Source organism: Pristiophorus japonicus, chromosome 15 (assembly GCF_044704955.1).
Source record: "Pristiophorus japonicus isolate sPriJap1 chromosome 15, sPriJap1.hap1, whole genome shotgun sequence".
Lineage (NCBI taxonomy): Eukaryota > Metazoa > Chordata > Chondrichthyes > Pristiophoridae > Pristiophorus > Pristiophorus japonicus.
The window spans coordinates 10,025,235-10,097,058 of NC_091991.1; the positions used below are offsets into that span (position 1 = coordinate 10,025,235).

The 71,824-nt window shown below is 49.6% G+C and overlaps 1 protein-coding gene across 1 annotated transcript; it reads right to left on the minus strand.

The window, feature by feature from the left end:
• Positions 1 to 474: 474 nt before the first annotated feature.
• dram1 (DNA-damage regulated autophagy modulator 1) lies at positions 475 to 37,015 on the minus strand. The gene is made up of 7 exons (XM_070900124.1): positions 36,698 to 37,015; positions 25,585 to 25,652; positions 22,551 to 22,693; positions 20,300 to 20,477; positions 12,245 to 12,303; positions 8,022 to 8,114; positions 475 to 3,302 (listed from the first exon to the last, which is right to left on the minus strand). The coding sequence occupies exons 1-7, from the start codon at positions 36,826 to 36,828 to the stop codon at positions 3,234 to 3,236; spliced, it is 741 nt and encodes a 246-aa protein (XP_070756225.1). The 5' UTR covers positions 36,829 to 37,015; the 3' UTR covers positions 475 to 3,233.
• Positions 37,016 to 71,824: the final 34,809 nt, after the last annotated feature.

Below are 71,824 nucleotides of genomic sequence, written 5' to 3' on the forward strand. Positions count from 1 at the left end.
ACAGTCTGTGTCACAGGTGGGGCAGACGGTGGTTGGACGACAGGGTGCTCGATTTGTCGTACTCCAGAGATGATGGGGGGAGGGGGGGGGGAAGGTTAGAGACAGCAAATGATCAGAAGCAGTCTTTGGTCTTCGTCCAACAGCTCATCTGACTGATGGTACCACTGGACAATGGAGAACTCCTGCAGATGGTTCGCTCTAGCAACAGAACTGAGAGTGAAAGACTTCACATCTGAGCGTCTGTCATTGGAGGTTCTACTCTGGGGGGGGGGGGGCGCGGAGGCCAGCTGCAGGTTCAGACGTGATGCACCCCGTGCTCGAATAGCCTGCCAGTGCTCACTGCTTTAGACTCAGCGTGCATGAGAACCGCCCTCTCGTACGAAGCACTGAGACCAGTAACTCCTGGTGCAAAAGTCACTGCCTTTGAGAGAAGTGAAGGGGGGGGGGAGTTAAAAAACAAGTCGACAAACATGATTTGATAAAATATTGTTTATTAATAAAATAACATTCTGTATCAAACACGTGTGCACTGAAACTTTTTAAGTGATGCAGTAAAATAGATATCTGTATAATTTCCTTCAACCCCTGCGATCGTTCGGACAAGCAGTTTCCTGATACAGTATAGCAACCAGCAGTTTACAAACCCTGTCATTCACACATAAAATATGTCCATTAACGCGCAGGAGGAATTATTGTCCAAAGGACCCATCTATTCCCCGCCCCCAAGTTAATTCTCTGTTAGTTTGGTCCTGTCTAAATGAACCAGCATCAAGACCAACGCAATCAAAAGTTGATATTTCCAGAAGAAAATACGATTTCAAAGCTTTGCGGAGGCATTTTTTAACCGTGTTCTTGTAACAAGTGACAGACCCATTCGATCCTCTGTCGCACTGCAAGGGTGCATTTACACGCCAAGCTCAGTGTCCCAGCAAAGCGTATTTTTGCTTCACTGGAACTGTGAAGTGAGCCCTTCCACTGCTGAAACCCTCATCCGTGTCTTTGTCAAATGTGAAGCTGTTGGATTGCCGTAAAAACCCAACTGGTTCTCTAAATGTTCTTTAGAGAAGGAAACCAGCCACCCTTACCCAGTCTGGGCCTATATCAACATGACTAAAAATCAGATTATCTGGTCATTTATCTCATTGCTGTTTGTGGGAGCTTGCTGTGCACAAATTGGCTGCCCTGTTTCCTACATCACAACAGTGACTACACTTCAAAGGTACTTCATTGGCTGTAAAGCGCTTTGGGACATTCTTAGGTCGTGAAAGGTGCTATATAAATGCAAGTTCACATATCTGCAGTTTAACTAAGACCGTCGATTTCAAATTCCGTGACATCACCCGTCTCCGCCTTTGCCTCAGCTCATCCGCTGCTGAAACCCTCATCCGTGCCTTTGTTACCTCTATACTTGACATTTCCAACGCTCTCCTGGCCGGCCTCACATCTTCCACCCTGCATAAACTTCAGCTCATCCAAAACTCAGCTGCCCCCGTGTCATAAATCGCACCAAGTCTCGATCACCCATCACCCTCTGCACTCGTTGTCTTACATTGGTTCCCGGTCCGGCAACGCGCCAAATTAAAAATTCTCCTTTTATTCAAATCCCTCCATGGCCTCGCCCTTCCCTATCTCTAATCTCCTGCAGCCCCACAACCTCCAAGATCTCTGCGTTCCTCCACTACTGGCCTCCCGAGCATTCCCGATTATAATCGCTCAACCATTGGCGGCCGTGCCTTCAGCTGCCCAGGTCCCAAGCTCTGGAACTTCTTCCTTAAACCTCTCTGCCTCTCTCCTCTAAGATGTTCCTTGAAACCTACCTCTTTGACTAAGCTTTTGATCACCTGACCCAATAGTTCCATGTGGCTAGGCGTCAACGTTTTCTTTGATAGCGCTCCTGCGAAGCGCCTTGGGACATTTAACTAGGGTAACGGTGCTGTATAAATACAAGCTGTAAACACTGACTCAGATGGACGATTTGACTCCCTAACGCACTGGGAGTAGCAGCAGTGGTTTCACACATGAACTCTGGGTTTTTGACCAGAGTGTATATGCAGCCTTTAGCAGTTTGAGTCGCGAAGTCTTGCAAAGTTCCGCAGGCAGAGTTGTGAGGTCAGATGATCACAGGAAGGGGAGGTGACAGCAGGTTTGGAAAATCCATCTCAAGTTCGCCGTCTAAACGCAGGGTGAACCCGGGAACAATTTGACCTCCGTTGGCGGTGTTGCTAAATCGGGATTGTTTGCGTCCAGGTTTCCAGCGGGTAGTTGGATCGATAATTCAGGCTGGTCAAGCATCATTTAGAGCCCAGCTCGATCAGCTGCACAAGAATATAACGGTAATGCAAAGCAAGTTTAAAGCGGCAAAGCGTCTCAAGGAAGTTCACAGTTGGAATCAGACATGAGCACTGGGGGGGTTGAATGATGACCGGAATCCCCCAAGGATCTGTCCATGGTCCCCTCCTGCTGCTCATCTCCACATGCACCCCCTCGGCGACATCATCTGAAAACACAGCATCAGATTCCACGTGTACGCTGACGACACCCAGCTCCACCTCACCACCACCCCTCTCTCCCTCTCCCTCTCGAGCCCTCCGCTGCCTCGGTGTTGTCAGACAGCTTGTCCGACATCCAATAGTGGACGAGAAGCAATTCACTCCAATTAAACAATGGGAAGACGAAAGCCACTGTCTTCACTCCCCGTCACAAACTCCGAGACACCGAGTCCCACTCACCCATCACCCCTGCGCTCGCTGACCTACACTGGCTACTGGTCCCTCCACGGCCTCGCCCCTCCCTATCTCTCCAGCCTCCTCCAGCACTACAGCATTCCGAGATCTCGACGCTCCTCCAATTCCGGCCTCTTGCGCATCCTCGAGTTTATTTGCCCCACCATTGGTGTCTATGACACAAGCTCCGGCAATCTCTCCCGAAACCTCTCCTTAAAACCCACCCCTTTGATCAAGCTTTTGGTCACCTGTCCTAATATCTCCTTATGTGGCTCAGTGTCGATTTTTGTCTGATAACGCTCCTGTGAAGTGCCTTGGGACGTTTTGACCATGTTAAAGGCGCTATATAAATGCAGGTTGCTTGTTGGAAGTTGCATAGCATGGCTACAGTAAGGTGCAAACCATTTAAACAAATTACACAGACACGGACACTGATGGGTCACGTTCAGACATGGTCCCAGACCCCAGAGACAGTCACCGCACACACTGACTGGAGAGAGCGAGTGATTTTTATAATCGATCGTACGATTCACCCTGTGGATCCGGAAGTAGTTCAGTTCTCACAGTTACACTGAATCCCTGTGACAGAGAAAGAAAAGAAACAGCGAATCACAGCGGGTTCACAAAAGCATTTCTCAGTCCCAACAAGCTCACAGCTAACAATATAAGACATAGGAAGCAGTCAGACGGATGGTACGTCAGAACTTAGAAAATAAATAGTGGATGTCAGCCATGACTCAGTGGGTAGCCCTCTCGCCTCAGTCAGAAGGTTGTGGGTTCCCACTCCAGAGACTTGAGCACAAAAATCTAGGCTGACACTCCCAGTGCAGTGCTGAGGGAGCGCCGCTCTGTTGGGGCAGTGCTGAGGGTGTGCTGCACTGTCGGAGGGGCAGTACTGAGGGAGTGCTGCACTGTTGGGGCAGTGCTGAGGAAGCGCTGCACTGTCGGAGGGGCAGTGCTGAGGGAGCGCTGCACTGTCGGAGGGGCAGTGCTGAGGGAGCGCTGCACTGTCGGAGCGGCAGTACTGAGGGAGTGCTGCACTGTTGGGGCAGTGCTGAGGGAGCGCTGCACTGTCGGAGGGGCAGTACTGAGGGTGCGCTGCACTGTTGGAAGGGCAGTACTGAGGGAGCGCTGCACTGTCGGAGGGGCAGTACTGAAGGAGTGCTGCACTGTCGGAGATGCCGTCTTTCGGATGAGATGTTAAACCGAGGCCCCGTCTGTCCTCTCGGGTAGATGTAAAAGATCCTCTGGCACTATTTAGAAGAAGGGCAGGGAAGTTCTACCAATATTTATCCCTCAACCAACATCACTGTCCATAAATTGCCACTTTCCCTACCTTACAACAGCAATTACAGTTGATTGGTCGTAAAGTGCTTTGGGAACAAAGGTTATGAAAGGCGCTAAATACACACTCTTTGATTATACAAATATTAATATTGTGCGAGTTGTGCATGCTTGAGTTGTGCTCAAGTTGTGCTCGGGAGCCCTGCTGTTCTGGCCAGTCGGTCTGTTGCTTCTATATTTCTCACTTGCTGGCCTCTTGAGCATCCCCGATTTTAATCGCCCCACAATTTGTAGCCATCAGCCACCAAAGCTCTGGAATTTCCATCTTGAACCCTTCCGCCTGTCTATCTCTCTCTTCTCCTTTAAGACGCTCCTTAAAACCTACCTCTTTTGATCACCTGCGCTAATATCTCTTTATGTGGCTCGGTGTCAAATTTTGTCTGATAACGCTCCTGTGAAGCGCTTGGGGACGTTTAACTACAGTAAAGGTGCTGTATAAATACAAGTTGTTCTAGTTTGTCCGGTTTAAACTTCATGGGCCTGGAGGACTGGGAAAATGGCTGTCCTTAAACCCGTCACCTCATTGGTGGAGAAATCCCAATTTGGACACCACAAGACCATAGGCCTTGTTTCTGTGCTGCAACTATTTTTCGTAAAACTTTTAAATCAAGTGCCTCTTTTTTAAGGGCCCAATCAACAGGTCTACAACTATTGAAACCATCAATCTAATGCCCCCTTATTTAGATAAAACCAACAAATAAACAAATTAAATTGTGACCATCAACTTAATTCAAATTGGTTTCTGTGCTGCAAACTCTACTTATTTATTTACTTCATGGGTACTTTGCTTAAGAATTCATAGCAACACATTGCTATTCATCATCATAAGCAGTCCCTCGGAATCGAGGAAGACTTGCTTCCACTCTAAAAATGACTCCTTAGGGAATTACAGCCCCTGTCACAGGTGGGACAGACAGTCAATGAGGGACAGGGTGGGTGGGACAGGTTTGCCGCACGCTCCTTCCGTTGCCTGCGCTTGATTTCTGCATGCTCTCGGCGACGAGACTCGAGGAGATCAGCGCCCTCCCGAATGCACTTCCTCCACTTCGGGCGGGCGTTACATTACAACAGTGAGTACACTCCAAAAGTACATCATTGGCTATAAAGCGCTTTGGGACATCCTGAAATCGTGAAAGGCGCTATATAAAGGCAATCCACATATCCACAGCATGACTAAGACCGCCCATTTCCACCTCCGTAACATCGCCCGTCTCCGCCCCAGCCTCAGCTCATCTGCTGAAACCCTCATCCATGCCTTTGTTACCTCTAGACTCGACTATTCCAACGCACTCCTGGCTGGCCTCCCACATTCTACCTTATGTAAACTAGAGGTGATCCAAAACTTAGCAGCCCGTGTCCTAACTCGCACCAAGTCCCGCTCACCCATCACCCTTGTGCTCGCTGATCTACACTGGCTCCCGGTTAAGCAATTCTTCCTTTTCAAAATTCTCATCCTGGTTTTCAAATCTCTCCATGGCCTCGCCCCTCCCTATCTCTGTAATCTCCTCCAGCCGCCTCTCGGCTTGGTGTCAAATTTGTTGCCTCATAACACTCCTGTGAAGCGTGTTGGGACCTTTTGCTACGTTAAAGGCGCTATATAAATACAAGTTGTTGTTGTTGTTGTTGCTGCAGTCTCTCTCTTTTCTCTTTCTATATGTGACTCCAGTCCCCACACCAACCTTGTTGACACTTAACAAGTGGTGAATCTTTGGAATTCCCTGCCCCAGAGAGCTGTGGAGGCTCAGTCGTTGAGTATATTCAAGACGGAGAGCGATAGATGTTTGGATATTAAGGGAATCAAGGGATATGGGAACAGTGCAGGAAAGTGGAGTTGAGGTCGAAGATCAGTCATGATCTTATTGAATGGTGGAGCAGGCTCGAGGGGCTGAATGGCCGACTCCTGCTCCTAATTCTTATGTTCTCTGAAGCGTCCCAGCAAGCCACGAGCAGCGATTGATGAAGAACCAGCACCTCCTCGGGGCAACCAGGGATGGCCAATAAATGGCAGCCTTGCCACATCCTGAGCATTAATTTAACAGAAAGGGAATCAGCGCTGTCAGAAATGGAGACTTTATTCCTCTTTTGTGCCTCTCACCAAAGTAAGCATTTTTCCTCAGTTCCTGGATCAATCATTTACCAACGTGGCCACGCCTGGGTCCACAGGAGCACCTGGCACTCTCGGAGAGAGGAAATGATTCTCAGCCTCAGCGCAGAATCAGAAGGAAGCCATTCGGCCCGTCGAGCCCGTGCCGGCTCTCTGCAAGATCACTTCAGCCAGTCCCACTCCCCCGCCCTTTCCCCGTAGCCCTGTGAATTTTTTTTCCTTCAACTACTTATCCAATTCCCTTTTGAAAGCCATGATTGAGTCTGCCTCCACCACCCTCTCAGGCCGTGCATTCCAGATCCTAACCACTCGCTGCGTAAAAACGTTATTCCTCATGTCGCATTTGTTTCTTTTGCCAATCACCTTAAATCTGTGACCTCTGGTTCTCGACCCTTCCGCCAATGGGAACGGTTTCTCTCTACTCTGTCCGGACCCCTCATGATTGTGAACACCTCGATCAAATCTCCTCTCAACCTTCCCTGCTCCAAGGAGAACAACCCCAGCTTCTCCAGTCTATCCACGTAACTGAAGTCCCTCATCCCTGGAACTATTCCTGTAAAGCTTTCCTGCACTCTCTCCAAGGCCTTCACATCCTTCCTAAAGTGCCATGCCCAGAATTGGACAATACTCCAGTTGAGACCGAACCAGTGTTTTATACAGGTTCATCATAACTTCCTTGCTTTTGTACTCTGTCAAAATTATGAAGCATAGAATGTAAGGGGTGCAGCAGCAACAGATGCACATGGGTGGGGGAGGGAGAGAGGGGGAGGGGCAGAAATCCTGGCAATAATCAGGGCTCCCCATTTACCATCTCGGAGATGTGCTGATGTAAGAGGTTTGAAGGGGGAAGTATTTTGCGATGCAAATGTTGACACATTTGTTTGGAGGAACTGACTCTCTCAAAGTCATTTTTTCATTCATTCCTGGGATGTGGGCGTCGCTGGCAAGGCCGGCATTTATTGCCCATCCCTAATTGCCCCTTGAGAAGGTGGTGGTGAGCCGCCTTCTTGAACCGCTGCAGTCCGTGTGGTGAAGGTGCTCCCACAGTGCTGTTAGGGAGGGAGTTCCAGGATTGTGACCCAGCGACGATGAAGGAACGGCCGATATATTTCCAAGTCGGGATGGTGTGTGACTGGGAGGAGAACGTGGAGGTGGTGGTGTTCCCATGCGCCTGCTGCTCTTGTCCTTCTAGGTGGTAGAGGTCGCGGGTTTGGGAGGTGCTGCCGAAGAAGCCTTGGCGAGTTGCTGCAGTGCATCTTGTAGATGGTGCACACTGCAGCCAGGGGGCGCCGGTGGTGGAGGGAGTGAATGTTGAAGGTGGTGGATGGGGTGCCAATTAAGCGGCTGCTTTGTGTCGAGCTTCTGGAGTGTTGGAGCGCTGGATGTTTGCATTTACACTACAGGTGCAACGTTCCGAATCCGGAACTCAGAAAACCGGAATTGGTTGAAAACCGGACATTTCGGCGAGGAGTGGAGGATCGGCGGGCGGCGAGGTTCGAAATCCGGCAAAACCCGAAATCCAGCACGGATTCGGGCCGCGGTGAGCTACGAAAACTATTGGTTTTCTTGTCTGAGATCCGGAAATACGCAAAAGCCGGCAAGGACTCTGTCGCGAGGATTCCGGATTTCAGACGTTGCACCTGTAGGAGAACAAACATGTCTTCCACGGCCTCACTGACATTTCAAAGCGCTTCACAGCCAATTACGTACTTTTGAAGTGTCGCCACTGCTGTAACACGGGGAACTCCAACTACAGAGTGAAATGGCTTCACACCAACACTGTGAATCTTAAGAAGCAGCTGGAAGTTATTGAACTCTGCTAATCTTGAATATTCTGGACCAATTCTTACCTGAAACTCCCGGATAAAAGTTAGGAAGAAGAAGTTAAAGCTGAACGCAACCACCCACTCACAAACTGCACTGGCCACGTGGTCACCAAAGCCCTGCGAGAAGGGAGAGAGAGAGCAAGAGTTCAAACACATTTACTGAACCTACAACCCGGAAATAAAACGCCATCAAATAGTATCGAGGGGCACGCACAGGGACACTGTTCTTGGTTATCAAGTGCGAATAGACTGATTCCTGGGATGAGAGAGTCATCCTACGAGGAGAGATTGAGCAGATTGGGCCGATGCTCTCTGCAGTTTAGAAGAATGAGAGGTGATTTCATTGAAACATAAGATTCTGAGGGGGACTGACAGGGTAGATGCAGGGAGGATGTTTTCCCCGGCTAGAGAGTCTAGAACCAGGGGTCACAGATCCAGAATAAGGGGTCGGCCATGAGATGAGGAGGAATTTCTTCACTCAGAGGGCTGTGAATCTTTGGAATTCTCTATGCCAGAGGGTTGTGGAAACTCAGTCGTTGAGTATATTCAAGACAGAGATCAATAGATTTTTAGACTCTCGGGGAATCGAGGGAAATGGGGATAGTGCAGGAAGGTGGAGTTGAGGTCGAAGATCAGCCATGATCTCACTGAATGGCGGAGCAGGCTCGAGGGGCCGAATGGCCGACTCCTGCTCCTATTTCTTATGTCTCCAGGACCAGAATCTTAACTGCAGCAAGTAAAGTTTATTGAAGGGAAATTTCAGTGTTGCAGTGAGGCACTGGGTATGCCTTGGCTTTGAACAATAGTGTGAAATCTCTCCCCATTGACATCAAGCGATACGGGCTGTCCGACATCATCACCTCATTTAAATTATCGCACAAAGTCTACATCATCTCACCGTGTCACTTCACCAACACTATGTGCCGACGCTGGAGCGGTCCGGGGGGAGGGGGATTCTGCTTCACTACTCACACTCGGCTACCAATCTCAGCCGTGCGGCAATGCACCAAATATAGACCTGGGGTATTCCCATACAGTGATGACCACCAACCCCAGGCTGCTCCAGCATGTCTCCGGGTGTCTCGTCCTCCTCAGTATCCACCCCCATCCCCCGATCTCTTGTGCTACTCTCCCTGCCCAGCTCCAGTCCTGTGCTTCACCCCCACCCCCTCAGGTCTTATGCCTCGATACTCAGCCACCCACTCCCAGTGCCTCCATCCCCCATCCCCCGATCCCTTCCCCTGAGCCCCTCCCACAACCCCAAGCTCCTCCCCCGATCCCTGTGCCCCAGCCCCCATGCCCATTCCTCAACCCTATCCCCGTGCCCTTCCCCCAATCCCCATGCCCCTCCCCACTCACCTTCCCCGATCCCAGTGCCCCTCCCGCAACCCCGAGCCTCTCCCCCAACCCCAAGCCACTCCCCCGATCCCAGTGCCTCTCCCGCAACCCTATCCTCGTGCCCCTCCCCAACCCCGTTCCCCTCCCCCGATCCCTGTGCCCCTCCCCCGATCCCCGTGCCCCTCCACAACCCCGAGCCTCTCCACCGATCCCCGTACCCCAAGCCCCACCCCCCCCCGATCCCTGTGCACCAAACCCCTCCCCACTCCTAGTGCCCCTCCCCCAAGCCCTTCCCCCAACCCCGTGACCCTCCCCCGATCCCCAGGCCCCCCCCCCCCACGCCTCTCCCTCGATCCCTGTGCTCCGAACCCCATGCCCTTCCCCCGACCCCCAGGCCCTTTCCCACTCCCCGTGCCCCTCCCCACTCCCCGTGCTGCTATTGCAGTGTTGTTGAACAGCCCACACGCGGAAGGAACACATTGGCTGTAACGTTGCTCGCTCCGGGTTAGCAGGTGCAGGGGCCAGTTTTGTGGTTTCCTTTGAGCCGATTTCTACCCGTGGTTTGTGATGCTCTTTCTAGCTGAAGCTGTGGCCCCGCCTGTGCCTGGAAAGTGGTTAATGTTTGTGGCTTATAATGGCTCACATGCACGGAATTCTAAATGAGCAGCAACCCGAGTTAGACGGTTTGCACGTAACTTTACTAACCGAGCTCGCACGTTCCACCTCGCTCAGCTCCATGCCGCACGGCCTCAGGCCAAAGCCCTGCCCCTGCCTTTCACACTGGATGGAGAGTAGCCAAACCCCCACTGAGCCCCCAGAGACACTGTAATCGCAGACAGGACAGCATAACGGGGTAAAGGAGAAGCTAGCCTCAAAAGTGGGACTACTTATAGAAATTTACAGCACAGAAAGAGGCCTTTCGTCCCATCGTGCCTGCGGAGCTCCCCAGCCTAATCCCACCTTGCAGCTCTAGGTCTGCAGCCCTGGAGGTCACGGCACTTCAAAAACATACATAAGAACGTAAGAAATAGGAGCAGGAGTCGGCCATTTGGCCCCTCGAGCCTGCTCCACCACTCAATAAGATCATGGCTGATCACATGCATATCCAAGTACTTTTTAAAATGGTGAGGGTGTCTGCCTCTACCACCCTTTCAGGCAGTGAGTTCCAGACCCCCAACACCCTCTGGGTGAAAAGAGTTCTCCTCAACTCCCCTCCTAACCTTCTACCAATTACTTTACATCTCTGCCCCCTGGTTGTTGACCCCACTGCTAAGGGAAATAGGTCCTTCCTATCCACTCTATCCAGGCCCCTCATAATTTTATACACCTCAATCAGGTCTCCCCTCAGCCTCCTCTGTTCCAAAGAAAACAACCCCAGCCGATCCAATCTTTCCTCATAGCTAAAATTCTCCAAATGTTATTAAAATTGCTGAAGTCAAAAAGATCACTGATGTTTATCCTGTCAGGCTGCCTTTATACACCGGGAGCCCGGACTGCGTTTATACACCGGGAGCCCAGGCTGCGTTTATACAACGGGAGCCCGGGCTGCGTTTATGCACCGGGAGCCTGGGCTGCGTTTATGCACCGGGAGCCCGGGCTGCGTTTATGCACCGGGAGCCCGGGCTGCGTTTATGCACCGGGAGCCCGGGCTGTGTTTATGCACCGGGAGCCCGGGCTGCGTTTATGCACCGGGAGCCTGGGCTGCGTTTATGCACCGGGAGCCTGGGCTGCGTTTATGCACCGGGAGCCCGGGAGCGTCAGGTGTGAAATGGTTTTGCTTCGCACCAACGCTTTAACTAGAGCACAAATACATTCCAGCAGCCAGTGTCTGGACTGCAGCTAACATCACGGGAAGCAGAGAAAGGCTCTGTCTGGAGTAAATAGTCAGTCTGCTCGAGACCCTGACTCTGCATGATCTTGATTCAGAGTGTTTACATGTGACATGCGAGACCCCGATTCTATATTATGCGGCTGGGTGATTGAAGGCCCCTGATCCCAGAGCAAGGGAACGGCCACTTTAAGAACCTCTCCTTTGAAAGATAATTGCACCTGTAGCAGGCAGAGTGGCCCCCGGCCAGCTGAGCTGTGAAGGACAAGGTTCAAGAGAGGAATGTTGAAGGAGCACGGTTTGTAGGGGAAAGGGGTCCTGTCACAGTAACACACGTGAGCCTGATTCAGATACTTGTATGTTACATGTGTGGCCTGGAGTATTGTGTCCATTTCTGTGAAGGCCTTGGAGAGGGTGCAGCTTGTTCCAGGGATGAGGGACTTCAGTCACGTGGATAGACTGGAGAAGCTGGGGTTGTTCTCCTTGGAGCAGAGAAGGTTGAGAGGAGATTTGATCGAGGTGTTCAAAATCATATAGAGAGAAACTATTCCCATGGGCGGAAGGGTCGAGAACCAGAGGACACAGATTTAAGGCGATTGGCAAAAAACCAAAGGCGACATGAGGAAAAACCTTTTACGCAGCGAGGGGTTAGGATCTGGAATGCATGGCCTGAGAGGGTGGTGGAGGCAGACCCAATCATGGCTTTCAAAAGGGAATTGGCTAAGTATCTGAAAGAAACTTTTTTGCAGGGCTGCGGGGAAAGGGCGGGGGAGTGGGACTAGGTGAAGTGCTCTTGCAGAGAGCCGGCATGGGCTCGACGGGCCGAATGGCCTCCTTCTGTGCTGTAACCACGGCGTGTGTATTCAGTGTTAGAACGCTCTGGGGTAAATAGTCGCCCACACAGCCTGGGATTGTTCACTCGTTTATAGAACCTGCCCCCATTTTCAAAATCATCGGGGTGAAGATGGGCGGGGCTTATATAACGGGCGTGCCTTCCCCTCCGCCCAGTCACTGCCCAGGCAGTGAATACGGAGAATTACCGCTCCGCTTCTCTCCCATTGACAGACGGGCCATCCCTTACCGGGTCATCTGGCTTCCAGTGCAACTTTGGACTTCTGGTGAGAATATAGCACACGATCACTAGAGAGGGTAGAGGTCAAGGAAAGTCAACACACTGAGAAACATAGAAATTTACAGCGCAGAAGGAGGCCATTTCGGCCCATTGTGTCCGCGCCGGCCGACAAAGAACTACACGGCCCTCGGTCAGCAGCCCTGAAGGTTACATATAAACCCATCAACAATGAACAATGGCAGAAAGGTAAAAAGCACCCAGCCCAACCAGTCCGCCCAACACAACTGCGACACCCCTTGCACCGAAACATTCTACACTCCACCCCAACCGGAGCCAGGTGATCTCCTGGGAGAGGCAAAAACCAGATAAAAACCCAGGCCAATTGGGGGGGGGGGGAAATATGGGAAAATTCCTCTGCGTCCCATTCAGGCGATGGAAACTAGTCCAGGAGATCGCACCGGCCATATTCGATTCCCTGCAGTACTTACCATCGTATCTACGCCAGCCAACAAGAGGTCATCCAGTCTAATCCCACTTCCTGTCAGAAATTTAAATTGCTCAGCCCCCGAGCCGACACACAGTAAGCGATGTAATCGTGTAGATTAGAAGAATGATCGTTCCTGTAAGGGATTTCGAAACAGAGCCTTCTCCGATGTCCGAGGAACAATTGTAGGGGACTGGCTGGATGGAGCAGGGGGTCTTTTCCTGTCTGACATTTTTCGTTTGCTCACAAGTAACAAAGGTTGGGCAGGAGTGCTGCAAACTATGCCTGGCCCTGGATCTGCCCAGCTCTGGCCTTTCCCTGCCGTATCCTCTGGCCATTGAGTGGGGTGAACCCTCAGCCCACTCCAACCAAGGCCACTGAAGCAGAGGGGGGAAGGGAAGCTACTCCTAAGAACATAAGAATTAGAAGCAGGAGTTGGCCATTTGACCTCTCAATTAGATCATGGCTGACTTTCCACTTCAACTCCACTTTCCCGCCCGATCCACATAATCCCTTGATTCCCGTAGACTCCAAGAATCTATTGATATCAGCCTTGAATATACTCAACGACTCAGCATCCACAGCCCTCTGGGACAGAGAATTCCAAAGATTTACAACCCTCCGAGTGAAGAAATTCCTCCTCATCTCAGTCCTAAATGGCTGGCCCCGTATCCCGAGACTGAGACCCCTGGTTCTAGGCTCTCCAGCCTGGGGAAGACACTATATAAATTAAAGTTCTTCCCTTTAAATGAAGAAAAATATGACTAATATCCTTGTTTTCAAATCCCTCCATGGCCTCGCCCTTCCCTATCTCTCTATCCTCCTCCAGCCCCACAACCTCCGGGATATCTGCGCTCCTCCAACTCTGACCTCTTGTCGATCCCTGATTACCATCGCTCCACCATCGGCGGCCGTCCCTTCGGCTGCCTGGGCCCCAAGCTCTGGAACTCCCTGCCTAAACCTCTCTACCTCCCTTAAGGCACTCCTTAAAACTAAGCTTTTGGTCATCTGTCCTCGTATCTGCTTATGTGTGCTCGGTGTCAAATTTCAATTGGTTTAACGCTCCTGTGAAGTTTTACGACGTTAAAAGGCGCTAGACAAAAGGCAGTTTTTTTGTTGTTGCAGTAAAGAATAGCAGGAGAGCCACAGGAGTGTGTTGGGATTCAACGGTTCAGTTGTTCCTAGGCTCTTCACTCTGGTCTCGCTCGGCAGCGATGAGCTTTTTGCTGTTGGGCTCAATCTCTCGCCAAAATCTTTTTGTCTCTTCCTCCGCCCCGCCCTGAGGACATATTTTCTTTGATTGCTGGCTGTTGCCACACCAGCTGCTGTTGGCGAGATGCCAACAGGTTTCCTGAAGGACTTTGTGTTGCAGCTATCTTTCACTCATCAGTATTTGTTTTTCCTCCTGGGAGTGGGGGTGGTGGGTGGGATTGTTATACTGGTATATTTTAATGATGTGAGCACGAGTTGCCTTCACCTACTGCAGGACACCTTGTACCAGCAACACTGCACTTCAGTCGGATTTACCTGCTCGGTGTGACTGCTTCATGGCAAGTAATACAATATCACGTGTGTAGAAAAGCAACCCCACGTTAGCAAGAAAGAACAAATTTGTATTTCTATAGCGCCTTTCACGACCTCAGGATGTCCCAAAGCGCTTCACAACCAATTAAGTACTTTCTGAAGTGTTGTAATATGGGAAGCACAACAAGCTCCCACAAACAGCAATGCGATAATGACCAGATAATCTGTTTTTGTTATGTTGGTTGAGGGATAAATATTGGCCCCAAGACACTGGTAAGAACTCTCCTGCTTTTCTTTGAAATAATGGCCATGGGATTGTTTATGTCCAGCTGAGAGAGCACACGGGGCCTCGGTTTAACATCTCATCCAAAAGACAGCTCCGACAGTGTGGCCCTCCCTCAGTACTGCCTCTCCGACAGTGCGGAACTCCCTCAGTACTGCCCCTCCAACAGTGCGGCGCTCCCTCAATACTGCCCCTCCGACAGTGCGGCGCTCCCTAAATACTGCCCCTCCATCAGTGCGGCGCTCCCGCAGTGCTGCCACTCCGACAGTGCAGCGCTCCCTCAGTACTACCCCTCCGACAGTGCGGCGCTCCCTCAGTACTACCCCTCCGACAGAGCAGCGCTCCCTCAGTACTGCCCCTCCGACAATGCAGCACTCCCTCAGTACTGCCCCTCCAACAGTGCAGCACTCCCTCAGTACAGCCCCTCCAATAGTGCAGCACTCCCTCAGCACTGCCCCTCCAACAGTGCGGCACTCCCTCAGCACTGCCCCTCCAACGGGTGCAGCACTCCCTCAGTACTGCCTCTCCGACAGTGCGGCGCTCCCTCAGCACTGCACCGGGAGTGTTGGCTAGGGTTATGGGCTCAAGTCTCTGGAGTGGGACTTGAACCCACCGCCCTTCTGACTCAGGAGGCGAGAGAGTGCTGCCCACTGAGCCACAGCCGACACCAAAAAGAGCAGAGGAGTGTCCCGGCCAACGTTTCCTCCTCCATCAACGCCAACAAAACAGATTAATTGGTCATTGAACTCGTTGCTGTGTACAAATCAGCTTCCATGTTTGCCTACATCACAACAGTGGCTGCACTTCAAGAAGCGAATCCTGTGACGTACTTTGGGGCTTCCTGAGGACACGAGGAGGTAGAAATTCAGCGTGGCCCGAATCAGTTCGCAGCGACCGCTGCTGATGCGTTTTCACCTCCGCCGTGGATGAGGTGGCCTCCTGCGCGAAATTCAACTCTTTGCCATTTAACTTTGGAACGGGCCGGACGCCAGTCATCATGGGGGCGGTGAGCACTCTCGAGGGTCGGAGGTGGAGGCGGGACAGAGTCTCCGCCGCAGTCAGTCATCAGCCTGGCGCTGATGAGGTCACGACGCGTGTGCATCACCACGTCTCACCCGTCACTTAAAGGGGCAGGCCGCTGCGAGCTCTGCCATTGGGTCCACCGGGGAGGGTTTCAGCCGGGCCAGGAGGGGGTGGCCGGCTGCCTGTTGGCGGACCGGCCGAACCCGGGGCCATAATTGTCGGGCCAATCTGGCAGTCAGCCAGCGGCAGTGCGCCCTCCCCTTGAATAACCGCCGCACAGCCTTGGCCCACACACAGCGAACGGAGGGCACCGTCAGAAGAGTTTTCCAGGTGAATTTCGCCGGAGTTGCGGGAGATCGGCGGTGTGCACGCGATAAGGACGGGTCGGCAGCAGCGGGCGGAAGTGGGGAACGCCGGGAGAAGCACCGTGGTGAATTTCGCTGGCAGCCGCCGCTGGACTCCGCCGGCGTCGCTTTCCGGCCTTTTCCGGAGGCTGAATTTCGGCCCCGAGGACCTTGCCTTAAATTTTCACACGGGGCTTTTTATGGTTTTGCTGGTACAGTGGGGGTCTCATGAATGGCCTGTCCAAGGAATCACTCCAGCACCAAAACCAGTGTGTGACTGGGACTTGATACACCGGATGCCTGTGAGAGACCATCAGCGGCAGGTCGGGGCCGTAAAAAGGAGCGGTGAGCGGCAGCCTGGAGTAGCGTGGCAGCGAAGAGGTCGACTGGATTGGACGTCAACAAGGTCCAGGTCGGTGATTGGAGCGTGGGCAGGTACAGCAGGAGCGGCGAGGTCGGGGCGAAGGAGCGCCAAGCGATCGTGGACCGATGTGATCGGGGCCCAGGAGAGGCGAGAATTCAGGGCCCAGAAGAGGCGAGGGCCCAGGGGGCAACACGGGTCAGCCCACACTATGATATATGTGCGCACTCGGTCCGTGCAGCAGAACTGGTCTCCAGTCGTCCTGGTTAACCCTTGCCACTGGACAAAGACCTAGCTCTGTCAAGCCCGTGTGGTGGCTGGTGTGCAACGGCCACCACATGTTAAAAATAAAATCCACGCACAGGATGTTGTTTGGGACCTGGACTATTAGGGTCCTTCAATAAAACATCTGTGAACTCATCCTTTTTTGGTGTGGAAGTAAGTCATCCTCGATACGAGGGACCACCTATGATGATGATTATGACACTGGATTTTAATAATTTGCATTTTTGTGATTGACTCTCAACTATATCAATGCCAAGTTTCTTCTTTCTAACATCCTGGAGCTGAGAGGAGGAATGTTGAGCAGTGAGACAACGAGAGTCACTGTAGGTTCAGTCCCGCACAGAGCCCCACTGTACTGAAAAAATATTGGCTGTACGCTGGCATCAAACCGAACCATAGTTTCATAACCATGTGTTGCATGATCCAACTTATAATTGCAATGTTTACCTCCTACACGTTTGGAGTGGAGCAGAGATGGCGAGCGATGGCACACTGTCGCTTTCTCCAATTGGTTGTGTTTCTGCTCTCCTGGAGAGAGTTCCTCACGATGGAGCCAAGGGGGGGGGGGGGGGAGGGTGGGGTGGTGGGGATGATTAATTTTCTTGAGTTTGTGGTGCTGCCAGGATGCCTTGAACCCAGCCACACACCGAGGAGATCGTGTGCGCCCACAATTCCCCGATCGGCACGAGCTGATCCACGAGGCTTCCCCAACCACAGCAAAACTCGGGCAAATCGCCCCGACCAACTCTTCCCGCTGTTCCGCAGTGCGTTCACCAGACTGGAGCCCGGGTCCCTCAACGTCACAGATCTTCCGTCACACTGGACGTCTCAATCATTGTGGTCTTCGTTTGCCTTTCTCAAATGACGATAGCATCTCATCGGAACAGGAGGAGACCATTCAGCCCCTCGAGCCTCTTCTACCATTCAATTAGATCCTGGCTGATCTGTATCTTAACTTCATCCACCTGCCTCAGTTTCCTGTCCATTAATACCCTTACCGTCACTCAGTTTTGAATTTTTCAATTGACCCCCAGCCTCAACATCTTTTTGGGGGAGAGAGTTCCAGATCCCCACCACCCGTTGTGTGAAGAAGTGCTTCCTGACATCACCCCTGAACGGCCTGGCTCTAATTTTAAGGTTCTGCCCCCTTGTTCTGGACTCCCCCCCACCAGAGGGAATAGTTTCTCTCTCTATCTGCCCCATCAACTTCTTGCATTGTCTTAAACACCTTGATTAGATCACCCCTTAATCTTCTACACTCGAGGGAATACAAGCCCAGTCTGTGCAACCTGTCCCCATAATTTAACCCTTTTAGCCCCGGGTATCATCCTCGTGAATCTGCACTGCTCGCCCTCCGAGGCCGATATATCCTTCCTGAGGGGCGGGGCCCAGAGCTGGACGCAGTTACTCTAACTGGGGTCTGAACGAGGCTCTGTACAACTGAAGTATAACTTCCTCCCCTTTGTATTCCAGCCTCCCCGCAAAGGCCAACATTCCAAGAGTCTTTGCCATTATTTTTTTGTACCTGCCCATTAGCTTTTAGTGATTTCTGTACTTGTACCCCTCAATCACTCTGCTCCTCCACAGCTCCCAGCTTCTCACACATTAGAAAATATTCTGACCCAACTTTCTTAGGTTTGAAATGGATGTCCCCACCTCAATGGAAAATTTCAGTTGCACTCCCCCTCTCAAGTCGAAGATGGTGAAGATTCCTTGAGCAACATTGGACTGTCTGACTTTGCCCGCAGCAAGTGATTATGAATCATCAACTTTGACTGCTGTATTGCAAAGACCTTTGAACGATATTACTGGCAACACAATGTGGGGAAATTCCACCCAATTTAAAAGCACATTAGTAACAGTTTCCATCACTTACCAGAGCACGAACGTTTCAGAAGGCTTCCTGACCCCAGATCTGTGGGAGAGGGGAGGGCAGTGATACTTACCCATCAATGATCCAGCCTCCCGTAGATGATTAAATCTTTTCCTGCAGTTCTCTGCATTCCATCAAACTGGGAAAGGCTTTGTTGATCTTCTACACAATAATTGGCCGGTGTTCATTTTTTCTGCTTCACCAGTTTTCATTAATAGGTGTCCCGCAGTGTCACTCGTAGGCAGTTTGCTTCCTCGGAAAGCGGTGCCTGAATGTTTACCATGTCTCCATTTCATGTCCTCTGGGTGGAAACTAGCTTTGTGCCGTTTTACCGGACTGAATTCCAGATCCAATGCTACTCCAGCATCGAGTGGGCACGGCGGTTTGTAGCCGCAGCTACTCACAAAGTATTAGAGTATTTACGGCACAGAAACCGGCCATTCGGCCCAACAGGTTCATGTCGGTGTTTATGCTTCACACGAGCCTCCTCCCACCCCATCAACATATCCTTCTATTCCTTTCTCCCTCCTGTGTTTATCCAGCTTCCCCTTAAATGCATCGATACTATTCACCTCAACCACTCCCTGTGGCAGCGAGTTCCACATTCTCACCGCTCTCTGGGTAAGGAGATATCTCCTGAATTCCCGGTTGGATTTATTAGTAACTGTCGTGACGATCGTAAAAGATCCCACGGCGCTATTTTAAAGGAGAGCAGGGGAGTTCTCCCCGGTGTCCTGGGGCCAATATTTATCTCTCAACCAACATCACTAAAACAGATTATCTGGTCATTATCACATTGCTGTTTGTGGGAGCTTGCTGTGCATATGTTGGCTGCCACGTTTCCCACACTACAACAGTGACTACACTCCAAAAAGTATTTCATTGGCTGTAAAGCGCTTTGGGACTTCCGGAGGTCATGAAAGGCGCTATATAAATGCAAGTCTTCCTTTTTTTTAGCGGTACACCTGTAATAAGTCGCACCACCAATCGTGACCACAGTCTTTTAAAAAAAAGTGAATCTGACAGCCTTTCCCAGTAACCATCCGTTACCGGACACAACAAGCAGACTCCACAAAGTCCACAATGTGCGGGTCACCTTGACTCTGTGCGATGGTGTGAAACGGGTGATTGTGCGTCAGCAGGCTGTTGTACACCTCTCCTGATTTATGAGACGGGAGAAGCTGGGCTGGTGGCTCTTAAAGCAGAGGTGCTTAAGGAAAGATTTAATAGAGGCCTTTAAAATGATGAGGGGTTTTGATAAGAGTCGTTAAGAACATAAATACTTGCAGGAAAAATTGCCGGGATACGGGGAAAGAGCAGGGGGAGTGGGACTGACGGGATTGTTCTTCCAAAGAGCCGGCACAGACTCGATGGGCCAAATGGCCTCCTTCTGTGCTGTACTATTCGATGATTCTGTAAGAATATAAGAATTAGGAGCAGGAGTAGTACATAATAAGAAAACACCGGTTCCAGTGGCAGGAGGAGACAGATTTAAAGTAATTGGTAGAAGAACCAGAGGGAGAGATTGATGTAAATGTTTTTTTTTAATGGTGATTTTTTTTTTAATGATCTGGAACGCGCTGCCTGAAAGGGCGGTGGAATCAGATTCAACAGTAACTTTCAAAAGGGGATTGAACATATACTTGAAGGGCTACGGGGAAAAGAGCAAGAGGGAGTGGGACTAGTGGATAGCTCTTTGAGAGGGAAGGCGAGTCGAATGGCCTCCTTCCGCACGGAATGCTCGGTGTAAAACCGACCGCAGATTTGCCGTCACCCCTTTTACACCGTCGTACAAAGTCAAAATGAGCCCCATTGTGTTTCAATGGTAATTATAAGATAGGTTTGTTAACACCACACCCCCCCCACCCCCCTGCACCAAAAGGATACTGGGCACGATGGCGATGACAGACACTGTAGCCAGCGCGGTGCGGAAGCCACATACCAGGCGGGTGTGGTAGAAAGGCAGCATCTTGATGGAAATGCAGGACTGAAGCACAAGGTAGGCAGTTCCCATGATGAAAGAGAGGAGTGCCCCAACATCATGGACTGCTCTCAAAGTAGTTTCCTAAACAAGGGACAAAAAATAAAGTGTGAGGTGAGAGAAAATTGAAAATCCCCAGCATCAATAAAAATCGAGTCCTTTGACAGAGTAACCGGTTTCCACCGGCAGGAGGATCGGTAACCGAAGGACGTAGGCAATTGGCAAAAAACCAGAGGGGAGAGCAGGAGAATGTTTTTACGCAGCGAGTTGTTGTGATCTGGAATGCGCTATCTGAAAGGACGGTGGGAGCAGATTCAATAGTGACTTTCAAACGGCAATTGGATAAATACTTGGTAAGGAAAAATTTGCTTACCAAGTATTTGGGGGGGGGGGGGGGGAACAACAAGCAAGGGGAGTGGGACTGATTGGCTCGCCTGTTCACAAAGCCGGCACAGGCATGATGGGCCAAATGGCCTCCTCCTGTGTTACGAGATTCTATGGTCCCAACATTGGGATGGCTGCTTCCTTCCTCGGGATTACAAATAACCAACGTTTGCTCACAGGATGTGGGCGATTCTGGCCAGGCAACATTCCATTCCCTCGGTGCCTGGTCATTAGTAGATTGGGACAGGAGCCACAGGAAAGCTGGCCTGGGTTGCGGACAAGAGTGAAGGACATTTGCCAACCACTTGGCTTTTTCAGCAGGCTCCCAATCTCCAAATGCCATGCAGTGATCCCAGATTTTGATCAAATGGGGGAAGAGCAGAGATTATAGAACGCATTCTTAATTAATCCACCAGTGGCGGGGAGGTTAAATGGCATGGTTGGGTCTGGCACATTCTGTAAACTTAACAGCGTAGGATATATTTCATACAGGAATTGTACCATTGACTACTTTAAAAGGGTTCACTGACAACAGAGCTGGACCCAGTGCAGGATGAAACGATAGGTTCTGATGGAGCAGGGACATGTTGTAGCTTCACCAACTCCCTTCGAGTAACACCACATGCATCCAGAAACACTGTAATCCGTAACGAGGATCAACCATTCTGTGGTTTACATGGTGTGTGGACCCCATGACCCTGAGACGCTGGGTTCCTGATGCACATCACTGGAGAAACAGTCTAGCGTTTCAGAAAGTAGAATAGGAATTGGACTGCAGAGGGGAGAGGGGCTTCACATTGGGAGAACCCCTTCACTGAATTCACTTTGAAATCCCACCGCACCTTCAGGATATTTATTTCAATGACTACAACTTATTTCCAATTGGATAATTTTTTTTTTTTTAAAACACATATCCTCATCAATAAGGACGATAGCTCACTTGTAATCTTCACTTGTGCAGCTGGTCTAGGATATGTTCTTGTCGGGGGAAAATTGTACCATTCGGCCTTCATGTGTCAGCTGCGGCTCAGTGCGCAGCACTCTCTCTCGCCCGAGTCAGAAGGTTGTGGGTTCAAGTTCCCACTCCAGAGATTTGAGCCCATAATCCAAACTGAGAATCCAGTGCAGTGCTGAGGGAGTGCTGCACTGTCGGAGGCACCATCTTTAATATGAAACATTAAACCGAGGCCCCGTCTGCCCTCTCAGGTGGAAGTAAAAGATCCCACGGCCACTACTTCAAAGGAGAACAGGGGAGTTATCCCTGGTGTCCTGGGCCAAGGTTTATCCTTCAACTATCGTAACTAAAAACAGATGACCTGCTCATTATCACATTGCTGTTTGTGGGAGCTTGCTGTGCACAAATTGGCTGCAGCGTTTCATACATTAAAACAATGACTACACGTCAGAAGTACTTCATTGGCTGTATAGTGCTTTGGGACATCCTGTGGTTGTGAAAGGCGCTATAGGAATGCAAGGTTTTTCTTTCCTGGTGTAGCAGGAGCTCATGCTGCGAAAGGGGACAAAGGCTAGTGTAATACAGAGCTCCCGCTAATGGACTACTGCACCACCTAATGGACTACTGCGGTAATGCAGCTACTGATGTATAATAATAAAGGGTCATGTGACAAAGTCACATGATGACAGTTTACTGTATGGAGCCACCTTGCGCAGCGATGCCATAAGGAAATAAATCGCAGATATGACCATTAATGCACTGAGGGCGTGAACACAATAGTTTACCCTGATACTCTGCCGTTATGGTCCATATTGTACCTGAAAATTAGCTACAATGCACATTCCGAAGCAGCCCAATGCACCGCATGCTAACGCAGCACAATTCAGACAAGGTTTGATGGTAGGCTTCCTGTGGTTCAACGTTTCCAACAGCTTGTATCGAACATACATAACAATCAAACCTGGAAAAGGCAAAAGAGTAAGATGGTTAAAGAAGCATGGCTTACTTGGGTTTATAAACAGAGGAACAGAATATAAAAGCAAAGAGATCATGCTGGGGCTTTATAGATCACGGGTTAAACCTCAGTTGGAGTATTGTGGACAACTCTGGGCACCACACTCCAGGAAAGATGTAAACGACTTAGAGAGGGTACAGAGAAGGTTTACCAGGAATGAGGGACTTCAGTTACAAGAAGATAAGAATTAGGAGCAGGAGTCGGCCACTCGGCCCCTCAAGCCTGCTCCGCCATTCAATAAGATCATGGCTGATCTTCTACCTCAACTCCACTTTCCCCATATCCCTTGATTCCCTTAATATCCAAAAAATCTATCGATCTCTGTCTTGAACATACTCAAAGACTGAGCCTCTACAGCCCTCTGGGTTGGAGAATTCCAAAGATTCACCCCCCTCTGAGTGAAGAAGTTGCTCCTCATCTCAGTCGGCCGACCCCTTATTCTGAGACTGTGACCCCTGGTTCTAGACTCCCCAGCCTGGGGAAACATCCTCCCTGCATCTATCCTGTTAAGCCCTGTAAGAATTTTGGATGTTTCAATGAGATCATCTCTCATTCTTCTAAACTCGAGAGAAAATAGGCCTAGTCTACTCAATCTCTCCTCATAGGACAATCCCCCCCTCCCAGGAATCAGTCTGGTGAACCTTCATTGCACTCCCTCTATGGCAAGTATATCCTTCCTTAAGTAAGGAGACCAAAAACTGTACACAATACTCCAGGTGCAGTCTCACCAGGGCCCTATATAATTGCAGTAAGACATCTTCACTCTTATACTCAAATCCTCGTAATATGAAGAGAGGTTGAAAGAGTTCAGACTATTCTCCTTGGGACAGAGAAGGTTACGAGGTGACCTAATAGCGGTTTTCAAGATGATGAGGGGTAAATACGGAAAATCTATTCTCTCAGGCGGATGGGTCAATAACCAGAGGTTACAGATTTACAATCATTGGCAAAAGATCTCGAGGGGAGATTGTTGTTTATCTGTAAAGCATGCACTCCCATGTTCCGTCACGAGGAAGCGCATCCCCTGAAGTCCCAAGGGATCCCAGCATCCCTTGGGAGCACTGTATATAAGCCGGCCCCTAAGGCCTGTTCCTCACTCTGGAGTGTCTTAATAAAAATTTAAGTCACTGGTACTTTAACCTCCCTGTGTGCAGCCTCATCTGTGTTAGGAACACAATAGAGATGAGGAGAAATGTTTCACTCAGAGAGTTGTCGGGATCTCGATCTCTCGACCTGAAAAGGTGGTGGAAGCGGATGTCATCAATAATTTTTAAAAGGTAGTTGAATGGATTCTTGAGGATGAGGACCTTATGGGGTTACGAGGAAAAAGCGAGGATGTGGGACTGAGTACGACAGCTCTTTCCAAGAGCCGGCACACGCACGATGGGCCGAATGGCCTCCTTCTGTGCCGTACGTTTCTATAATTTCTATGGAACTGGAGGCAATAGCAGCCATGTTGGCAGACCTCCTGTGGCACTGCTCGTGGGAAGTTGGATGGACTGCGGTTTGAGGGACAGGCGTTTCAGATCATGTGATGCTCGACAGCAATGCTTTAAATTGCGCTCAGAGCTCTCGGTGCACGATGGCAGACACAAGATTTTTTAGTGTATTATTGGTTGATGGCCTGTGGTATTGCACATGGGGAAATCATGACCCAGTTAAATGTTGAAGTCAAGCAAGGTTAAAGGGTGGGAATAATTGAACTAAGGCAGAGGAGTTGGTCAGAGGGTGGGGGTTTGGGAAAGAGAGAGAGAGAAAAAGAGAGAATTATAAAAAAAAAATGAAAAAAAACTACAAAAATGTGATCCCGCGCAAAAGAAAAAAGCAAACGCGTGAGAGGGAGAGAATGCAAGCACACATGAGAAAGGGCGCAAGTGTGCAGGAGAGTGAGCGTGCGAGAGATTGAGCACAAGAAAGTGAGTGAGTGTGAGAGTGAGTAAGTGTGAGAGAGAGCGAGTGAATGCGCGAGAGACTGAGCGAAAGCGCGAGTGCGAGAGCGCGAGAGAGTGAGCGAAAGCGCGAGAGAGAGCGCAAGAGAGTGAGCGAGCGTGCAAAAGAGAGCGCACGAGCGAGCGTGCGAGAGAGAGCGCGTTGCGCGTGCGAGAGAGCACGCGTGCGTGCGTGCGCGCTTGAGCGTGTAAGAGAGAGAGAGAGCGCGTGCGAGAGAGAGAGAGAGAGAGCGCGTGCACACGCGAGCGTGCGGGAGAGCGCGCGAGCGAGTGGGAGAGAGAGCACGTGCGAGAGAGCGCGAGAGAGGGGGCGCGAGAGAGAGGGAGAGCGAGAGAGAGAGAGCAAGAGTGCGAGGGAGCGAGGGAGAATGCGCGAGAGAGAGCGCGCGAGAGAGTGAGACGGTGAGGCCGAGAAAGCGCGAGCGAGAGTGAAAGAGAGAGGGGGAAAGAGAGAAGTTGAGGTGAATAGCATAGATGCATTTAATGGGAGGCTAAATAAACCCATGAGAGAGAAAGGAATGGAAGGATTTGCAGCGAGGGTGAGATGAAGAAGAGGGATTAGGATCGTGTAGACCAGTATAGAGCAGTTGGGCCGAACGGCCTGTTTCTGTGCTGTAGGATCACCGGTCCGGTGCTCCCGAGTTCCGCATTGAATTTGTGCGGACCCTGTAGCCTTGGCGCTGATGGCCCGAGGTCCCCGTGGATTTGCTGGCTGTTGACAAACAGTTTAATTGCTTCCATGTTTCCCGCACTGAGTTCCTAGTTCTATGTTTACAGGAAAACCGAGTGAATCCGAGCAAGAAAACGAACAACAGCAACAGAATGTGCAGGAAAACACCGTCTGAAATCAAACCCTCCTGTTCAAAAAGGTGATGTTTTTGTACTTACCCAGAAAAGCAGACAGGTTTATCATTAGTCCAAAAATGCATCTTTCTGGAGGGTATGTTCCAGTGTCACTATAAGAAAATATGTATATATTTTTTTAAAGAGACTAATGATGAAAAGCAACTTATATATTTTCTTAAATAGCGATGCAAATATTGGATTAGACACTCTGTCTACTGACTCAGTCTATTTGCATTAATTTTACATATTACATGGAATAAGGGAGTGAAGGGTGATGGGGAGCGGGCGGGGAAGTGGAGCTGAAGCCAAGATCACATCAGCCATGATCTTATTGAATGGTGGAGCGGGCTTGAGGTGCTGAATGACCGACTCCTGCTCCTATTTCTTATGTTTTTATTTACACTATACAGACCAACCGGTCCGTGTCAGTGTTTATGCTCCACACCAGCCTCCTCCCACCCCTCTTCATCTCACCCCATCAACATATCCTTCTATTCCTTGCTCACCCTCCTGTTTATCGAGCTTCCCCTTAAACGCTTTCTGATTTAGAGCGTTACAACCAGCACATCCAATTTGTGCACATCAAGAGATCACTGGCCAGTTAGCATGGTGCTTTTCTTATTTACAGAAGTTCAGCCCGGTGCACCGGGGAGAACTCTTCCTCCTTCCTCCTTCCTCCTTCCTCCTTCCTCCTTCCTCCTTCCTCCCTCTCCCCCTCCCCTTCGACTCATACCGTGGGATCTTTTTTACACCCTCCGGCCTCAATTTAACACCTCCTTCTGAAAGACAGCAGCTCAGACAGCGCAACGCTCCCTCAGTACTGCCCCTCCGAGAGTGCAGCACTCCCTCAGTACTGCCCCTCCGAGAGTGCAGCACTCCCTCAGTACTGCCCCTCCGACAGTGCAGAGCTCCCTCAGTACTGCCCCTCCGACAGTGCAGAGCTCCCTCAGTACTGCCCCTCCGACAGTGCAGAGCTCCCTCAGTACTGCCCCTCCGACAGTGCAGCGTTCCCTCAGTACTGCTCCTCTAACAGTGCGGCACTCCCTCAGTACTGCCCCTCCGACAGTGCAGAGCTCCCTCAGTACTGCCCCTGACAGTGCAGAGCTCCCTTAGTACTGCCCCTGACAGTGCAGAGCTCCCTCAGTACTGCCCCTTCGACAGTGCGGCGCTCCCTCAGTACTGCCCCTCCGACAGTGCAGCGCTCCCTCAGTACTGCCCCTTCGACAGTGCGGCACTCCCTCAGTACTGCCCCTCTGACAGTGCGGCGCTCCCTCAGTACTGCCCCTCCGACAGTGCGGCACTCCCTCAGTACTGCCCCTCCGACAGTGCGGCGCTCCCTCAGTACTGCCCCTCCGACACTGCAGCACTCCCTCAGTACTGCCCCTCCGACAGTGCAGAGCTCCCTCAGTACTGAACCGAAAGTGTCGGCTGAGATTAAGTGCTCAGATTCTGGCGGGGGGCGGGGGGCCACAAATTGAACCAAGCCAAAGCTTGAAGAAACAAACAGTTTTAAATTTGTCGATGAATCACAGAACGGTTGCAGAACAGAAGGAGGCCATTCGGCCCGTCGAGCCCGTGCCAGGTCTCTGCAAGAGCACCTCAGCCAGTCCCACTCCCCCGCCTTTCCCCGTCGCCCTGCATATGTTTCTCCTTCGGGTACTTATCCAATTCCCTTTTGAAAGCCACGATTGAATCTGCCTCTGCCGCCCTCTCAGGCCGTGCATTCCAGATCCTAACCCCTCGCTGCGTAAAAAAGGTCTTTCCTTGTGTCACCTTTGGTTCAAAAATTCCTCTGGGACACAGGGAGCAAGACAGTGGGATTTACATGTTCACTGTTCCAAGGAATGCCAAAATTCCTTTATTAACCGGGGCATTATCGTTTAATATCTGCTATACTTCAACAAGGGCTTCTCCTCACAAGGTTAAAGCCATTTCTCCTATCGTTGCTCACATCTCAATTCATTCCTACACTGACTACATGACCCGATGCCCACAACTGAAAACAATACTCAAGGTGTGATGGGACAGATGGCTACAAGTTTAGCACATCCTCCAATTTATATAGAAGCTGGGATTGTTCTCCTCAGAGCTGTGAAGGTTAAGGGGAGATTTAATAGAGGTGTTCTAAATGATGAGGGGTTTTGACAGAGCAAGTATTCACTGGAGTTTCGAAGAATGAGAAGGGATCTCATAGAAACATATAAAATTCTGACGGGATTGGACAGGTTAGATGCAGGAAGAATGTTCCCGATGTTGGGGAAGTCCAGAACCAGGGGTCACAGTCTAAGGATAAGGGGTAAGCCATTTAGGACCGAGATGAGGAGAAACTTCTTCACTCAGAGAGTTGTGAACCTGTGGAATTCTCTACCACAGAAAGTTGTTGAGGCCAGTTCGTTAGATATATTCAAACGGGAGTTAGATGTGGTCCTTACGGCTAAAGGGATATGGAGAGAAAGCAGGAATGGGGTGCTGAAGTTGAATGATCAGCCATGGTCATATTGAATGGTGGTACAGGCTCGAAGGGCCGAATGACCTACTTCTGCACCTATTTTCTATGTTACTATGTTTGTGCTGTTTCCTCAGACAAGTGGGTCAGTGACCAGAGGGTCAGAGATTTAAAATAATTGGCAAAGAGAATTAGACGGGAAATAAGCAGATATGTTTTTCCACATCGAGGGTTGTGATGATCGGGAACGCACTGCCTGAAAGGGTAGTGAAGCAAATTCCATAGGAACTTTCAAAAGGCCATTGGACATGTACTAGAAGAGGACTAATGTGCCGGGTTATGGGGGAAGGGGGAGTGGGACGGATCTGATCGCTCTTTCAACGAACCGGCACAAACACGACGGGCCGAATGGCATTCTGTGCTGTAAGATTTTACTGATCTAACAGTTGTAATTTGACATGTTAAATCCAGATGTTACCATGGTTCCTGATCTTTTTCAACTTCACCTTTATCTATTTTGCAAATTTATGTTTTATCAGGGGTCACAAATTTAAGTTGTGTATAGAGCTAGATCAAGGGTAGGTTTCAAGAGGTGGTTCTTTCCCCAGAGAATAATAAACCTCTGGAACAAGCTGCCATTTCGTGTGGTGGATGCAGACTCGCTGAATTCCTCTACTCATTGCAATTCATTTGAGAGATGATCTTATTGAAACGTATAAGATTATGAGGGGGTTTGATAAGGTGGATGCAGAGAGGATGTTTCCACTGGTGGGAGAGACTAGAACTAGGGGGCATGATCTTAGAATAAGGGGCCGCTCATTTAAAACAGATATGAGAGAAATTTCTTCTCAGAGGGTTGTAAATTTGTGGAATTCGCTGCTCAGAGATGTGGAGGCTGGGTCATTGAATATATTTAGGACAGAGATAGACAGTTTCTTAACCGATAAGGGAATACAGGGTTAAGGGGAGCGGGCGGGGAAGTGGAACTGAGTCCATGATCGGATCAGCCATGATCTCATTGAATGGCGGAGCAGGCTCTAGGGGCTGTATGGCCTCCTCCTGCTCCTATTTCTTATGTTCTTATGTTCCCCTTCCAAAGTGCCGTACTTTGTACTTGTCTGGATTAAATGGCGTCTACTACCATTTGGTCCATTTGTAGCTTCCCAATTCCTCCCTCCAACCCACCTTTCCCCTCCCCTCCCTCCAACCCACCTTTCCCCTCCCCTCCCTCCAACCCACCTTTCCCCTCCCCCCCCCTCCAACCCACCTTCCCCCTACCCTCCCTCCAACCCACCTTCCCCCTCCCCTCCCTCCAACCCACCTCCCCCCCATCCAACCCACCTTCCCCCTCCCCTCCCTCCAACCCACCTTCCCCTCCCCTCCCTCCAACCCACCTCCCCCCCCTCCAACCCACCTTCCCCCTACCCTCCCTCCAACCCACCTTCCCCTCCACTCCCTCCAACCCACCCCCCCCCTCCAACCCACCTTCCCCCTACCCTCCCTCCAACCCACCTGCCCCTTCCCTCCCCTCCAACCCACCTGCACCTTCCCTCCAACCCACCATCCCCTCCCCTCCCTCCAACCCACCTCCCCCCCTCCAACCCACCTCCCCCCCTCCAACCCACCTTCCCCCTCCCCTCCCTCCAACCCACCTTCCCCTCCCCTCCCTCCAACCCACCTTCCCCTCCCCTCCCTCCAACCCACCTTCCCCTCCCCTCCCTCCAACCCACCCCCCCTCCAACCCACCTTCCCCTCCCCTCCCTCCAACCCACCTCCCCCCCCTCCAACCCACCTTCCCCCTACCCTCCCTCCAACCCACCTTCCCCTCCACTCCCTCCAACCCACCCCCCCCCTCCAACCCACCTTCCCCCTACCCTCCCTCCAACCCACCTGCCCCTTCCCTCCCCTCCAACCCACCTGCCCCTTCCCTCCCCTCCAACCCACCTTTCCCCTTCCCTCCCCTCCCTCCAACCCACCTTCCCCTCCCCTCCCTCCAACCCACCTCCCCCCCCTCCAACCCACCTTCCCCTCCCCTCCCTCCAACCCACCTTCCCCTCCCCTCCCTCCAACCCACCTCCCCCCCCTCCAACCCACCTTCCCCCTACCCTCCCTCCAACCCACCTTCCCCTCCACTCCCTCCAACCCACCCCCCCCCTCCAACCCACCTTCCCCCTACCCTCCCTCCAACCCACCTGCCCCTTCCCTCCCCTCCAACCCACCTGCCCCTTCCCTCCCCTCCAACCCACCTTTCCCCTTCCCTCCCCTCCCTCCAACCCATCTTTCCCCTCCCCTCCCTCCAACCCACCTTCCCCTCCCCTCCCTCCAACCCACCTCCCCCCCCTCCAACCCACCTTCCCCCTCCCCTCCCTCCAACCCACCTTCCCCTCCCCTCCCTCCAACCCACCTTCCCCCTACTCTCCCTCCAACCCACCTGCCCCTTCCCTCCCCTCCAACCCACCTGCCCCTTCCCTCCCCTCCAACCCACCTTTCCCCTCCCCTCCCTCTCTCCAACCCACCTTCCCCCTCCCCTCCCTCCCTCCAACCCACCTTCCCCCTCCCCTCCCTCCAACCCACCTTCCCCCTCCCCTCCCTCCAACCCACCTTCCCCCTCCCTCCCTCCAACCCACCTTCCGCCTCCCCTCCCTCCAACCCACCTTCCGCCTCCCCTCCCTCCAACCCACCTTTCCCCTCCCTCCAACCCACCTTCCGCCTCCCCTCCCTCCAATCCACCTTCCCCCTCCCCTCCCTCCAACCCACCTGCCCCTCCCCTCCCTCCAACCCACCTTTCCCCTCCCTCCAACCCACCTTCCGCCTCCCCTCCCTCCAACCCACCTTCCGCCTCCCCTCCCTCCAACCCACCTTCCCCCTCCCCTCCCTCCAACCCACCTTTCCCCTCCCCTCTCCTCCAACCCACCTTCCCCCTCCCCTCCCTCCAACCCACCTTCCCCCTCCCCTCCCTCCAACCCACCTTCCGCCTCCCCTCCCTCCAACCCACCTTCCGCCTCCCCTCCTTCCAACCCACCTTTCCCCTCCCTCCAACCCACCTTCCCCCTCCCCTCCCTCCAACCCACCTTCCCCCTCCCCTCCCTCCAACCCACCTTCCCCCTCCCCTCCCTCCAACCCACCTTTCCCCTCCCTCCAACCCACCTTCCGCCTCCCCTCCCTCCAACCCACCTTTCCCCTCCCCTCCCTCCACCCACCTTCCCCTCCCCTCCGCTTCCTCCAATCCCCTCCCCTTTAGTGTTATCTGTGAATCTTCTCACGGCTGTATTTGGAGTCCTTTGACCCAATTCTTCTGCACACCAGGTTTGGCCTTGAAAGCCCCTGGTTTTAGTTTCTGTTGCAGCAATTCATGAGGAATTGTAGCAGAAATTTTCTGGAAATCAAGAACAGCAGGACATCATTTGTAGTGTCACTTCCTCAAAATAAAAAGCTTAGTCAGGCTAAACCTTCTCTTTCAGAAAACAGAGTTAGCTGTTATTTACTAGATTATTAATATACAGGTTATCCTAAAATTTGCTCTTGATAATGGATTCTATTAATTTACCAGGTTTTTTTTTTTAAATGGAAGATGTCTGATTAACTTAATCTCCTTAAATTATGAGGACAGGTTGCATAAACTTGGCTTGTATTCCCTCGAGTTTAGAAGGTTGACGGGCAAACTGATCGAAGTATTTAAAAGGATTTGATAGGGTAGAGAGAGAGAAACTATTTCCTGCTGTGAGAACAAGGGGGCATAACCTTAAAATTAGAGCCAGGCCGTTCCGGAGTGAAGTAAAAAAAAAAACAGAAAATGCTGGAAATCTCAGCGGGTCAGGCAGCAACGGTGGAGAGAAACAGAGTTAACGTCTCGGGTTGATGACCCTTCATCAGAACCAGACCGTTCAGGGGTGATGTCAGGAAGTACTTCTTCACACAAAGTAGTGGTGGGAATCTGAAACTCACTCCCCCAAAAGGCTGTGGATGCTGGAGGACAATTGGAGCTTTCGAGACGGAGATGGGTAGATTTTTGTTGGGTAAGGGTATCGAGGGATAGGGAGCAAGGGTGGGTAAATGGAGCTGAGGTGCAGATCAGCCACGATCTGATTGAACAGACTCGAGGGGCTGAATAACCTCCTCCTGTTCCTGTGTTCCTCTTTGGAATAAGAACACTATCTTTGCTCATTTCCAATCTATGACTGACCCTGCACGATGAACCATAGAATCTTACAGCACAACAGGAGGCCATTCGGTCCATCATGCCTGTGCCGGCTCTTTGAACGAGTTACCCAATTAGTCCCACTCCCCCGCTCGTTCCCCGTGGCCCCGATTGTCAGAGCTTCACAAGTTTCCTCCCGGGTCTCGTCATATCCCAACCCTGCAGGACTGTCCTGGAGTCTCCAGGAATGAACAATTAATCTCCTGTGAGCAACACCAGGGAGAGAAATCACAGGGGCAATAAAAAGAAAGTGTTTTTGCTCCCCCCTGTCTTTTAACACATTTGTTTATTAGTTATATTGTAAGTTATATTTGCAGAATATTGGCTGCTAAACCCCCGGCCTGCGAGCACCAGCGGAGCAGGCCGGGGAGCGGAAGGAGCAGCGTGGTGGGATACCACTCCAGGGAGCAGCAAGTGCTGGAGCAGGAGAGCAAGGGCAGTGAAGAGGGATGTCACCAAGATCCAGGTCACTGATTGGAGCATGGGCAGGTACAGCAGGAGCGGCGAGGTCGGGGCGAAGTAGTGACGAGAGATTGTAGAGGGACGGGATCGGGGCCCAGGAGAGGCGTGAGTTCGGGGCCCAGAAGAGGCGAGGGCCCAGGGGCAGCACGGGCCCAGCCCCCACACTGCGATATGTCTGCGCACTAGGTCCGTGCAGCAGAGCTGGTCTCCAGTTGTCCTGGTTAATCCTTGCCACTGGACCAAGACCTAGCTCTGTCAAGCCCGTGTGGTGGCTGGTGTGCAACGGTCACCACACGTTAAAAAAATCCACGCACAGGCATCTTCCACCCTTCAAGATTTAGTTTGGGATCTGGAATATTAGGTCCTTCATTGAAACACCTGTGAACTTTAATGTGGAAACAAGTCATCCTCAACTCGAGGAATTGCCTATGATGATGATGATTAGTTATAAAAATGTTGGCGATGGGGGGGGGGGGGGTGTAAGTTGTTTGACTGACAGTCAAGAATTATCCAATTGGGGAAGAGTCTGCTCATGTTCCAATGGGCAATGGGGAAGCGGGGCTCCTCAGGGATGGACGTGTCGGGGCGACCAATGGCGGGAGCTTGGGGGCGGGGCAGTCAGAGGCAGAAGGTCATGTGATGAAACCTTCAGGAATATATTCAACCAGACTTGACAACCCTGCCTGGGGCAGGTACCACAGACGCAAGAATTTGTTTGTTTTAAGCCCGTCTAGAACCTCTGTCCTCAGCCATCAGTTATAGAAAGAAAGAATTTGCATGTGTTTGACTCATTTCACAAGCTCAGGGCGTCCCAAACTGCTTCACAGCCAATAACGTACATTTCAGATGAATAGCCCAGCCCCTGTTGTCCATCTCGGATCTCCTCTGACCCACCATTGGCGGCTGTGCCTTAGAATCAGAACAGTACAGCACAGAAGGGGGCCGTTCGGCCCATCGAGTCTGCGCCAACATTTTCTAAGAGCAAACCAGTTAGTCCCACTCCCCCGCTCTTTCCCCATATCACTGCAATTTTTTTCTCCTTCAAATATTTATCCAATTCCCTCTTGAAGGCTGCTATTGAGGCAGCCTCCACCACCCTCTCAGGCAGCACATTCCAGAGCCTAACCTCTCGCTGCGTAAAAATGTTTTCCCTCACATCGCCTTTGGTTCTTTTCCAATCACCTTAAATCTGTGCCCTCTGGTTATTGACCCCAAGCTCTGCAATTCTCTTCCTAAACCTCTCCACCTCTATCTCTTGCTTTTAAGACGCGCCATAGAAATTTACAGCACAGAAGGAGGCCATTCGGCCCATCAAGAGCTACCCAGCCTATTCCCACTTTCCAGCTCTTGGTCCGTAACCCTGCAGGTTGCGGCACTTCAAGTGCACATCCAAGTACTTTTTAAATGTGGTGAGGGTTTGTGCCTCTACCACTCTTTCAGGCAGTGAGTTCCAGACCCCCACCACCCTCTGGGTGAAGACATTTCCTCTCATAGTCCCTCTAAACCTCCCCCCAATTACTTTAAATCTATCTCCCCTGGTTGTTGACCTCTCTGCCAAGTGAAACAGGTCCTTCCTATCCACTCTATCCAGGCCCCTCATAATTTTATACACCTCAATCAGGTCTCCCCGCAGCCTCCTCTGTTCCAATGAAAACAGACCCAGCATCTCCAATCTTTCCTCATAGTCAAAATTCTCCAGTCCAGGCAACATTCTTGTAAATCTCCTCTGCACCCTTTCCAGTGCAATCACATCTTTCCTGTAATGTGGTGACCAGAACTGCACGCAGTACTCCAGCTGCGGCCTAACCAGTGTTTTATACAGTTCAAGCATAACCTCCTTGCTCTTGTATTCCATGCCTTGACTAATAAAGGCAAGTATTCCATATGCCTTCTTAACCGTCTTATCTACCTGGTCTGCTACCTTCAGGGATCTGTGGACCTGCACTCCAAGGTTCCTTTGTTCCTCTACACTTTTCAGTGTCCTACCATTTAATGTGTATTCCCTACCTCTTTGACCAAACCTTTGGTCGCCTGTCCTACTATCTCCTTATATGGTTCGGTGTAAAAAAAAAAATTCTGATTACACTCCTCTGAAGCTCCTTGGGACATTTTATTCTGCTAAAGGCAAGTTGTAATGTGGGGCAACAGCAGAGTTAAATGAGCAGATAATCTGGGTGCAGAAAAGATTTACCAGAATGATTCCAGGGATGAGGGACTTCAGTTACGTGGATAGACTGGAGAAGCTGGGGTTGTTCTCCCTTGGAGCAGAGAAGGTTGAGAGGAGATTTGATCGAGGCGTTAAAAATCATGAGGGGTCTGGACAGAGTATATAGAGAGAAACTGTTCCCATTGGCAGAAGGGTCGGGAACCAGAGGACACAGATTTAAGGTGATTGGCAGAAGAATCAAAGGCGACACGAGGAAAAACTTTTTTACGCAGCGAGTGGTTAGGATCTGGAATGCGCTGCCTGAGAGGGTGGTGGAGGCAGACTCAATCGCGGCTTTTAAAAGGGAGTTGGAGAAGTACCTGAGGGAAAAAAAAATGTGCAGGGCAACGGGGAAAGGACGGGGGAGTGGGACTGGCTGAGGTGCTCTTGTAGAGAGCCGATAACCTACCACCAACCCGTCTCAAATCTAGAAGGCCATTTTGGACCGTCGCCTGAAGCCCTTCAGCGATCTCCCCTCAGCCTTGATGACCAGTGACGAAATGTTTGGAAGGACTGCGACACACGGAATGGATTCCTTATCGAGGAGCCCACAGTACAACCTGAAGGATCAAACCTTCCTCACAAACAGTGGGCAACCATCAAACGCCTCAGAACCGGTCACGGTCGATGCTGCCACCTTCCCCATAGGTGGAAGATTAAAGCCTCCCCATCATGTGACTGTGGAGCTCCTAATCAGACCCTGGAGCACATCAACGAGCACTGCCCTCAGAGAGAATTCACAGGCAGCCGACAAGATAGCCACGCTGTTACACCGGAAACTTTGGTCTAGGTATTTGAGTTGGATATTGACATTTGCTTTGTTACTACCGTATGACAGAGAGCCGGCACGGGCTCGATGGGCTGAATGGCCTCCTTCTGTGCTGTAACCATTCTATGATTCCCCCCCAAGTTGGCGGAGGGATAAAAATTGGCCAGGGCACTGGAGAGAACGCCCCCCTGCTCTTCTTGGAATAGTGCCATGGGATCTTGTAGGTTCACCTGAGATGGCAGACGGGTCTCGCCCTTATTTTTGCTCCAACCACACCTCGCTATAACCACACATCCTGTCTGCTACAATGACCCAAATTGCATTTATCGCTCATTGCCTGAAATCAGTTAGATTCTTGGTTGAACTAAGATTAGAAACTGATCATATTTTCCAAAAAGGAAATAATAAGCAGGAGGGGGGGGGAAACAGGTTGTGACTAATCCTCCTGGACCAACCAGGAGAGAATCAGAGGATAATTTCTGTTCAACAGCGGAAACTCAGCGAGTTGATTTCCTGGGAGGAGAGCCTGAATGAACGAGGCGAGGGACCGCACACAGACTGTCTGATTGCATGAACCCGGGGGCACTCTCTGGTATCTTTCCACAGAGGCAGAGCAGGCAGCTTCCCCTCTGAGGGAACCACAGCCCCGATCGACTCCCCCACAGCCCCGCTCAGACTGATTGGGTGCTCTGCCAGCGTCACGGGGCGATCGAGACGTATGGAAAGTGAAACTTGGGCGCCTCTTCCAAAATCAGGACAGGCAGATCGGCTATCACAGCAGCCAGGAAAGTTTAGCTTCCAGCTATATTTTAGTGTGTGCAAGTTATTCAAACCCGGGAAAGTTTAACTTAAAACTAGGTTACATTTGTGGCTGTGATTCAAACTCCCCCGGCAGCAAACTTTTCTCCTCCTCTCGCACGTGTGTCCATCCCTCGGCACCCGAGGGGTTAAGAGCCAGGCAGTGGTGGTGCGGTCGGTAGGATTTGGGGAAAGTGCAGATCACAGAGACAGGGCGGACGTTCCTCGGACAGCGCAGATAGCGGATTCCCCAAAGGGCGAGCCCAGGTTACTCACCTAATGTAGGGGACCAAGGGGTCGACGTGTCGGGTGAGCACGGCGATGATGAAGGAGATGACAAAGGCAGCACAGGACCAGATGACCAACAGCACGGGCAGGTAGCACGTCCCCACCAGGAACCACCACATCGCCGCCGATTCCGTCCCGGTCCCTGCGCGATTCTAGCGCTCCTCGCTGCGCTGCGCTGCTCCTTCCGGATCTCATCAACTCGTAAAAGGCGATGACTCACCGAGCCATGATGTTTAAATCAAAGGGGAGGAGGGGGGAAGCGAGCTAAAAACCCTCCCCCGGGTGACCATAATCCGACTTTACTCAGCTTTTCAGTACTTTTGAGAAACTGGCTTGTTGTCAGAAACAGCAGCTCTCACGTGATGATGATTAAAATCCTTTTTCGGGTGAAAGTTTCAGTTGTTGAGAGCAGGCGTGAGCTCTGTCTGGGAATCAGGTACACGACCCCAACGCTCACTGCTTCTTACTTTCAAACAAAAGGTGCACAGCCTGTTTTAAGGAAGATCTGTAATTCTTCAGAAATTTGCCTCTGTAAGCCACGTGGCTAAAGGCACAGGTAGAGGGCACTTTGCACAGTTTGGTTAAGATTTCATAAAGAAACATGCAATGGGCAAGGAATCAGACCCACAAGTGCCCTTTTTGAAGGGCATCACCAATACAAATAACTGTGGTCTGATCAAACTGAAAACTGATTAGAATAAAGCAACAAAGTCCCATTTCAACAAGCTCAAAGGGACTTTGCACAAAATCCAGGCTGACACTCCACACGCAGTGCCGAGGGAGTGCCACACTGTCAGAGGGACAGTACCGAGGGAGCGCCGCACTGTCAGAGGGGCAGTACCGAGGGAGTGCCGCACTGTCAGAGGGGCAATACCGAGGGAGTGCCGCACTGTCGGAAGGGCAGTACTGAGGGAGTGCCGCACTGTCGGAGGGGCAGTACTGAGGGAGTGCCGCACTGCCGGAAGGGCAGTACCGAGGGAGTGCCGCACTGTCGGAGGGGCAGTGCTGAGGAAGCACTGCGCTGTCGGAGGGGGCAGTGCTGAGGGAGCGCCGCACTGTCGGAGGGGCAGTACTGAGGGAGCACGGCACTGTCGGAGGGGCAGTACTGAGGGAACACTGCACTGTCGGAGTGGCAGTGCAGCACTCTCAATACTGTCGGAGGATCAGTACTGAGGGAGCTCTGCACTATTAAGGGTCAGCACTGAGGTAGCGCCGCACTGTCGGAGGGGCAGGACTGAGGGAGTGCTGCGCTGTCAGAAGGGCAGTACTGAGCGAGTGGTGCAATGTCGGAGGGGGCAGTACTGATGGAGTGCCGCACTGTCAGAGGTGCCATTTTTCAGAGGAGACGTTAAACCGAAGCCCTGTCTGCCCTCTTGGGTGGATGTGAAATATCCCAGGGCACTATTTGAAAAAAAGCAGGGGCGTGCACCCCTGTGGACTGTCCAATATTTATCCCTGAACCAACATCCCTAAAAAAAGATTATCTGATCGTTATCACATTGCTGTTTCTGGGATCTTGCTGTGCGCAACTTGGCTTCCGGGTCTTCTACTTTACAACAGTGACAACACTCCAAAAAGTATTTCATTGGCTGTGAAGTGCTTTGGGTTGTCCTGACATAGTGAATGGCGCTATATAACTGCAAATCTTTGGGGTTTTTTACTTACATACACAAATGGTTGAAAGTGGAAGGACAAGTTGATCAATCTGCAAACAAAGCATATGGAAGGGATCCTGGGCTTTATAAATAGAGGCAGAAGTACGAAAGCAAGGAAGTTGTGCTAAACCTTAATAAATCACTGGAAGCTGTTCCAGTACAGCTACAACTCTGGCATCTACCCAACAGTGTGGAAAACTGCCCAGGTATGTCCTGTCCGGCTAATTAACCATCAGTCTACTCTCAATCATCAGCAAAGTGATGGAAGGTGTCGTCAACAGTGCTATCAAGCGGCACTTACCAATAACCAGCTCACCAATGCTCAGTTTGGGTTATGCCAGGACCACTCGGCTCCAGACCTCATTACAGCCTTGGTCCGAACATGGACAACAGAGCTGAATTCCAAAGTGACTGACCTCGACAGCATCATCATCATCGGCGGTCCCTCAAACGAGGATGACTTGCTTCCACATGAGTTCACAGATGTTTCAATGAAGGACCTGATGTTCCAGTCCTGAACTCCAGGGGTGGAAGATGCCTGTGCGTGGATTTTTTTAATGTGTGGTGACCGTTGCATACCAGCCACCACACGGGCTTGACAGAGCTAGGCCTTTGTCCAGTGGCAAGGGCTAACCAGGACGATTGGAGACCTGCTCTGCTGCACGGACCTAGTGCGCACACATATCGCAGTGTGGGCTGGCCCGTGCTGCCCCTGGGGCCCTCGCCTCTTCTGGGCCCCGTACCCTCATTTGCCGCACCTCCGCCATGATCTCTCGCTGCTCCTCCCACGCACGGAGCGGGTGAACAGTTATGGTTTGTTTCTGGTGATGTTACCAACATGTATAACTTGGCGGAGGAGTGACGAGCGATTGTGGCCTTGAAATCAAGGCAACATTTGACCGAGTGTAGCATCAAGGAGCCCCAATAAAATTGAAGTCAATTGGAATCGGGGAAAACTCTCCACTGGCTGGAGTCATACCTAACACAAAGGACGATGGTTGTGGTTGTTGAAGGTCAATCATCTCAGCCCCAGGACATCGCTGCAGGAGTTCGTCAGGGTAGTGTCCTAGGCCCAACCATCTTCAGCTACTTCATCAATGACCTTCCCTCCATCATAAGGTCAGAAGTGGGAATATTCGCTGATGACTGCACAGTGTTCAGTTCCATTTGAAACTCCTCAGAAAATGAAGCTGTGGATGCCCGCATGCAACAAGACGTGGATGACATTCAGGCTTGGGCTGATAAGTGGCAAGTTATATTCACACCACACAAGTGCCAGGCAACGACCATCTCCAACAAGCGAGAGTCTAACCACTGCACCGTGATATTCAACAGCATTACCATCGACGAATCCCCCACCATCAACATCCTGGGGGTCACCATTGACCAGAAACTTAATTGGACCAGCCACATAAATACTGTGGCTACAAGAGCAGGTCAGAGGCTGGGTATTCTGCAGCAAGTGTCTCACCTCCTGACTCCCCAAAGCCTTTCCATCATCTACAAGGCACAAGTCAGGAGTGTGATGGAATACTTTCCACTTGCCTGGATGAGTGCAGCTCCTGCAACACTCAAGAAGCTCGACACCATCAGGACAAAGCAGCTCACTTGATCAGCACCCCATTCACCACCTTCAACATTCACTCCCTCCACCACCGGCGCACCGTGGCTGCAGTGTGCACCATCTACAAGATGCACTGCAGCAACTCGCCAAGGCTTCTTCGGCAGCACCTCCCAAACCTGTGATCTCCTCCGTCTAAAAGGACAAGGGCAGCAGGCGCATGGGAACACCATCACCTCCACGTTCCCCTCCAAGTTACACACTATCCTGACTTGGAAATATGTCGCCGTTCATTCATCATCGCTGGGTCAAAATCCTGGAACTCCCTCCATAACAGCACTGTGGGGACACCTTCACCACACGGACTGCAGCGGTTCAAGAAGGTGGCTCACCACCCCTTCTCCAGGGCAATTAGGGATGGGCAATAAATGCCGGCCTTGCCAGTGCTGCCCACATCCGAGAACAATTTTTTTTAATTATCACTGGTTCGACCTCAGCTTATTGTGTCCAATTCTGTGCACCGCACTCTAGGAACGCTGCCAAGGCTTTGGAGAGGATGCAGGGAAAACTTACTAGAATGGTGCAAGGGATGAACGACTTCAGTTACGTGGAGAGATTGGAGAAGCTGGGATTGTTCTCCTTAGAGCAGGGAAGGTTAAAAGGAGATTTAATAGAAGTGTTCAAAATTCTGAAGGTTTTTGATAGAGTAAATAAGGAGAAACTGTTTCCAGCAGCAGGAGGGTCGGTAACCAGAGGACACAGATTGAAGATAAATGGCAAAAGAACCAGAGGGGGAGATGAGGAAAAATGTTTTACGCAGTGGTTTGCACCACTCTGGAACGCGCTGCCTGAAAGGGCGGTGGGAGCAGATTCAATAGTAACTTTCAAAAGGGAATTTGATACATGATTGAAAAGATAAAATTAGCAGGGTTATGAGGAAAGAGAAAGGAGCGTGGGACTAATTCCATCGCTCTTTCACAGAGCCGGCACAGGCACGATGGGCCGAATGGCCTCCTCCTGTTTTGGTTAAAAAAAAATTCCAAACAGATCTTACCAGGAATATCTATTATTAAGGGTTTGGCTGGTTGTGAAATGTTGTGATCACTTGATTATTGCACCATCTTTGCTAAATACAGCAAGGTAAATGGTTGTGCAGTTGCATGGTAGAATGATTCCCTTCACTGCCATGGATCTCTGGGGTGGTCCCTGGCTCAAGACACCCTGAGTGAGATGAGGGTCAGACTGAACGCTGATGTGTCCCTTCTGTTGCAGCTCAGAAACATAGGAACAGGGGTGGACCATTCGGCCCTCGAGCCTGCTCCGCCATTCTGTCAGAACATGGCTGATCCATCCCTCAACCCCATTTACCCGCCTTCAATCCATATCCCCTGAGACTTTTACCCAACAAAAATCTGCTGCTCTCAGTTTTGTAAAATGTCAATGGACCCCCAGCACTCCACAGCCTTGTTTCTTAGATATCTTCTACATAAGAAATTGGAGCAGGAGTAGCCATTTGGCCCCTCGAGCCTGCTCCGCCATTCAATAAGGTCATTGCGGATCTGATCCTGGCCTCAATTCCACTTCCCTGCCCGCTCCCCATGACCCTTGACTCACTTATCGTTCAACAATCTGTCTATCTCCACCTTGAATATATTCAATGACCCAGCCTCCACAGCTCTCTGGGATAGAGAATTCCAAAGGTTCATGACCTTCGAGAGAAGAAATTCCTCCTCATCTCTGTTTTAAATGGGCGACCCCTTATTCTGAAACTATGCCCCAATCTCTAGATTCCCGCACGAGGGGAAACATCCTCTCTGCATCTACTCGATCAATCCCCCTCCTGTTTCTGAGGTGTTCCTGCCCCCAGTGTGTCATTGAAACCATGTATTGGTGCTCTCAGACTTCTCTTCGCCTCTCTCCCATCCTTTTGCCCAAAGCTATGAGACTCCTTACTCTTTCCCACGTGATGGTTTCATCTCCCAAAAGATACATCCATAGTTCAAGAGTCCTCTGGAAAGAAACTTATGAATCTTTCACTTTTCACAGGTCATCAATTCTTTTAAAGATTGATGGATTCAACTTTGAACTCTAATGCCAATTCCAAGTTATGCAGTGTCCATTTTAACTGGACTGATAGAGGGGGCACTGGGTGAGACGTTAAACTGAGGCCCCGTCTGCTCTCTCAGGTAGATGTAAAAGATCCCACGGCACTATTCGAAGAAGAGCAAGGGAGTTATCCCAGTCGCTTGGGTCAATATTTATCCCTCAACCAACATCACTAAAACAGATTATCTGGTCATTATCATATTGCTGTTTGTGGGAGCTTGCTGTGCGCAAATTGGCGGCCTCGTTTTCTACGTTACAACAGCGACTACACTTCAAAAGTACTTCATTAGCTGTAAAATGCTTTGGAGCATCCTGAGGTTTTCAAAGACGCTATAGAAATGCAAGTCGTCTTTTTTGCACCACTCTACTTATGATGCAGTACTGGTTCACTGTCGTGTCTGCCTGGAGTGGGGCTTGGATTCAAAGACCTCTGCCTCAGAGGCAAGAGTGCTACCACTGGGGCAAGCTCACACTTACAAAGTTGTGCAACGAAGACCCAAGAGAGGTATGAAAGAAAGGCTTACATTTCTATAGCGCCTTTCAAGACCACCGGATGTCCCAAAGCGCTTTACAGCCAATAAAGTACTTTTGAAGTGTGGTCACTTGTAGCCTCTGAGTCAGAACGTTGTGGGTTCGTCCCACTCCAGGGACTTGAGCACAAAAATCTAGGCTGACACTCCAGTGCAGTACTGAGGGAGTGCTGCACTGTCAGAGGGGCAGTAGTGAGGGAGTGCTGTACTGTTGGGAGTGCCGTCTTTCGGATGAGACGTTAAACTGAGGCCCCGTCTGCTCACATTACAACAGTGATTGCACTTCAAAAGTACTTAATTGGCTGTAAAGCGCTTTGAAACACTCAGTGGTCGTGAAAGGCGCTATATAAATCCAAGTCTTTCTTTCACACTTGTAATGTAGGAAACGCGGCAGCCAATTTGCGCACAGCAAGCTCCCAGAAACAGCAATGTGATAATGACCAGACAATCTGTTTTTGTTATGTTGCTTGAGGGGTGAATATTGGCCAAGACACCGGCGATAACTCCCCTGCTCTTCTTCGAAATAATGCTGTGGGATATTTTACGTCCACCTGAGAGAGCAGAAGGGGCCTCAATTTAACATCTCATCTGAATGATGATTAGAACTGTAACAAAAACGGTATTTAATATATCAAGGTAACCTATCTTTATTATGCATATCAGGTTAGCCTACAATACACATTTCAATCCATCATGCATGACATTACAGGTGTGTGGTCAATAAACGGACTGAAATATGAGACTAGGGAACTTCTTCCTGTTACAATGCAGAAAGTGATAAGCTATCATCCATGTCAGTTCCTATTTAAGGTGGCACAGCCTTACACCATCACTTTTTCACCTCAACGTGTAGTGTACCACCATAAGACAAGTCACCTGACTAAAGTCGTTGAACCTCTGCCCAGATCAGTGACAACTAACAGCTATGTTTTGTTTGGATGATTTTATCGCAGGCAGAATGAAGCTAGGCTGATGTCAGAATGGCGGTAGACTTCAACCCACCAGGAAGCCGAGCTTCACTGAGAGAGAACTGAACGCTTTTGGTATAGGAGACTGTAATGTATGCATCTGAGTATGCTCACAGGTTTGCAGAGCTGTAGAACTGTGTTCACAAGACTCAATAAAACCCCAGCCAGTTGGGTTCGGGGGATCCACGATGAGGTATGCAGTTGTGAGCCTGGTGGATGAACTGGTAATGTGTAGTGTGATTGTTAAACCTTTGCTAATAAACCAACTAGTTCTTAATAGCAATGTATTGCTATGAATTCTTCAGCAAAAACCCATGAAGCAAATACATCACACAGATTATCAAAACAAAGAAAGGTCCCAAACAAAGGGTTTCGGTATGCAGCGAGTTATGCGCTGCCTGAAAGGGCGGTGGAAGCAGATTCAATAGTAACTTTCAAAAGAGAATTGGATAAATACTTCAAAAGGAAAAATGTGCTGGGTGTGGGGAAAGAGTGGGGGGAGTGGGACTAATTGGATCACTCTTTCACAGAGCCGGCACAGGCACGATGGGCTGAATGGCCTCCTTCTGTGCTGTGTGGTTCGAGGAGATTATTTAGATCTCCCTCACTGGAGCTCAGCCTCCAAGTGCGTTTAATGCTATTTTTGAGGACTGAAAGGTAAGCCGGATTTGCTTGCGAATGCCAAGCTGTTCATTTGCAGGTGTTTCCTGCGTCTAAACACGTTGTCCCCTCACAGTTCAGTTATTCTGGGCGTGCGAAAGAAGGATTTCTACAGCACATATGTGCCAGATCCAGGAACAACCACTACGAGGTGAATTTGTGGCAAAGAAGAGGAAGTGGCTTGCAGGGAGAGAAAACTTTTTCCAGAGCAACCCGGTGGGCGGGAGGTTGGGCGGTGGGCAGGGAAGCAGCCTTATGTCGGGCATGCCTCTTTGCCAAAGCCCCTCACATGAGAACCTCCATAAGCACTTGATAATGAGTATGTCTGGCACGCAGCACTGGACTTGGACGTCAGGGTGGAAAGCGTGATACAAGATCTTCTGTGGCAGCTCTTCCACCACTGCTGAAGGAAGGTGGCTGTCGACTAGCCTACGAGGAAATAGGGGCATGGGACAACAGCTGTTGGAAGGTGTAATGTACTTGCTTCATGGGTTCTTTGCTTAAGAATTCATTGCAACACATTGCTATTAAGAATTAGTCGGTTTATTAATAAAATGTCCCAAGAGGCTTCAGAGGAGTGTAATCAGACAAAAAAAATTGACACCGAACCATATAAAGAGATGTTAGGACAAGAGACCAAAAGCTTGGCCAAAGAGGTAGGGAATACACATTAAATGGTAGGACATTGAAACGTGTAGAGGAACAAAGGGACCTTGGAGTGCAGGTCCACAGATCCCTGAAGGTAGCAGGCCAGGTAGATAGAAACATAGAAAATAGGTGCAGGAGCAGGACATACGGCCCTTCGAGCCTACACCACCATTCAATAAGATCATGGCTGATCATTCCCTCAGTACCCCATAGAAACATAGAAAATAAGGTGGTTAAGAAGGCATACAGAATACTTGCCTTTATTAGCCAAGACATAGAATACAAGAGCAAGGAGGTTATGCTTGAACTGTATAAAACACCGGTTAGGCCACAGCTGGAGTACTGTGTGCAGTTCTGGTCACCGCATTACAGGAAAGATGTGATTGCACTGGAGAGGGTGCAGAGGAGATTTACAAGAATGTTGCCTGGACTGGAGAATTTTGACTATGAGGAAAGATTGGAGATGCTGTGTCTGTTTTCATTGGAACAGAGGAGGCTGCAGGGAGACTTGATTGAGGTGTATAAAATTATGAGGGGCCTGGATAGAGTGGATAGGAAGGACCTGTTTCCCTTGGCAGAGGGGTCAACAACCAGGGGACATAGATTTAAAGTAATTGGGGGGAGATTTAGAGGAGATATGAGAGGAAATGTGGTGGGGGTCTGGAACTCACTGCCTGACAGGGTGGTAGAGGCAGAAGCCCTCACCACATTTTTAAAAAGTGCTTGGATGTGCACTTGAAGTGCCATAACCTACAGGGCTATGGACCTAGAGCTGGAAAGTGGGATTAGGCTGGGTGGCTCTTGGTCGGCCGGCGCGGACACCATGGGCCGAAATGGCCTCCTTCCGTGTTGTAAACTTCGATGTTTCTATGTTTTAAGGAGCGTCTTAAAAGCAGGAGAGTGAGGTGGAGAGGTTTAGGATGGGAATTGCAGAGCTTGGGGTCAATAACCAGAGGGCACAGATTTAAGGTGATTGGAAAAGAACCAAAGGCGACGTGAGGGAAAACTTTTTTACGCAGCGAGAGGTTAGGCTCTGGAATGTGCTGCCTGAGAGGGTGGTGGAGGCTGACTCAATAGCAGCCTTCAAGAGGGAATTGGATAAATATTTGAAGGAGAAAAAAATTGCAGTGATATAGGGAAAGAGGGGGGGAGTGGTACTAACTGGTTTGTTCTTAGAAAATGTTGGCGCAGACGCGATGGGCCGAATGGCCTCCTTCTGTGCTGTACTGTTCTGATTCTAAGGCACGGCTGCCAATGGTGGGTCAGAGGAGATCCGAGATGGACAACAGGGGCTATTCATCTGAAATGTATGTTATTGGTTGTGAAGCAGTTTGGGACGCCCTGAGCTTGTGAAATGAGTCAAACAAATGCAAATTCTTTCTTTCTATAACTGATGGCTGAGGACAAAGGTTCTAGACGGGCTTAAAATAAAACAAATTCTTGTGTCTGTGGTACCTGCCCCAGGCAGGGTTATCAAGTCTGGTTGAATATATTCCTGAATGTTTCATCACATTCTGCCTCTGACTGCCCCGCCCCCAAGCTCCCGCCATTGGTCGCCCTGACACGTCCATCCCTGCGGAGCCCCGCTGCCCCCTCGCCCATTGGTACATGAGCAGACTCTTCCCCAATTGGATAAATCTTGACTGTCAGTCAAACAACTTCCCCACCATCGCCAACATTTTTATAACTGATAAACAAATGTGTTAAAAGACAGCGGGGAGAAGAACACTTTTTTTTATTGCCCCTGTGATTTCTCTCCCTGGTGTTGCTCACAGGAGATTAATTGTTCATTCCTGGAGACTCCAGGACAGTCCTGCAGGGTTGGGATATGACGAGACCCAGGAGGAAACTTGTGAAGCTCTGACAATCGGGGCCACGGGGAACGAGCGGGGGAGTGGGACTAATTGGGTAACTCGTTCAAAGAGCCGGCACAGGCATGATGGACCGAATGGCCTCCTGTTGTGCTGTAAGATTCTATGGTTCATCGTGCAGGGTCAGTCGTAGATTGGAAATGAGCAAAGATAGTGTTCTTATTCCAAAGAGGAACACAGGAACAGGAGGAGGTTATTCAGCCCCTCGAGTCTGTTCAATCAGATCGTGGCTGATCTGCACCTCAACTCCATTTACCCACCCTTGCTCCCTATCCCTCGATACCCTTACCCAACAAAAATCTACCCATCTCCGTCTCGAAAGCTCCAATTGTCCTCCAGCATCCACAGCCTTTTGGGGGAGTGAGTTTCAGATTCCCACCACTACTTTGTGTGAAGAAGTACTTCCTGACATCACCCCTGAACGGTCTGGTTCTGATGAAGGGTCATCAACCCGAGACGTTAACTCTGTTTCTCTCCACAGATGCTGCCTGACCCGCTGAGATTTCCAGCATTTTCTGTTTTTATTTCACCCCTGAACAGCCTGGCTCTAATTTTAAGGTGATGCCCCCTTGTTCTGGACTTCCCCACCAGAGGGAATAGTTTCTCTCTACCCTATCAAATCCTTTTAGCATTTTAAATACTTCGATCAGATCGCCCGTCAACCTTCTAAACTCGAGGGAATACAAGCCAAGTTTATGCACCCTGTCCTCATAATTTAAGGAGATTAAGTTAACCAGATATCTTCCATTTTTAAAAAAACCTGGTAAATTAATAGAATCCATTATCAGGAGCAAATTTTAGGATAACCTGTAATAATCTAGTAAATAACAGCTAACTCTGTTTTCTGAAAGAGAAGGTTTAGCCTGACTAAGCTTTTTATTTTGAGGAAGTGACAGTACAAATGATGTCCTGCTGCTCTTGATTTCCCGAAAATCTCTGTCACAGTTCCTCATGAATTGCTGCAACAGAAACTAAAACCAGGGGCTTTCAAGGCCAAACCTGGTGTGCAGAAGAATTGTTGCTGGAAGTACCAACTGAAGTTCCTGGTGAAATGTATTTGCTTCATGGGTTCTTTGCTTATGAATTCATAGCAACACATTGCTATTAAGGACTAGTTGGTTTGTTAGCAAATGTTTAACAAACGCACTACACATTACCAGTTCATCCACCAGGCTCACAACCACCTGCCTCATCGTGGATCCCCTGAACCTAACTGGCTGGGGTTTTATTGAGTCTTGTGAACATCACGTGACTGGCTAAGCCACTCCCAATTCAACAGCTCTACAAAGCTGTGAGCATAGGGTATGGTGTCCTGCTCATAAATCCCGACTATTCCACAGAGTGTAGCTCATATATCATCACTGTTTCATAGAAAGAAAGAAAAAAGAAAGACTTGCATTTATATAGTGCCTTTCACAACCACTGCATGTCCCAAACAGAAATGGATAATGAGCAGATAATCTGTTTTAGTTATGTTGATTGACGGCTAAATATTGGCCAGGACACCGAGGATAACTCCCCTGCTTTTCTTCAAAATAGTGTCCACAGGATCTATTTTGTCCACCTGAAAGGGCAGGCGGGGCCTTGGTTTAGCATATCCAAAAGATGGCACCTCTGACAGTGCAACACTCTCTCGGTACTGGGAGTGTCAGCCTAGATTTTTGTGACCAAGTCTCTGGAGTAGGACTTCAACCCACAACCTTCTAACACAGAGGTGAGAGTGCTACCCACTGAGTCACAGCTGACATATATATCTCCAGTATTCCATAGGGTACGGCGCATGGTACACTTCTACTCAATAGTTCATGGTCCAAGCGCATGGTCTACAGAGCAGTAGTGATACCCACCCTCCTATATGCTTTAGAGACATGGACTATTTACAGCAGGCACCCCAAGGTACTGGAGAAGTACCACCAAAGCTGCCTCCGCAAATTCTGCGGGATAGGAGCACCAACGTCAGTGTTCTCTCTCAGGCCAACATCCCCAGCATCGAGGCATTGACCACGCTCAATCAGCTCCGATGGATGGGCCACACTGTCCGCATGCCTGATACTAGACTCCCGAAACAAGTGCTCTACTCCGAGGTCCGACATGGCAAGCGAGCCGCAGGTGGGCCGAGAAAATGCTTCAAGGACACCCTCAAAGTCATCTTGAAATAATGTAACTTCCCCACCGAGTCTTGGAAATCCCTGGCCCAAAACCGCTCAAAGTGGAGGAGAAGCATCCGGTAGGCGCCAAACACTTCGAGTCTCATCGCTGGGAGCATGCGGAAGCCAAGTACAAACAGCGGAAGGAGCGCACGACAACCCAAGCACCCCACCCCCCGTCCCTCCAACCACCATCTACCCCACCTGTGACCGAGACTATAGGTCCCACATTGGTCTCATCAGTCACCTAAGAACTCATGTTTGTGTGGAAGCAAGTCATCCCCGACTCCGAGGCACTGCCTAAGGAGAGGAGAAGATAGGGTGTGATTTGAGTTATCAGTGTTCCAAAGGGTGTGCCGTGTGTCCACAGACAAGACCATCTCTTATTCCAGCTGATACGTAAAACATTATTGTGTCTCTCTTGTGTTACAAGGACTTATATTAATGAGTCAGACGTATTTATTTTACATTTAGTATTTCTAGCTCTAGACTTTCGGAGATCTTTCTCTATACAACAAACTGCTCTTAACTGCCACTGGCTGATTCTTCTCAATGTCATTCTCTCCGAAATGTCATTCAAACAGAAATTCATAGAATCACAGAATGGTTATAGCACAGGAGGAGCCCATTCGGCCCGTCGAGCCCGTGCCGGCTCTCTGCAAGAGCACCTCCGCCAGTCCCACTCCCTCACCCTTTCCCCGTAGCCCTGCAAATGTTTCCCCTTCAGGTACTTATCCAATTCCCTTTTGAAAGCCACAATTGAGTCTGCCTCCACCACCCTCTCAGGCCGTGCATTCCAGATCCTAACCACTCGCTGCGTAAAAACGTTTTTCCTCAGGTCGTTTTTGGTTCTTCTGCCAATCACCTTAAATCTGTGACCTCTGGTTCTCGACCCTTCCGCCAATGGGAACAGTTTCTCTTTATCTACTCTGTCCAGACCCCTCATGATTGTGAACACCTCGATCAAATCTCCTCTCAACCTTTCCCTGCTCCAAGGAGAACAACCCCAGCTTCTCCAGTCTATCCACGTAACTGAAGTCGCTCATCCCTGGAACCATTCTCGTAAATCTTTTCTGCGCCCTCTCTAAAGCCTTCACATCCTTCCTAAAGTGCACTGCCCAGAATTGGACACAATACTCCAGTTGAGGCCGAACCAGTGTTTTATACAGGTTCATCATAATTTCCTTGCTTTTGTACTCTATGTCTCTATTTATGAAGCCCAGGATCCTATAAGCGTTTTTAGCCAATTTCTCAACCTGCACTGCCCCCTTCAATGATTTGTGCACATGTACTCTCTTCATGTACCCTTTAGTTTATATCACCTCTCCTCATTCTTCCTACCAAAATGTATCACTTTGCACTCTTAAATTTTATCTGCCATGTGTCCGCCCATTCCACCAGCCTGTCTGTGTTCTCTTGAAGTCTATCACTCTCCTCCTCACTGTTTGCTCCTTTTATTTCTCAAGATCAAATAAAACCTTTCTTCATCTGATGACAGATTAATCACGTGAAACAGAATTGAAAAGGAACAATTTAAAATTATATGATCTCGAATGCGCTGCCTGAAAGGTCCGTGGGAGCAAATTCAATAATTACTTTCAAAAGGGAATTGGATAAATATTGAAGGGGAAAAATGTGCAGGGCTCTGGGGAAAGATCAGGGGGAGTGGGACTAATTGGATCGCTCTTTCAAAGAGCTGGCAGAGGCACGATGGGCCGAATGGCTTCATTGTGTGTTGTATCATTGTGTGATATGGTGAAAGGGGAAGGATATGAAAGAAAGAAAGACTTACATTTCTAGAGCACCTTTCAGACCTCAGGACGTCCCAAATCGCTTCACAGCCAATGAAGTACTTTTGAAGTGTAGTCACTGTTGTAATGTAGGAAACGCGGCAGTTAATTTGTGCACAGCAAGCTGCCACAAACAGCAATGTGATAATGAGCAGATAATCTGTTTTTAATGATGTTGATTGTGGGATAAATATTGACCCCAGGACACCAGGGGGAACTCTTCGAAATAGTGACATGGGATCTTTTATGTTCATCTGAGAGAGCAGACAAGGCCTGGTTTAACGCCTCATCTGAAAGACAGCACCTCCAACAGTGCAGCACTCCCTCAGCACTGCACTGGAGTGTCAGCCTAGATATTTGTGCTCAGGTCTCTGGAGTGAGACTTGACCCACAATCTTCTGACTCCGAGACGAGAGAGCTACCCACTGCGTTCAGAACAGATAGTTCACGTTGAAGAGTTAGCACCAATACAGGCTCGGATGGGCTGAATGGCCTCTTCTGAAAATTTTAGAAATTCGGTTGTTTGGCACCAACATTGGCGCCAGAGAGGGGGTGCTGAGGAGCCGCTGAACACCCCCCCCGCCTGAGCGCCGCTCCGTCAGCCGCTGTCGCGACCTTCAGTGAAGCTTGAACGGCGGCGCTGACAGTTTGCGCTGGGCTCGCTGGCCCCGCCCACTGGGTGATGTCACCGAGCGCGCAATGTGTTAGCGCGTGGCGCTCAGACCAGCGGGGGAAAGCAGTCGGTCCAGCGACAATCCCAGGGCGATATCATCCGCAGTGCGAGGTCAGTGCTGGGCAAGGTGGATGCAGAGAGGATATTTCCACTCATAGGGGAAACTAAAACTAGGGGGCATAGTCTCCGAATAAGGGGCCGCCCATTAAAAACTGAGAAGAGGAGGAATTTCTTCTCCCAGAGGCTTGTAAATCTGTGGAATTCTCTGCCCCAGAGAGCTGTGGAGGCTGGGTCATTGAATATATTTAAGGCGGAGATAGACAGATTTTTGAAAGATAAGGGAGTAAAGAGTTACGGGGAGGGGGCAGGGAAGTGGAGCTGAGCCCATGATCAGATCAGCCTTGATCTGACTGAATGGTGGTGCAGGCTCGAGGGGCCAAATGGCCGACTCCTGCTCCTATTTTTTGTAAGTGTTGAAATGTAAGATTTTCACCTTCTATTTAGTTGTTGCAGTAGTGGGGAAGTGTGGGTAAAGTTTATTGAATTTTCCACAAGGATGGTTTTTTTCAGCTTCAGGCGCTCAGGCGCCGCATCCTAGCGACTAATAAATTGAGTGGGCCTCCTACTATCGCTGCGTTCGCGCCCGAAGGGGAGTGTGGAACACTTCCCTTAACGCTGCACTCCCCCCATGGGGCGATACAACCGAATATCCCACTGTGAGGCGGTAGACATCGCCCGGCCCTAAAGGTGGCGTCCCGTTATGTTACCGCCGCGAAGCGGGCCATACCGAATTTCCAGCCGATATGATTTATTTTCATGTCGTAATTGATGGGTTAACATTTGCCAAAGCTTTGTCTCTGTCCGACTCGAAAACGCCCTTAAAATAGCGACTCAAGTTTCATTGTTTATTTCTCCAGTCTAAACCTTGCAACACCCCATTTAGCACTTCTCCCGTCCCAGCTTGGTTTCACAAGGAGTTCACCAGGAGTACATCCTGTGATTGAGCAATTCTCCTCTCCAGATTCAGTGTGTTTGTTCTGCATCGGTGCTGTGATAAACAGAGGAGGCTCTATGTTTTTCAGGTCCGGCTCCATAACCTTGTTTGTACAAAATAGTGAAGGAATGTAAGTCTCTGATGGCAATCTTCCCGAGATATCTGTGTCAGCCTCATTATCAACCCGTGTTTCTCAACTGTTTTTCGTTCTCGGGATGTGATCATCGCTGGCAGGTCGGAAGGCCTTCTTGTAGGACTGCTCCTGGGCCTGGCCAAGGGGGCCATCGACCGGTCTAGGCAGCGGGCGGTCGAGGGGGTCGTTCAGCCCGACTGCCTGCCTCTCTTCCGCAGTTACATCCGAGCCAGGGTGTCCCTGGAGATGGAGCACGCGGTGTCCACCGGTACGCTCGCGGCCTTCCACGAGAGATGGGCGCCGGAGAGACTGGAGTGCATCACCGCCCCCGGCAACCAAATTTTAATTTGATTTAAGTTGACTGTCTTAAGTTTAATTTGTTTAAGTTTGTCGGTTTTAGTGCCCCCCTTTAATCATGGGGCATTTGTATTAATGTTCAACAAGAAAATAGTTGTGAGCATCGCTGGCACGCATCATTCCCCATGAACAGCGATTTGTTCTGTGTGTACTGTTTCTTTTCATGCGCAGTCCCATTAAATTTAGTCAGTCTGAACTCTTTCAACCTCATATTGCAAGAGGATTGAGTATATGAGTAAAAAGACATCTTACTGCAATTATATCGGGCCCTGGTGAGACCACACCTGGAGTAGTGTGCACAGTTCTGGTCTCCTTACCCAAGGAAGGATATACTTGCCATAGAGGGAGTGCAACGAAGGTTCACCAGACTGATTCCTGGGATGGGGGATTGTCCTATGAGGAGAGATTGAACAGCATAGCCCTAGTGGGGAAGTGTGGGTAAAGTTGATTGAATTTTCCACAAGGATGGTTTTTTTCAGCTTCAGGCAGTCATGCGCCGCATTCTAGCGATTAATAAATTGAGTGGGCCTCCTACACTATCGCTGTGTTCGCGCCCGAAGAGGAGTGTAGAACACTTCCCTTAACGCTCCACTCCCCCCTTGGGGCCTCTCGCGGAAGGCCACGAGCATACCGGTGGACACCGCGTGCTCCATCTCCAGGGACACCCTGGCTCGGATGTAACTGCGGAAGAGAGGCAGGCAGTCGGGCTGAACGACTCCCTCGACCACCCGCTGCCTAGACCTACAGCATAGAGTTTAGAAGAATGAGAGGTGATCTCATTGAAACATACAACATTCTTACAGGGCTTGACAGGGTGGATGTTTCCCCCTGGCCGGGGAGTCTAGAACCAAGGGTCACAGTCTCAGAATAAGGGGTCGGCTATTTAGGACTGAGATGAGGAGAAACTTCTTCACTCAGAGGGTGGTGAATCTTTGGAATTCTCTGCCCCAGAGAGCTGTGGAGGCTCAGTCTTTGAGTATATTCAAGACAGAGAGCGATAGATTTTTGGATATTAAGGGAATCAAGGGATATGGGGATAATGTAGGAAAGTGGAGTTGAGGTCGAAGATAAGAACATAAGAATTAGGAACAGGAGTAGGCCATCTAGCCCCTCGCGCCTGCTCCGCCATTCAACAAGATCATGGCTGATCTGGCCGTGGACTCAGCTCCACTTACCCGCCCTCTCCCCGTAACCCTTAATTCCCTTATTGGTTAAAAATCTATCTATCTGTGACTTGAATACATTCAATTAGCTAGCCTCAACTGCTTCCTTGGGCAGAGAATTCCACAGATTCACAACCCTCTGGGAGAAGAAATTCCTTCTCAACTCAGTTTTAAATTGGCTCCCCCGTATTTTGAGGCAGTGCCCCCTAGTTCTAGTCTCACCGACCAGTGGAAACAACCTCACTGCCTCTATCTTGTCTATCCCTTTCATGATTTTAAATGTTTCTATAAGATCACCCCTCATCCTTCTGAACTCCAACGAGTAAAGACCCAGTCTACTCAATCTATCATCATAAGGTAACCCCCTCATCTCCGGAATCAGCCGAGTGAATCATCTCTGTACCCCCTCCAAAGCCAGTATATCCTTCCTTAAGTAAGGTGACCAAAACTGCACGCAGTACTCCAGGTGCGGCTTTACCAATACCCTATACAGTTGCAGCAGGACCTCCCTGCTTTTGTACTCCATCCCTTTCGCAATGAAGGCCAACATTCCATTCGCCTTCCTGATTACCTGCTGCACCTGCAAACTAACTTTTTGGGATTCATGCACAAGGACCCCCAGGTCCCTCTGCACTGCAGCATGTTGTAATTTCTCCCCATTCAAATAATATTCCCTTTTACTGTTTTTTTCCCCAAGGTGGATGACCTCACACTTTCCGACATTTTATTCCATCTGCCAAACCTTCGCCCATTCGCTTAACCTATCCAAATCTCTTTGCAGCCTCTCTGTGTCCTCTACACAACCCGCTTTCCCACTAATCTTAGTGCCATCTGCAAATTTTGTTACACTACACTCTGTCCCCTCTTCCAGGTCATCTATGTATATTGTAAACAGTTGTGGTCCCAGCACCGATCCCTGTGGCACACCACTAACCACCGATTTCCAACCCGAAAAGGACCCATTTATCCCGACTCTCTGCTTTCTGTTCGCCAGCCAATTCTCTATCCATGCTAATACATTTCCTCTGACTCCGCGTACCTTTATCTTCTGCAGTAACCTTTTGTGTGGTACCTTATCGAATGCCTTTTGGAAATCTAAATACACCACATCCATCGGTACACCTCTATCCACCATGCTCGTTATATCCTCAAAGAATTCTAGTAAATTAGTTAAACATGATTTCCCCTTCATGAATCCATGCTGCGTCTGCTTGATTGCACTATTCCTATCTAGATGTCCCGCTATTTCTTCCTTAATGATAGTTTCAAGCATTTTCCCCACTACAGATGTTAAACTAACCGGCCTATAGTTACCTGCCTTTTGTCTGCCCCCTTTTTTAAACAGAGGCGTTACATTAGCTGCTTTCCAATCCGCTGGTACCTCCCCAGAGTCCAGAGAATTTTGGTAGATTATAACGAATGCATCTGCTATAACTTCCGCCATCTCTTTTAATACCCTGGGATGCATTTCATCAGGACCAGGGGACTTGTCTACCTTGAGTCCCATTAGCCTGTCCAGCACTACCCCCCTAGTGATAGTGATTGTCTCAAGGTCCTCCCTTCCCACATTCCCATGACCAGCAATTTTTGGCATGGTTTTTGTGTCTTCCACTGTGAAGACCGAAGCAAAATAATTGTTTAAGGTCTCAGCCATTTCCACATTTCCCATTATTAAATCCCCCTTCTCATCTAAGGGATCAACATTTACTTTAGTCACTCTTTTCTGTTTTATATATCTGTAAAAGCTTTTACTATCTGTTTTTATGTTTTGCGCAAGTTTACCTTCGAAATCTATCTTTCCTTTTTTTATTGCTTTTTTAGTCATTTTTTGCTGTTGTTTAAAATTTTCCCAATCCTCTAGTTTCCCACTAACCTTGGCCACCTTATACGCATTGGTCTTTGATTTGATACTCTCCTTTATTTCCTTGGTTATCCACGGCTGGTTATCCCTTCTCTTACCGTCCTTCTTTTTCACTGGAATATATTTTTGTTGCGCACTATGAAAGAGCTCCTTAAAAGTCCTCCACTGTTCCTCAATTGTGCTACCGTTTAGTCTGTGTTTCCAGTCTACTTTAGCCAACTCTGCCCTCATCCCACTGTAGTCCCCTTTGTTTAAGCATAGTACGCTCGTTTCTGACACAACTTCCTCACCCTCAATCTGTATTACAAATTCAACCATACTGTGATCACTCATTCTGAGAGGATCTTTTACGAGGAGATCGTTTATTTTTCCTGTCTCATTACACAGGACCAGATCTAAGATAGCTTGCTCCCTTGTAGCTTCTGTAACATACTGTTCTAAGAAACAATCCTGTATGCATTCTATGAATTCCTCCGCCAGGCTATCCCGTGCGATTTGAGTTGACCAATCGATATGTAGGTTAAAATCCCCCATGACTACTGCCGTTCCTTTTTCACATGCCTCCATTATTCCCTTGATTACTGCCCGCCCCACCGTGAAGTTATTATTTGGGGGCCTATAAACTACACCCACCAGTGACCTTTTCCCCTTACTATCTCTAATCTCCACCCACAATGATTCAACATTTTGTTCATTAGAGCCAATATCGTCGCTCACAACTGCCCTGATATCATCCTTTATTAACAGAGCTACCCCACCTCCTTTCCCTTCTTGTCTATCTTTCCGAATCGTCAGATACCCCTGTATGTTTAATTCCCAGTCTTGGCCACCCTGCAACCATGTTTCTGTAATGGCCACCAAATCATATCCATTTGTCATGATTTGTGCCGTCAACTCATTTACTTTATTTCGAATGCTGCGTGCATTTAGGTAGAGTGTTTTAATCCTAGTTTTTAAACTATGATTTTTAATTTTGACCCCTCCTGCAGCCCCTTTATATTCAGTGGCCCTTTTTGTTTTTTGCCTTGAGTTTCTCTGCCCTCCACTTTTACTCATCTCCTTTCTGTCTTTTGCTTTTGTCTCCTTTTTGTTTCCCTCTGTCTCCCTGCATTGGTTCCCATCCCCCTGCCATATTAGTTTAACTCCTCCCCAACAGCACTAGCAAACACTCCCCCTTGGACATTGGTTCCTGTCCTGCCCAGGTGCAGACCGTCCGGTTTGTACTGGTCCCACCTCCCCCAGAACCGGTTCCAATGCCCCAAGAATTTGAATCCCTCCCTGCTGCACCACTGCTCAAGCCACGTATTCATCTGCGCTATCCTGCGATTCCTATTCTGACTAGCACGTGGCACTGGTAGCAATCCCGAGATGACTACTTTTGAGGTCCTATTTTTTAATTTAGCTCCTACCTCCTTAAATTCATCTTGTAGGACCTCATCCTTTTTTTTACCTATGTCATTGGTACCAATGTGCACCACGACAACTGGCTGTTCTCCCTCCCTTTTTAGAATGTCCTGCACCCGCTCCGAGATATCCTTGACCCTTGCACCAGGGAGGCAACATACCATCCTGGAGTCTCGGTTGCGGCAGCAGAAACGCCTATCTATTCCCGTTACAATTGAATCCCCTATCACTATCGCTCTCCCACTCTTTTTCCTGCCCTCCTGTGCAACAGAGCCAGCCACGGTGCCATGAACATGGCTGCTGCTGCCCTCCCCTGATGAGTCATCCCCCTCAACAGTAGTCAAAGCGGTGTATCTGTTTTGCAAGGGGATGACCACAGGGGACCCCTGCACTACCTTCCTTGCACTGCTCTTCCTGCTGGTCTTCCATTCCCTAGCTGGCTGTGGACCCTTCACCTGCGATAAGACCAACTCGCTGCATGTGCTACTCACGTCATTCTCAGCATCGTGGATGCTCCAGAGTGAATGCACCCTCAGCTCCAATTCCGCAACGCGGTCCATCAGGAGCTGGAGGCGGATACACTTCCCGCACACGTAGTCGTCAGGGACACTGGAAGTGTCTCCGAGTTCCCACATGGTACAGTAGGAGCATATCATGTGACCGAGCTCTCCTGCCATGACTTAACCCTTAGATACCCTTAAATTGACAACAACAATGTTAACAGGTTACTTACTGATATAAAAAATAAAAAGAAAAGCTACTCACCAATCACCAGCCAATCACTTACCCCCTTGGCTGTGACTTCACCTTTTGATTTCTTTCTACTTCTTTTTTGCCTTCTCTCCCCGCTGCAGCTGTACAAGCCACGCCTCTCGCTGCCGCTGGGCCTTTTATAGGCCTCACCAACCACGAACTCCCGCCTCGCGGACTGCCACCGCCTCTCGCTGCCGCTGGGCCTTTTATAGGCCTCACCAACCACGAACTCCCGCCTCGCGGACTGCCACCGCCTCTCGCTGCCGCTGGGCCTTTTATAGGCCTCACCAATGCCACGCACTCCCGCCTCTCGAACTGATCAGCCTTGAACTCATTGAATGACGGAGCAGGCTCGAGGGGCCGAATGGCCAACTCCTGCTCCTCATTCTTATGTTCTTATTTATGTGCATTCACGGTTATTTACAATGTAAAAGCCGGTGAGCGGCCTGTGTGGAACTTTTTCTAGTATTGTGCAGCTTAGAGGGAATATTGCTGGCAAGGCCTGTGTTTATTGCCCGTGCCGAGTTGCCCTGAGAAGATTGTGGTGGGCCTTCTTGAACCGTTAGTGTTGGTTTGATACAACTGAGTGTCTCGCTAGGCCACTTCAGAGGGGCAGCTGAGGGTCAATCAGGTGGTGTGGGACTGGAGTCACATGTCGGCCCAGAGCGGGTAAGGACGGCAGGTTTCCTTCACTGAAGGACATCAGTGAACCAGATGGGGTTTTACGACAATCCGACAGCTTTATGACCAGTTTTTTTTTACTGACACCAGATTCATACTTCCAGATTAAATAAAAAACTGAATTTGAATTCTCAAACCTGAGATTTATTTATTCGTTCCTGGGATGTGGGCGTCGCTGGCAAAGGCCGGCATTTATTGCCCATCCCTAATTGCCCCTTGAGAAGGTGGTGGTGAGCCGCCTTCTTGAACCGCTGCAGTCCGTGTGGTGAAAGTGCTCCCACAGTGCTGTTAGGGAGGGAGTTCCAGGATTTTGACCCAGCGACGATGAAGGAACGGCCGATATATTTCCAAGTCAGGGTGGTGTGTGACTCGGAGGGGAACGTGGAGGTGGTGGTGTTCCCATGCGCCTGCTGCCCTCGTCCTTCTAGGGGGTAGAGGTCCCGGGTTTTGGACTCACCTTCTCTGGTTTATTAATCTCTGGATTACTAGGCCATCAATTTAAACCACTACACTATCTTAGCCACATTAATGTTGGCCTGTTACTTTTGTGGATCAATCTGACAAATAAAAAGATTTACTCAGAGAAACAGCGATGGATAGCAACGGTTTATAAACCACTCGTGCCCCTCCCTCCATAAATCATTGCAATGCGATGAGCGGAAAAGTTGCAGACCTGGAACGCGCGTGGATTGAAACAGCTTCCCACGAGCTTCCCGCCCATTGAGCTCCCACCAAGCCAACATTCTGGAATATTCTGAGGTCGGACAAGAATGAATTATTCACCTGCCCTCCCGTCCTATCCTGGGCCTGGACCCAGGAGGGGGCAGGAATTTATACTTCAGTCGACCTTAGCTAAATTTAAAAGGGAAGAGGCCGCTTAGCACCTATAAAGGATGTGGCTGATACGCGGGGCCAAAAAACTGTAATATTGACAGAGGCTGTGCATATATAAAGTGAATTTTCAAGCTTTAAACAGGCCCTTGATGACAAAGAAGTAACAACAAAAATGTGGAGATGTGGAATGGAGATTGTTGTGTATCTGTAAAGCATGCACTTCCTGGTGGCGGAACATGGGAGTGCATGCTTTACAGATACACAACATCCATGACGCAGGAGCTGGAGGAGTCTTCGAAGGACCTCACCTGCATCAACACGCACAAGGGACTGTTCATCTACAACAGATGCCCGTTTGGAATTCGGTCGGCTGCAGCAATCTTCCAGAGAAACATGGAGAGCCTACTCAAGTCGGTACCACGCATGGTGGTTTTTCAGGACGACATATTGGTCACGGGTCAGGACACAGTCGAGCACCTAGAAAACCTGGAGGAGGTCCTCCAGCGACTGGGTCGCGTAGGGCTGCGGCTGAAGAGGTCGAAATGCGTCTTCATGGCAACAGAAGTGGAGTTTTTGGGGCGAAAGATCGCGGCGGACGGCATTCGGCCCACAGACGCCAAGACAGAGGCTATCAGGAACACGCCCAGGCCACAGAACGTCACGGAGCTGCGGTCGTTCCTGGGACTCCTCAACTATTTTGGTAACTTCCTACCGGGGTTAAGCATCCCAAACCCGCCTGTCCCAAGTACTGCTCAGCTACCGCACGAGACCCCCCTCACTCACAGGGGTGCCCCCGGCTGAGCTATTCATTAAAAGGACACTTAAAACCAGACTCCCACTGGTTCACCCACAACCTGCATGATCAGGTAGAGAGCAGGTGGCAGTAACAAAATGTAAACGATGGTCGCGCCACTGTGTCACAGGAAATTGATCTGAATGACCCTGTCTATGTGCTAAACTATGGACATGGTCCCAAGTGGATCGCAGGCACGGTGATAGCTAAAGAAGGGGGTAAGGTGTTGTTAGTCAAACTAGACAATGGACAAATTTGCAGAAAGCACCTAGACCAAACGAGGCTGTGGTTCACAGACTGCCCTGAACAACCCACAGCAGGCATCACCTTTTTCGAGCCCACAACACACACCCAAAGGATCAATGACACCACTCCGGACCAGGAAATCGAACCCATCACGCCCAACAGCCCAGCAAGGCCAGGCTCACCTAGCAGCCCAGCGAGGGCACAGCCAACACACCAGAACAGACATTTGTACCGAGGCGGTCCACCAGGGAAAGAAAGGCTCCCGACCGCCTCACCTTGTAAATAGTTTTCACTTTGACTTTGGTGGGGAGTGATGTTGTGTCTCTGTAAAGCATGCACTCCCATTTTCCGCCACCAGGGAGTGCATCCCCTGAAGTCCCAAGGGATCCCAGCATCCCTTGGGAGCACTGTATGTAAGCCGGCCCCTAAGGCCTGTTCCTCACTCCGGAGTGTCTTATTAAAGACTGAGGCCACTGTTACTTTAACCTCCCTGTGTGTAGTCTCATCTGTGTAAGGAACACAATAACTGGCGGCGAGTATACGAATCCAACGCAAAGATGCAGCAAACTGTGGGCATCCTGGAGAACTTCTCGGAGGGTGAGGACTGGGAAGCCTATGTCGAAAGGTTAGACCAGTACTTTGTAGCCAACAAGCTGGACGGAGAAGGAAGCGCTGCAAAAAGGAGAGCGGTCCTCCTCACAGTCTGCGGGGCACCGACCTACAGCCTCATGAAGAATCTTCTGGTTCCGGTGAAACCCACAGATAAGTCGTATGAGGAGCTGTGTACACTGGTTCGGGAGCATCTTAACCCGAGGGAGAGCGTGCTGATGGCGAGGTATCGGTTCTACACGTGCCAGCGATCTGAAGGTCAGGAAGTGGCGAGCTACGTCGCCGAGCTAAGGCGACTTGCAGGACAATGTGAGTTCGATGGCTACCTGGAGCAAATGCTCAGAGACTTTTTTGTACTGGGCATTGGCCACGAGACCATATTACGAAAACTTTTGACTGTAGAGACACCGACCCTCAGTAAGGCCATTGCGATAGCACAGGCGTTTATGTCCACCAGTGATAACACCAAACAAATCTCTCAGCACACAAGAGCTAGCAATGTTCATAAATTAACTGGAAGTGTGTTTGCGAGCAGAAATGTTCAGGGCAGAAACCATGAGTCTGCAACTGCCAGCAGGCCTCAGGTGACCCAGATGACTCAGAATCTGCAACAAAGAATGAATGCAAGGCAATTCACACCTTGTTGGCAGTGTGGAGGCTTCCATTCAGCCTATTCATGCCGCTTCGAAGGGTATGTTTGCAAGAGCTGTGGAACAATGGGGCACCTCCAACGAGCTGCAAGCTCTGCAAAACCTGCTAACCACCACGTGGCAGAGGAAGATCGGTCCATGGTGGATCAAAGCAATTTCAAGCCTCAGAGAGAGGAGGCAGATGCTGAAGAACATGGGAGTGCATGCTTTACAGATACACAACAGAAATCGTGGACAGGTAGCATTTTGGTTTGCTGACTGATGGAAGAGCTACTGGCTGAGGTAGAATTATGCTGTTTGGATACCATCAGAACAGGAGGAGGCCATTCAACCCTTAGAGCCTGTTCCGCCATTCAATGAGATCACGGTTGATCTATATCTTAACTCCATCTACCTGCCTTGGTTCTGTAACCCTTAGTACCCTTTACCCAACAAAAATCTATAATGTCAGCTGTAGCTCAGTGGGTAGCACGTTCGCATCTGAGTCAGAAGGTTGTGAGTTCAAGTCCCACTCCATGAGCGCATAAATCTAGGCTGGCACTCCAATGCAGTGCTAAGGGAGCGCTGCACTGTCAGAGGTGCTGTCTTTTGGATGAGACGTTAAACCGAGGCCCTGTCTGCCCCCTCAGGTGAACGTAAAAGATCCCGTGGCATTGTTTCAAAGAAAAGCAGGGGAGTTATTGCCATGTGTCCTGGCCAATATTTATCCCTCAATCAACATAACAAAAACAGATTATCTGGTCATTATCACATTGCTGTTTGTGGGAGCTTGCTGTGCGCAAATTGGCTGCCACGTTTCCCCCATTACAACAGTGACCACACTCCAAAAAGTATTTCATTGCCTGTGAAGCACTTGAGACATCCGGTGGTTGTGAAAAGCACTATGTAATTCCAGTTTTGAAATCTTCAATTGACCCCCAGCCTGAAACCCTAGTCAAGGGGGAGAGTTTCAGATTCCCACTGCCCTTTGTGTGAAGAAGTGCTCCCTGACATCACCCCTGAACGGTCTGGCTCTAATTTTAAGGTCCTGCCCCCTTGTTCTGGATTTCCCCCACCAGATGGAATAGTTTCTCTCTATTTACCGTTCGAATCCTGTAATCATCTTAAACACCTCAATTAGATCGCCCTTTAATCTTCTACACTTGAGGGAACACAAGCCCAGTCTGTGCAACTTGCCCTCATAATTTAACCCTTTTAGGCCCAGGCAGCTTTCCTAGAGAACGGCAGTGTAGACTGCCAGCAAGAGCTGATGGCTGGGGCTTAATGATACGGACACGTCCCAAAGGCATTGGGAAGAGACGTGGAAGATGGCACGCCTTAAGACAACTACCGAGACAAGACTATCTAATATTACCACTAACCAGGTGCGTGGCTTGGGTATGGTACGAGCAACCGCTGAGTCAACAGATAGACCAGAAAGGAGAAGTGTGCTGATTGGTAAAGAAAGAAAGATCCTGCATTATTATAGCACCTTTCACCACCTCAGGATGTCCCAAAGCGCTTCACAGCCAATGAAATACTGTTGACATGTAGTCACTGTTGTAATGTAGGAAACACATTGTGGGCTGCCCCGACCTGTGTGAGAACACTACCATAGGTCGGGGCTATAAATAGAGCGGGAGCACCGGGCCCTGGGCAAAGGTGTGGCAAATGAGGGTACGGGGCCCAGAAGAGCCGAGGGCCCAGGGCCAGCCCACACTGCGATATGTGTGCGCACTCGTTCGGTGCAGCAGAGCAGGTCTCCAGTGGTCCTGGTTCAACCCTTGCCACTGGACCAAGACCTAGCTCTGTCGAGCCCGTGTGGTGGCTGATGTGCAACGGTGACCACACGTTAAAAAAATCCACGCACAGGCATCTTCCACCCCCTCAACTGGAGTTCAGGACTGTAACATCGGGTCTTTTATTACAACATCTATGAACTCTTGTGGAAGCAAATCATCCTCATTCAATGGACCGCCTGTGATGATGATGTAGGAAACACATCAGCCAATTTGTGCACAGCAAGCTCCCATAAACAGCAGTGTGATAACGACCAGATAATCTGTGTTTTTAGTGATATTGGTTGAGGGAGATTTAGTAGAATGGTTCCAGGGATGAGGGACTTCAGTTATGTGGCCAGACTGGAGAAGCTGAGATTATTCTCCTCAGAGCAAAGAAGGTTGAGGAGAGATTTAATAGAGGTAAAATAATGGGACTTAAGGTGGACAAGTCCCCGATCCTGATGCCTTACATCCTAGGGTCTTAAGAGAAGTGGCTGCAGAGATAGTGGATGCATTGGTTGTAATCTACCAAAATTCCCTGGATTCTGGGGCAGTCCCAGCAGATTGGAAAACTGCAAATGTGATGCCCCTATTTAAAAAGGAGGCAAACAAAAAGCAGGAAACTGTAGATCAGTTAGCCTAACATCTGTAATTGGGAAAATGCTGGAGTCCATTATTAAGGAAGCAGTAGCGGGACATTTGGAAAAGCATGATTCAATCAAGCAGAGTCAACATGGTTTTATGAAAGGGCAATCATGTTTGACAAATTTGCTTTGAGGATGTAATGAGCAGGGTGGATAAGGGGGAACCAATGGATGTGGTGTATTTGGATTTCCAGAACGCATTCAATAAGGTGCCACATAAAAGGTTACTGCACAAGATAAAAGTTCACAGGGTAGGGGGTAATATATTAGCATGGATAGAGTATTGCTTAAATAACAGAAAACAGAGAGTCAGGATAAATGGGTCATTTTCCAGTTGGCAAACAGTGACTAGTGGGGTGCCGCAGGGATCGGTGCTGGGTCCTCAACTATTTACAATCTATATTAATAACTTGGATGAAGGGACCAAGTGTAATGTAGCCAAGTTTGCTGATGATACTGAGATGGGTGGGAAAGCAAATTGTGAGGAGGACACAAAAAATCTGCAAAGGGATATAGACAGGCTAAGTGAGTGGGCAAAAATTTGGCAGATGGAGTATAATGTGGGAAATTGTGAGGTTATCCACTTTGGCAGAAATAATAGAAAAGCAAATTATAATTTAAATGGAGAAAAATTGCTGCAGTACAGAAGGACCTGGGGGTTCTTGTGCAGGAAACACAAAAAGTTAGTATGCAGGTACAGCAAGTAATCAGGAAGGCCAATGGAATGTTGGCCTTTATTGCAAGGGGGATAGAGTATAAAAGCAAAGCAGTGCTACAACTCTACGAGATATTGATGAGGCCACACCTAGAGTACTGCGTACAGTTTTGGTCTCCGTATTTAAGGAGGGATCTACTTGCATTGGAGGCTGTTCAGAGAAGGTTCATTAGGTTGATTCCGGAGATGAGGGGGTTGACTTATGAGGATAGGTTGAGTAGGTTGGGCCTATACACATTGGAATTCAGGAGAATGAGAGGTGATCTTATTGAAACTTATAAGTTAATGAGGGGGCTCGACAAGGTAGATGCAGAGAGGATATTTGCACATAGGGGAAACTAAAACTAGGGGACATAGTCTTAGAATAAGAGACCGCCCATTTAAAACTGAGATGAGGAGAAATTTCTTCTCTGAGGGTTGTAAATCTGTGGAATTCTCTATCTGTGGAGGCTGGGTCACTGAATATATTTAAGGCAGAGATAGACAGATTTTTGAGCAATAAGCGAGTAAAGGGTTAAGGGGAGCGGGCAGGGAAGTGGAGCTGAGTCCATGATCGGATCAGCCATGATCTTATTAAATGGCGGAGCAGGCTCGAGGGGCCAAATGGTCTACTCCTGCTCCTATTTCTTATGTTCTTCTGTTCTTAGGTGTTCAATGTTATGAAGGGTTTTGATAGAGTAAATAAGGAGGAGGGTCAGTAACCAGAGGACACAGATTGAAGATAATTGTCAAAAAAGCCAGGCGGGCGATGTGGCGAAATTGTGATCGGGAACGCGCTGCCTGAAAGGGCGGTGGAAGCAGATTCAATAGTAACTTTTAAAAGGCAATTGGATAAATACTTGAAAAGGAAATGTTTTTGCCAGCACACTGCTCTCCCTTGCTCTCTTTCAAAACAGTGCCATTGGTTCTTTTACGCCCACTTTTACAGGGCCTCAGTTTTACATCTCATCTGAAAAACGGCACCTCTGACAGTGCTGTATTAGGAGTGCTCAAGTCTCTGGAGTGGGTCTTGAACCCACAACCTTCTAACTAAGAGGCGAGAGTGCTACCCACTGAGCCACAGCTGACATCATTCTAGGGAACTCATCATCATCAGCATAGGCAGTCCCTTGGAATCGAGGATGACTTGCTTCCACACGAAAAATGAGTTCTCAGGTGACTGAAGAGTCCAATGTGGGACCTACAGTCTCTGTCACAGGTGGGGCAGACGGTGGTTGGAGGGACGGGGTGGGTGGGGAGTTTGGTTTGCCGCACGCTCCTTCCGCTGCCTGCCATTGGCTTCAGCATGCTCTCGGCGACGAGACTTGAGGGGCTCAGCGCCCTCCGGATGCTCTTCCTCCACTTAGGACAGTCTTGGGCCAGGGATTCCCAGGTGTCGGTGGAGAGGTTGCACTTTTTCAAGGAGGCTTTGAGGGTGTCCTTGAAGCGTTTCCTCTGCCCACCTGAGGCTCGCTTGCTGTGTCGAAACTCCGAGTAGAGTGCTTGCTTTGGGGGTCTGGTGTCAGGCATGCGGACAATGTGGCCCGTCCAACGGAGCTGGTCGAGCGTGGTCAATGCTTCTATGCTGGGGATGTTATAACTAAGACGGTATAATATCAACATTGCTTCATTTAGCTGAATGAAGGTCAACTGAAAGAAATTGATGTGGGACACACTTTTTTTTTGTTTCAAAAATATACTTTATTCTTATAAAAATTTTCGCGATACATTGGAAAATAGTTCAGTACATTGCGGTCAGCAATTCCATACAGTTCATTTGGATGCCGACAGCAGTTCCATGCAATGCACTTGCGTACATTTCATTTCAAGGTACAGTTTAGTACAATCCATAAATCACGTTACATGTAGTACTGTAGTTTGAGTGCGGGTAGATAAAGGCGTAAAAAGACCAATAGAATTTGGGGTTTATAAATAGGAGCCTGACGTAAGAGGTCATGATGAATCATTTCAAGGCAAAGGTTAGATCTCAGATAGAGTACCGTAGTTTTGGATGCCCCAATATTTCCATAAAATCTCACAGTGTGGGTTCACCAGGCCAACATGTGAGGCAGAGGACATTGCATCTGTAAAGTATGCACCTGTGAGTATGCTCACAGACTTGTAGAGCTGTTGCTGGAGTGCTCTCTACGCGGAAGTCCTCCCTTTATTTATTGGCCTGGAAGGTGTTGCATGGAGCAGTCCCGTGCAATAGGTTTTCAAGCCGGTTCACAGACTCCCAGGCCACCTGTAATTTCTGCGGTCTGGAAGAGTCCGTGTTCTATGTTTGTGTTGAGTGTATGAGGTTGCAGCCCCTCTTTCAATATTTGAAGGGGCTGCTCCTCAAATTCTGGTTGCACTTCAGTCCTACACTCCTGACCTTTGGGCACCCTGTGCGGAGGGGAGCGGGCAGGTTGGTAGGCCTCCTCGTAGGACTGCTCCTGGGCCTGGCCAAGGGGGCCATCAGCCGGTCCAGGCAGCGGGCGGTTGAGGAGGTCGTTCAGCCCGACTGCCTGCCTCTCTTCTGCAGTTACATCCGAGCCAGGGTGTCCGTGGAGATGGAGCACGTGGTGTCCACTGGTATGCTCGCGGCCTTCCGCGAGAGGTAGGTGCCGGAGGGACTCGAGTGCATCATCACCCCCGGCAACCAAATTTTAATTTGATTACTATTGTTTAAAGTTTAATTTGTTTAATTTGCCGGTTTTAGTCCCCCCCCACCAACCCCTGCCTTTTTAGTCAGGGGGCACTTGTATAATTTGTGTTTCGGTGCCCTCAAAAAAACCAAAGAAAAACTTGTTTGAAAATTTTTGGTGTGTCCCCCCCTTTAATCAGAGGGCATTTGATTAATTGATTACAACTAAAATAGTTGTAGAGCTGTTGCTGGAGTGCTCTCTATGCGGGAGTCCTCACTTTATTTATTGGGGACTTGGCCTGGAGGGTGGTGCACGGAGCAGTCCCGTGCAATAAATTTTTAAGCTGGTTCACGGACTCCCAGGCCGCCTGTAATTTCTGCAGTCTGGAAGAGTCCGTGTTCCATGTTTATGTGGAGTGTGTGAGTTTGCAGCCCCTCTTTCAATATTTGAAGGGGCTGCTCCTCAACTTCTGGTTGCACTGAGAAACACCACTGTATACCTTCCTCCAGTCCGATAAACAACCGTTCATCACTACTCTCTGTTTCCTGTCACTGAGCCAATTCCGTATCCATGCTGTCACTGTCCCTTTTATTCCATGAGTTTCAACTTTGCTGCCAAGCCTGTTATGTGGCACTTTATCAAATGCCTTTTGGATGCCCATGGACACCACGTTAACCACATCGACCTCATCAACCCTCTCTGTTACCTCATCAAAAAACTCGATCAAGTTGTCAAATACGAGAAAGGGTGCAGAGGAGATTTATGAGAATGTTGCCAAGATTGCAAAACTTAAAAGGTACTTGGATGTGCACTTAAAGAGCTACAGGCTACATGCTACGGACTAAGTGCTGGAAGGTGGGATTAGGCTGGATAGCTCTTTTTTGGCCAGCACGGACACGATGGGCCAAATGGCCTCCTTCCTTGTCGTAATTTTCTATGATTCTATGATTTCTATAACACAATTTGCCTTTAACAATTCAGTACTGGTTTTCCCTAATTAATCCAAGTGACTGTTAATATTGCCCCGATTATCATTTCTAAAAGCTTCCCCATGACTGAGGTTAAACTGACTAGCCTGCAGTTGCTGGGTTTATCCTTGCACCCTTTTTTGAACAAGGGTGTAACATTTGCAATTCTCTAGTGCTCAGGCACCACCCCCGTATTAAGGAGGATTGGAAGATTATGGCCAGTACCTCCGCGATTTCCGCCCTCAATTCCCTCAGCATCCTAGGATGCATTCCATCTGCTCCTGGAGACGTAACTACTTTAAGTACAGTCAACCTTTCACGTACCTCCTCTTTATCAACTTTCATCCCATCCAGTATCTGTTTTTGCTCCTTCCTGCTTCTGAGCTTGACCCCGTGTCCCCTAGATCTCGAATCTTTGGCAATCTTACTGAAAGGAAACATTTTATTTAATTCGTTGGTAGCATGCGCTGTCTACAGGAAGTTTTTTTTGTTCCTGGGATGTGGACGTCACTGGCAAGGCCGGCATTTATTGCCCATCCCTAATTGAGAAGGTGGTGGTGAGCCGCCTTCTTGAACTGCTGCAGTCCGTGTGGTGAAGTTGCTCCCACAGTGCTGTTAGGGAGGGATTCTTATTATTGCTTTTTGTAGCAGTTTGATACAACTGAGTGCCTCGCTGGGCCATTTCAGAGGGCATTTAAGGATCAAGCGCATTGCTATGGGTCTGGAGTCACATATAGATCCAGACCAGGTAAGGATGGCTGATTTCCTTCCCGAAAAGGACATTAGTGAACAAGATGGGTTTGTATAGCAATCTGGTAGTTTCATGGTCACTGGTTACTGATGCTAGCTTGTTATTCCGGATTTATTTCATCACTGAATTTAAATTCCCCAGCTGCCGTGGTGGAATTTGGACTCGTGTCTCTTGATCATTAGACCAGGACTCTGGATTACTCGTTGCGTAACTTAACCACAATGCAACTAACAGTCTGGTTACCAAAACCACTTACAGTAAATGATGAAAAAAAACAAATATGAAGTCTGGATCCCCTTTATTCCCTTCCAACCAGCACATTGCAATCGAACTTGTGATGTACAAACGGTCTGATCAGGCACTTGGAAATCACAAGCTGTTTCCCAACACTGAGATGAAACATTCTGAAACTATGTCAGTTCACTTTTAGAAGGAACTAAAGTGATCTCAAGTGACAACATACATTAGAATCTCGCATTTGATTATCTTCAGGAATATTCGAGAGTCAGGAGACCAGATGGGAACGAGGGCTGAGTTATCCATTTAAAAAAAATAAATAAAATGCAGTTGGGGCATTTTTACTTGATTTTTCGGAGACTATTGGTTTTCGATGGAGCAGAATCAGCAGCTTTAACTGGATATCGATATTTGATAAAAATTTATTATCCAGCCACTCCATAATCAGAAAATCAGCTCGGATTCAGTGCTTCAGAGTCTGGGGACCAGCAGGAGTTGGGGTTTGGGTGTGACGGACAAGTGGGAGTCAGAGTGTTCGGTGCGAGGGACCAGCGGGAGTCAGAGTGTTCGGTGCGAGGGACCAGCGGGAGTCAGAGTGTTTGGTACGAGGGACCAGCAGGAGTTGGGGTTTGGGTGTGAGGGACCAGCGGGAGTCAGAGTGTTTGGTGCGAGGGACCAGCGGGAGTCAGAGTGTTCGGTGCGAGGGACCAGTGGGAGTCAGAGTGTTCGGTGCGAGGGACCAGTGGGAGTCAGAGTGTTGGGTGCGAGGGACCAGTGGGAGTCAGAGTGTTCGGTGCGAGGGACCAGCGGGAGTCAGAGTGTTCGGTGCGAGGGACCAGTGGGAGTCAGAGTGTTCGGTGCGAGGGACCAGTGGGAGTCAGAGTGTTGGGTGCGAGGGACCAGCGGGAGTCAGAGTGTTCGGTGCGAGGGACCAGTGGGAGTCAGAGTGTTCGGTGCGAGGGACCAGTGGGAGTCAGAGTGTTCGGTGCGAGGGACCAGTGGGAGTCAGAGTGTTCGGTGCGAGGAACCAGCGGGAGTTGGGATTTGGGTGCGAAGGACCAGTGGGAGTCAGAGTGTTCGGTGCGAGGGACTAGCGGGAGTCAGAGTGTTTGGTGCGAGGGACCAGCAGGAGTTGGGATTTGGGTGCGAAGGACCAGCGGGAGTCAGAGTGTTGGGCGCGAGGGACCAACGGGAGTCGGGGTGGATTTTCGGTTGGAGGCTAATTAGGCCGCTAATGGTGGTGGGGCGGTAAATTTTGCGCTGGGAAACGGTTTGCATCTGCAGCCACAAAATTCACCAGCTGGGCCCTGAGTGTGGGGCGGAGCGATAAGGGAGGCGTTCCACACCTCTCTTCGAGCACTAGGCCGGCTGAGCAGCTGAAAATCCCGAGATAAACAGCCAGCCTTTGAGCGCCTAATAGAGGCTTTCCTGTGGGAACAAGAATCGGGCAAAAAACCCACAAATCATTCCCAATACCTTGCTCACCCCACATAAACATCAATTGGAAAAATAAAAACCAATCACACTTACCGCAGGTATTCATTCCTTCCCTCAACAGCTCGGGCCGCCCACTTTCCCAGGTGGTCCCACTAGGGGGTGCTACAGGTCCCGCTGCAAACCAATTTCAGAACGGTGTTGCAAACGGGGGCGTTGCACAGTGGCGGGATTCTCCCGGGCTGCACTGCTCCATGCCCCCTGCAAAACCGGCACCGAATGTCCCGACGGGGTTCTGGAAGCTGGCCCCCCCCCCCCCACCACCCAGAAATACTCTCCGCCGCCATTACCGCCTCTCTGGGGCGCGAGCAGAGGTGGCAACAGAACGAATTTCCACCGCAGAGCGTTGGATCTGAGGGACCAGCAGGAGCCAACTATTCGTTCAACTCCCAAAACCTTGATAGCACCAAAATACGGGGGTGGTGCCTGAGCACTAGAGAATTGCAAATGTTACACCCTGTTAAACAGATCAAGTGGTCACCGTTGCATTGTTGGGAGCTTGCTGTGTACAAATTGGCTGCTGTTTTTGCCCACATTACAACAGTGACTACACTTCAAAAGTGATTAAATAGCTGTGAGGTGCCATGGGAAGTCCTGAGGATGTGAAAGGTGTGATATAAATGCCAGCACTTTTTTCAAAATGTCAATTTTCTAACCTGTGCTTGGTCAGGCCCTCGCGGAATTCCACACCGAATGTTCACATTTGTTACAAAATGTGCTGATTCAGTCTGTTTCACTAATGTGTCACAACCTACATATATACTATGGATATTTATTTTACACAGTTATGACTGAGTATGAGAATAGTTAACATAAAATGTTATGTCTGGAAGGTGAATTGTAATGTAGT

Coding starts and splice junctions, on each gene's coding strand:
- dram1 (XM_070900124.1), bottom strand. CDS start 36,828: ATGTGGTGGTTCCTGGTGGGGACGTGCTACCTGCCCGTGCTGTTGGTC. Junction 20,478..22,550: donor GCATTGTAGCTAATTTTCAG/GTACAATATGGA, acceptor TCCCTTGTTTAG/GAAACTACTTTGAGAGCAGT. Junction 8,115..12,244: donor ACTGGAAGCCAGATGACCCG/GTAAGGGATGGC, acceptor CCCTTCTCGCAG/GGCTTTGGTGACCACGTGGC.